This window comes from Melospiza georgiana, chromosome 2 (assembly GCF_028018845.1).
Source record: "Melospiza georgiana isolate bMelGeo1 chromosome 2, bMelGeo1.pri, whole genome shotgun sequence".
NCBI lineage: Eukaryota > Metazoa > Chordata > Aves > Passeriformes > Passerellidae > Melospiza > Melospiza georgiana.
The window spans coordinates 64,492,840-64,564,601 of NC_080431.1; the positions used below are offsets into that span (position 1 = coordinate 64,492,840).

The 71,762-nt window shown below is 43.7% G+C and overlaps 1 protein-coding gene across 1 annotated transcript; it reads left to right on the forward strand.

Moving 5' to 3' along the window:
- Positions 1–2,097: 2,097 nt before the first annotated feature.
- On the forward strand, positions 2,098–60,476 carry ARHGAP20 (Rho GTPase activating protein 20). Its single transcript, XM_058018326.1, has 15 exons — positions 2,098–2,243; positions 12,141–12,226; positions 29,865–30,035; positions 35,122–35,271; positions 37,113–37,154; positions 37,986–38,070; positions 40,662–40,739; positions 44,223–44,289; positions 46,216–46,398; positions 50,562–50,740; positions 53,664–53,825; positions 54,812–54,921; positions 55,154–55,343; positions 55,792–55,903; positions 57,503–60,476. The coding sequence occupies exons 1-15, from the start codon at positions 2,145–2,147 to the stop codon at positions 58,600–58,602; spliced, it is 2,814 nt and encodes a 937-aa protein (XP_057874309.1). The 5' UTR covers positions 2,098–2,144; the 3' UTR covers positions 58,603–60,476.
- Positions 60,477–71,762: the final 11,286 nt, after the last annotated feature.

Genomic DNA, 71,762 nt, shown 5'->3' on the forward strand with positions numbered 1-71,762 from the left:
TGGTGCCAACCCCTCGCAGCACCGGCACGGTGGAGGAGCATGAAGGAGGAGAAGCAGGGACATGACCAAAGGGGTGGGAGTGGAAGGGCAGGAGAAGCTGCGAGAGCACCAGCACAAGCTCTGCACTGCATGGGGATGGTGCTCCCAGCTGGCCTGTGCCAAGGCCCAGAGGGACAGAAACCAGCTGACATCATGGCTTTCAGAGACTCATGCTTTAAAAATTCAGAAGGCTTTTTAATATACTACTCTGCTTCAGTGATGAATGGCCATCTGTCTGTAAATTAGTACAGATAGCAAGAATGCATCATTTCAGGGTTTTTACACTTCAGCTGAAAGACCTTACACATGCAAAGAGGAAATGGTGCAACTCATGACACGTTAGCACACACACTGCATACAAACCTCTGCCCTACCCATCCACTGCTTTCCCAGGGACATCAGGGACAGCCTGCTGGGCTTTCTGGAATCAGACAGTGTCCTCCAAGAGCTATTTCCTGGTGGTCACAGGCATCTATGATTTTCTTTTTATTGGTCAGTTGTACAGTAGGGAGAAAAAGTCAGGTCAGATCCACAAAACCCCAGTGCTTCTGAGGAGGCAGAAGAACTCATACTGCATTCCAGACTTAAATATTTAATCTTTCCTTACTTACATGATTCCACTGACTCACAAAAATAAGGGTACAAGGAGAGGGCAGATGCCCACATCAATCTCAACAAAGAGATCACTGAAGCACTATTACATTGACATGCTGAGCCTAAATAATGCATCCAGGGTAGCCACATAACATGGAACCAAATTCATCATTTACTACTATTTTAGTCATATATGGCAAGAGCCACCGCCACCAAGCTGCAGAAGCAGCACATCCATTTGTGCTTCCAGGAGGAGAACCAGCTTGGGTTCTCCAGATGTAAAGTAATCTTGTTAAAACTGAATCTCTTCCCAATCCAATTCACCACGGGGATGTAAAAATTCATCTTGCAGAAGGAAAGCAGTGAAATGCTGCACATGAGATGGTAGGATCTCTCTGCTTTTCCTTTTGTGATCAACGTGGGAGAAGATGCATTTAGAGTCTGTAACAGCTAGAAAGGCTGGAGATAAAAATATCCCTCACAACACGTAGGAAGGGTTGAAAAGAACCTCCTGGGTGATCAGGAGTAGCCCCCCTTCTCTGTTGAAGACACCACATTTAATGAAGGTATACAATAATGTACCAACACGACAGCTGTATCGAACCACCACCATTTGGAGCGCTACACCTTCTGCTCCCGGCTGGCAGGGACCCTCCTCTCCTTCGGATCAGTACGATCAGTACGCTTTCTTCCCTTCACCAGCTGAGATTTATTTATAGCCTACTTACAACCATTTGTTCTTGAGCCAACACCATCCATTAGTGGAACTAGCGGTTCCTCCTCCTTATTGCTCACGGCTTCCCAGAGCACGATGGCATCCCCTTGGCACAGGAGCGCACCGGGAGCCTCTGGTGCCCTGGTCGCAGGGACCCCCAGAGCTGCCCCCAGCCCACTGCTCGCTGCTCAGACGGGAGGGCTCAGGGGAGAGCCATGCCTGGCGCTGGACCGGCTGTGCAGGGACATACGGGGCACCACAGCTCTGGCAGCACCCGCGCCACTCCTCCCGGGACCCCACAGCAGCTCCCGGTGCTCTGACCCCGCACCGCCCACCACAGCGCCCTGTGCCCACAACACCCGCGCCACTTCGGGCACCGTGCAGCGCGCCCCCAGCGCTGTGCCCCCCGGCACGCCCCGCAGCGCTGTGTCCCTGTCACACCCGTCCCGTTCCCGGGATCCCTCAGCTCCCGGCTCGCCGCCGTCCCCGCGCGCCCCCGACCCCGCAGCGCGCGCAGGCGCGGGACGCGAGCGCGCGCACCGCCGCCCACCGCCGTCCCCGTCCCCCCGCGCCCCCCGGAGGCCGCGCATGCGCGCCGCCGCCCTGCCGCTGCGGGACCCCCCTGCCCGGAGCGGGCCCGGCGCGGCGGAGGGGGCGTGGCCTGCGAGGGCGTGTCCCGCGGGGGCGTGTCCCGCGCGCGGGGGGCGTGGCGCGGCGCGGCGCGCCCTGTCCATGGTGCGGGCGGCGGCGGCGGCGCGGGTGTCCCCGCGGCGGGAGCGCGGCGGCGCGGGGCTGTATGGACGTGATGTCCCCGCAACAGGAGCACCTCGGCCCGGGCCGCTCGTCCTCGGTGAGCGGCGAGACCAGGGGCTTCGCCGCCGCCGACAGCAAGAAGGTGAGGCCGCCCCCGGAGACCGCACGGGAAAGCGCCCCCCGGTCCTTCGCCCGTGTCCCGGAGCTTCCCGCGGCGGGCACCGCCGGTCAGCGCGGCCCCACCGCGCGCTCCGCCGCGCCATCTCCCCGCGTCCTGCACGCCGCCGTCGGAACCGGGCTCGGGGGAGCCGCTGGCGGAGCCGGGGCTGTCGGCGGGAAGGGTTCGTGCTCCCCTGGGAGCCTGGAGTGCGGCGGTGCCCGGTGACGGGTGGATAACCGGGCACCTCGGGGGTGGCTGCACGCAGGTCCCGGCAGCACGGGGAGGCTGCTCCGGGTGTCCGGGGTGGGTCCGGAGCGCCGCTGCTCAGCTGTCCCGGGCAGCTCGGAAGGGTTTGCCGGGTGCTGTGCGGTGCGGGCACGGGGCCTGGCTGCAGGGATCTCCCGGGCAGCTGGCGCGGAGGGTGCTGCTGCACGGATGTGCGGGACCGATAAAAGGGTTTGCTACATGGATCTCGTGGGGAAACCTAAAGGACGTTTTGCTGGATGTATTTCTGGAGGTTTTGCTCGGTGGATATCGGAGCTGGGGAATGGCTTGCAGAGCGGTTATCCAGGGGATCGAGGAGGGATCTGCTGCATGTGTGCCTGGAGAGGGCGAGGGAAGGGTTTGGTGGAGATGAGGGTGTTCGGTGGCTGCTCTCGCACGTGCTTTGTGCAAGAGGAATATAAGAAGCTCCCTGAAGAAGGACCTTGTGCACGGTGTATACAATTGGTAGCAGAGGAATCTCATCCCGTCTTCAACACTGGTTGTAAAATCTGTTTGATGTCTCAGATTGTTTTTCAGCATTTGACACAATCAAGTGCAAAATGCTGTCTTCTGCATACAGCCAAGCACTTGTTTCTGCCTTTTACTTAGCTGTAACGAGCTGTGATTACCAGATTCTTCCTGCTGTATACAACAGGAATTCTCTTTTTCTCTAGGGTTTAGCAAGTGCTGAAATGTTTTTCTATCCAAAGTAGAGCTGGTACCTTGCTGCCTTGCAGATTTTGCTTCACAATGACATTTAAATCTATTCACTGCCTTGTCTTTAGAGGTGCACTTCAGACCACTGCCAAATAGGCTGGCAGGATTAGAATGACTGGCCAGGTTTCAGTGTCTCTTAGTAAATCTGTCCACCTGGTGACAATTTAGGATGGTAGTAAAGTCTGAGCTTGTGTCCAACGCTGTGGCTGAGCAGTCCCTGGGATTTTGCTGGCCGTGGCGCAGCAGTGCTGATGGGTCTCTTTGGACTGGGAGGTGATGCTGTGTGTTTCCATGGATTGTGTCCCACCAAGCCACATAGCCACAAGTCCAGCCTGACTACAGCCCTGGGGACCTCTTCTTATGGCAGCTGCTGTCAGTGGTGGAATGGTTGCCTGGAGAGAGTTTTGGCACGATTTCTACTACACTTAAAGTACTGCAGTTAATACCTGATTGGTTTCTGAACTGGGCATGTGATACACCTACACAAGGTGGTGGAGTACCTTCTGCTGCCCAGCTGGGCAAAATTATGGAGAAGATACTCACCCTTTCCAAGTGCTGTGATCTAATTTCAGATGGTTACATGTGCAGCTTTGATTTTTATCAAACATTTATTTCATTTTTGCTGAAGACAGAACACCTTGTACCTTCCAACCTGGCAGAGCCCTGATGCTAGGCACCCACCTGAAATGAGAAGTTATGTTCGAGTACTGCGAAGATGAGCGCTTTTATCGTGCAAGTTCCACTTCATTATTCAGCATTCTGAGGACAAATATTAATGGTAGCACTTGTGTTTCCCATTCCTGCTCCAGAGAGCCCACAGTCAAAGGAATGCAGACCTTGTTTTTGCCAACGCTGACAAGAGAGCAGGGATATTACTTTTTACGGATCTTGGCAGCCCTTTTGGAATTCCTCAGCGTGGAGGCACATGCAGCGGGGGTACAGATGGAGATCCTCCTGTGGAGAAGCAGCTTGAGACCCTGGCTGGGCCCTGCAGCATATGGCAGCTTTGTACACCGTGCACAACCAGCATAGGCAGCCACCAACATCCAGCCAGCAGCTCAGCTGCTTGTCCACAGTTGTGGTGCTTCCTTGAGATGCTAGCATGTCACCTCTTTGTGTCTCTCTGGGGAAGAAGATTCCTGCCTTTATCCGTGTACAGGAAGGGAGTACTCCTAATTTTGCCTGAAGCTGAATCTCAGTGACAGTTCAAATATTTCTTTTACTGTTTGGGTCCTTTGGACTCTATATATGCCTCTTTGTTGTCTTCTACTAAGTGCCAATGCATCATTTTTTCACAACATGGAAAATCTTTTTTGGTAACAGGGATCTTACCTTGTTTGTATTGGTTGCATTCAGTGAAATGGAAGAATGTGTTGACAAGAAATCAGTTTTGATGCTGGTGACACAACATGTCAATTAAACAATTTTGTTGCAAATATGTATTTAACAACACTGTTTTGCTTTCTGGCAAAAGCTGCCGCCAAATATGTGATGCTAGTCGACCACTGAGCCTTTCTCCCTTTTTATTATTGTGACTATGTTTGCTCAAATTAGCTGAGATTTGCTGCATTGTTCTTGGTTTCTGAACTCCTACTTCATCTTCCACTTGGCTGTCAAAACCAAGCTGAAGGATCACATGCTTGATCACACCACAGAACCAGAACAGGGACAGAAAATGTCTAGGGCTTTTTTCATGTATTTTATGTGACCATTTAAACTAATATCCTGGAAACGTTTCTGTGCCTGTTCTTGGCATGCAAAATAATTTGCACTGCTAACCTACCTCACAGTCTGTGGGAGGTTCTCTCTGTTAAATGCTTACAACACTCTGCTAAAAGGTGACATTGAAGTGCAGTGTTTTAGTTAATGCTTTTGGAAAATTCTGGGCTAGTTTCCCTCCTTTACTGGACTTACTGGAGTCACCATGCGTGATTGACCTACAGAGAAGTTTTGTATTGACGGTTTAGCTTAGAAACCAATACCAATAAATTGATGCAATGAAGTGGATTGCAGTAGCATGAGTAAAAGTGATTATACTGATAGAGCTTATTTCTACAAATTTGTCAAAACAAACCATGCAGCAGAGATGTCTTTTATGCCAATGTAACTGTGTCAGCAGTAGCAGCTGGGTCATTTAACCATATTTATAATTTCCTGGTTATAAATAGAGGGGCTAGATTCCAACCAACCCTGAATATTTTATGCAGAACAATATCTGGTAGCTCAAGGAGTCAGTCCTAGGATTTTTGCTGCATCCTTGAAGATTTCAAGTAAATTCTTATAATGTTTTGGAGGCTCAGCAATTAATATTTACATCTACAAAGTGTGCAAAAAATTAACCATTTTGAATACTAATCAAAGTAGCGTTTATGGTTTGAGACTTGAAATCTGGCAATTCCATCACTGTAAATACGTGTTTCTTTGTGATTCTGGTCACAAATGCAGCAACAGTTTACTGGCAGGGAAAAGAGAGTTCTAGTGTTCCTCAACAGTGTATTAAATGGACAAATTCAAGCAAATTAATGGCATTGGAAGAGTAATAATTTATAATCTTCATCCCTTGTTTTACTCTGAAAAGATGAATCAAGTATGTATTTGCCATTATATTGTATGATACCTTGATCTCATGCCAAGAGATTTATCTTTTTTAAGATAAATCTCCTTAAGCAAGGATTTCTTCTTCCTGCAAGATTCTGTCCTGGCTGAGGATCTGGTGGGTTGTTTCTAAAATCACACCTGGTAGTGCTGGAAATTTCAGACACATAGAAACACTTCTGGCACTATTTAGTGAAGTGATGAACAATTCCTATCATCCTGCAGATATATCCTGGAGCTATTTTGTCTCTGATGAGGACTGAAAAAGCTCCTACTTTAATGAAATCACCTGCAAAGTGGGTCATTAGGTTAAAATCACCTTGGTAGAGTGTGCTGGCTTGTGGTAACTTCCTGTGGTGATGTGCCTCCTGGTGCTGATTTAATTACTAACTAGTGTTAGCAATCCTTCATTTCTCTGTCCATGAGAGAACCTGAAAATTATGCAGAAAACAATGTGTGCTAGTTCTTGAGTTTCCTATTCCTGGGTTTTTTGTTTGCCCCTCCTGGTGGCACTAGGAAAGAGAGGGGCACAATAGGTCATGTGGGATGTAACACCCAAGAACCACAAATAAAAAATTATTGCCTCTTTACTCAATGTTGCTTGAAGTAGGGATGTGGAGTGGGGGGAATCTCCTCTCTCTGTCATCTCTAAACTGCTCCTGAGAAAGTCTGTACATACAGAAACTGGGGCAGAATTTTATCCATGTATTAACCTTCATGCTTTGTGGCAAGCTTGAAAGGAAACTTTGGGCTTCAGCAAGACCATCACAAACAGAGTCACTGGTCTGAGCAGTGCCCTGACTCACTGCAGGACCCACAAGCAGCATACTCAATGTTCCCCTCCTCTGTGATGTGTTTCCTGATCTTTCACATCTTCATCTTGTGATGTAGATGAGTGGAATCTTTTGAAGACATCCATATAAGTGCTTCCAAAGATTTGTATCCTTCGGGAAGTATGGTGAAACATGTTTTGTTCCTGGTTTCTTTTATCCATTTTTCTTTCTACTCCGAGATAGCCTTCAGCCTTTGCTGTGCTCTCTGGCAGCTGCTGTTCCATGAGGATGTGCTTTTGGGTCCACTGTGTTGGTAGCTCTTTTGTCTTGTGTCCCTGCAATTGTTTTCTCCACAATTATCCATCCAAAAATGCCTTTCTTTCTAGGAAGGTCCTTGTAAGTAAAAGTATTCTGCCAGCATAAACAAAAGCACATAGTTTTGTCACCTGCTCTGCCCTTATGGTAAATGGATCTCTCTACATCTCTGCTGCTTGAGCCAGCAGTTCAAATGCAGTCATCTTCTCACCCTGTTTTTGAGGGCTCAAGAATGCTATAGGTCAGCATAGGTCCATTTCTTCCTTTAACAAAGTATAAGAATTCTTGCTATTTTTGGTACTTTTTGACAACTCTAGTCTGTAAGTCTAACAAATACTGGATTTTAGTATGTAGGAAAATATAATCTATTGCCTCTCATAAGTGCTCCAGTGATACAGGGGTAAGAGTGATGCCCAGCTATTCTGCAAAATTAACTGCTATATGCTGAGGGTTGTTGTGATTTTTCTGATTTTCAGGCATTTAGGTGAAACTTACCCCACAGTTTCAGGTAAGGATTTGTTGTCAGTGCTTTGGTTGATATCTAGCTAAACCAGGAGTGTGTGCCACAGATATGTTTTGTTGCTTAGACAACAAGAGCAGAGTTTGCATGGGTGAAATCCCTTGCAGTTATTAACTTAAATACATTTAGAGAGTAGGATTTGTTAAAATCAGACTTCCTTTCATTAGAAAAATAAAGCAGTGAAAGGGAGAGCTTAGCCACTTGAAAGCAATCCTCAGCTCGAGGCATTGGCACATCTGAGGGCTGTCCCTGTCACCCAGTTAAATGACCCAGGCAGATGTCCCAGCCTTGACCCATTTCTGGAGTGAGCCTTTAAATCAGGAGCCTGAAATCCTTCAGTGTCTGGGGAGGCTTTAACAAGGTTATCTGCACATTGCTGAGGAGGCATTTCTGCTGTGTTTACCTGTCACTCAGGAACTAAGTAAATTTTTCGACTGTTTTGTGTGTCTGTTCTTAAACTGACATCAAGCAACGTTTTCTCATCCTAAGCTCAAACCACTGCAAGAAGACAGTTCTTCCCTGAGTTACTGAGCATACATGGTTTTCTATTCCCTGTCCTTTGCTCAGATAGCAAGGAGAGGATTGATGATGATTATTTTCTTGGTCACCTTGCTTTTCTTTTACAGTCAGTGGAGAAAAACTTCTTCAGACAAGATGAGCCGTGCCCTAAATTGTCTTTTCTCTCTGTCAGCTCTAAAAGGAGCACAGGGCAGACAGCTCAGGTGTGTGAGTCAGAGGCTGGGGAGAGGAATCTTCCTGCCTGTGTCTCACCATGGCATGGGTCAGGCAGCACAACCTGGCAATGTGGGCAGTGTGTTCCTGGGGAATCACTGCACACTGCCCCTGGCTTAGCCTGCCTGCTCTCACCAGTAGCTGCAGCAGGGTATCCACTTAGTGCATAATCTTTAACTTCTCTAGACACTTGAAAATATTATAAACACTCTATATGCATTACTTAACACCACAAAATAAATAGTAAGTACCATTATTTTTTTTCATACATTCTTTATTTAATTCACACTCTGCCATTCTCTTTAGAAGCGTGATATAGTAAAGTGATACATGTAAAGTGCAGGAACAGTTCCAGATTTTTTGGTCTTACCATGCGTTGCCTTTTCCACAGTGGAAATCAATGTTGTAACTTGGCAATATATTGATTTATATAAATTTCAAATAGTGCCATCATCCACTTCAACTGTGAGGCAAAATTAGTTGAATACTGGCATCCAGGAATAGATTTTTCCCCAAGCTGATGACTTGGGAGATACTTGTGCAACATTTACTGTAACCCACGGGGGTTCCTGAGGAGAGACAACATATTTTCAGTGGTGTTTTGCAAGCTTTCTGTCTTCAGCATGGTGGGCTGGTCTGCTCATAAACCACCTACCATCACGGTTTACAAAACAGTGTGTCAGATTGTAGGTCTAATCAATATCTGGTGTAAATTCATTCTTCTCCAGTCTACAGGCCTATGACTTTTTTTATACCACATGAGAAACTGGCCAAATACTACCACCAGTCCAACAACTGAAATTGCAAAACCTTTTTGTTTCTGTTAAGAAGTGAAGACAACCACAACCAGAAATGCAGAAAGTATGAAGTTAAACCTGAATCGGAGGGGAAGGGGCAGCAACTCCAGCTTTTGGATGTGAGGAAGACAGAAGTAACTCTAGTTTGTCCTGACTGACACAAGATTATCATCTTTGCATCTGGCACACTGTAAACATTCATCATAGATACTGATTTTATGATACATTTCACATGGCGTGACTCAGCCAGCAAGTATGAGAATTTCTGTCTGTGTTGACCTTTCTAATATTTAGATGAAAAAATGGGAGGTAATGATGTGGGACACATGTTGAGAAATGCTTCTCTGTGTCCCATGCTTAGATAATTGGTCAGTGCATCTCCTTTTCCTCCCAAACATCTGCTCTCACAACAGCTGTTCAGGATATATCTCCTCTTCTCCACATTGCCATCCTTGCACATAATAAAAGCAATATAAATGAGGATAGCAGGCAACTGGATCCAACTTAAGGAAAAGTGAATTTATCCTCTCCCTTCTCAAAGTGAATCAATTCAAATTGTCATAATGGTCACTTATTTTCTCTTCCCAAACTCTGTACGTAGCAAAACAGAAATAAAACACCCCTTTCTGTCTGTAATCAATGTCTCTGTGTAATGTGTTTATTTGCATACAGCTGACCTGACTCACTTGAGTGCTGTGAAAATTTTCCTTTTCTCATCAGTGATCTTTTTATGTTTTGAGGCTATTTTTTTTTTCTGTTAAGATATGCTTAGTAGTTGTGCTAAGAGTTTGCCCCGAGAGGCTGTGGAATCTCATCCTTGGAGGTGTCCCAGGGTGGCCTGCTTGAATGGGTCTTGCTGTCAGCAGGTTCAGAGAGGCTGGGTCACAGACCTCTGGGATCCCCCTATCCAAGATAATCTCTGCCAGTTATTGGAGCTCTTCCTAAATTTGCTGTAGTCTAGACTTTTCTTTGGTCTTCAGACATTTGAGTCAAGACTAGAATCTCGCTGGCACAGGTGCTATTCAGCACTGCTAACCCAAGCATGAAAAATAATGCTGTAATTGCCATAGATTTTAAAATACTGCAGGTTTTTTCCCAGTGGCTTTCTTTTCAGACCTAAAGATCTCTTTGATAATGTAATCAAACTTCCACTGCATTTGCAGGAGCTGAGATGCTCCAGTTTTTACGCCCCCAAAAAGCCACCTGCCCAGTAATGTGTAAATTGCAGTAAATTTCCCACTGGGAGGTGATGCTTTATATTAACTTCTGAAATCTGCCTGTTGTGTGACATGTGGCTGGTCTTCTGTAGCATGTTACACTGCATTGTTACACAGATCTCCTTTTGTCTTTGTATTTGCAGGTGTGCTACTTTTAAAACCTCTAACAGCTTTTCAGATTAGCTAGCAGTAAGACAAACAGATTTAATTCACTAGAACAATTTATCTTATTTAGCTATTTAAAAAACTGTTAAAAATGGACATTTCTTTTGTTAGCAATCTCTTATTATCCAGTTATAGTCCAATTGGAGGCAGCTAAATGTTCCAAGACTTAATTTATCAGTCTTCTATATAAGAGAAGGTTATTTTTTGATAAAATACGGAGGAGGAGATAATTTTTAAAGGCAAATTGAAATCACACAGTTGAATTTATAACAATTGCTGCACAATGGCTGTAACTGAGTGGCAAAACAAACAAGCGTGCTCTGCATCAATAAAGAGAGAACCAAAAAACTGACACAATAACAGATGGACTGCAGTGAGTAAAATAAATGCACTTGTCACAAGTGAGTAAAATATGCAGAGTTTCTCTGAGGGGAGCACACTGTGCACCTGCCCAAACAGAACGAGTGCCACGTCCAGCACATACATTGGCAGAAGAATCAGTTGTTCCCACTGTCCTGACATATTTGTCCTGGTAGTCAGAGGTTATTTCTGGTATGAAGGAAGAGAGTCATGCTCTGTGATTAGCTGAGAGCAGGGATTTCATGGCTGTCAGAGGTTCACCTGTTTGTGGGTTCTCAGTGGTGCTGTAAGGTACCACTGCATCGTTGGATATTCTCCTGTCAGGGTCTCAGGAGGGGTTTGACCCTGGTTCTTTTGTTCCCCAGTTTATTCTGAAAAGTATTTGAGCTAAATAAGGTAACAGTCACCCTTCTGGTGGAGGGTCAGTGAGAGGAGAGGTCGTGCACCTTGGCAGCAGGCTGCACAACCGGTTCAAGACAGCCCTCCAGGGTTAGGGCCAGGACTGCTCTGCTGGTCCTGCTTCTGGCTGCAGGAGGGAGACTGAATGCATTGTGGTGAACACATGTGCGTTCAGGAAAATGTGTGCTTTTGTCTCCTGTGGGTGCTTTTGAAAATTTCTACCTCTGGGGAAAACTGTGGTATTTATTTGCTCAGGATTTTTATTGTAGTGTTCAACTTCACTGACTGGAAATCCATGCTCTCTTGTTAGCTACTGACATTTTCATCTCTTCCTTGTGCTTTCTTTTTTTTCCCCTGCGGTGTTCTCTGTCTTTGAGTGTCTCCTTTTTCCCATTCTCTTTCTACTTCTGTGCTAACAACTGTCCTGTCTCTCCCCATTTTATTTTTCTCATGCATAATCAGCAACGAAAAACGTGTCATTGTTGGCTACTGAGGGGCAAGATATGCTCCAGATTGAGTAGTAGGGAAGGAAAATGCTCTCATCTCTAAAGATTTGTTAAAAAGGGGTAGCCTAATATAATGTTTAAGGTCAGGTGAGTAGAATACAAACCTTAAATAATGGTAGATGTCAGATGTGACACAGAAATGTATGAAGTATTTGAAATTTAAACCACCACCTGGATATTTGATAAATATATCTTACTAAGGGACAAAAAAGGGGTTGAGGACCAGCTCTAGGTGTTTATTTCATGTGTGCAGGGTACCTCAAGTATCTGTGTGTAGACGCTACTTTTCAGCTTTTCTTTACACTGGCTTTCTTGTAATGCTCCTGCTTTTCTTACCATATTTCCCCCTCCAGGGGGAATTTCTCTGTGATATTTTCCCCCTCAAGGATTGCTGAGGGGGAAAATATCTTTTTTTTTCCCATGGCCTGAAACTGGAGTCTGGTTGTGCCCAGTCTGTATGTGTGCAGTTACTGTTCCAAATCTCACCTGTGATTTCATTTTGTTTCTCTTTCCAATCAGAAGATGAAGAGTTTGGCCCAAAGACGTCAGTCTGCACCATCTTTGATCTTTGTCAAAGCACTCAGCAGATCTAGATCGGCCTCCAGGTGAGTCAGTGACTTTTGCTGGCTGTGTTGTTTTGCAGTTTCTCTGCCCAAAGCTTGAAATGTTTTTGAACTATTGTCCGCATCGGGTTGTTGCACACAGTTTGGGCTCCTCGGTAGCTGCACAGCTGTAAAGGCTGCTGAAAGATGTGACAGAACCAGCCCAGGCACCTGGTGGTCTCCTAGAAGGGGTTTCCCCAGTGCTGCCCCACTGAGCTGTTTATACCTGTCTGGGTGGGCAGGGCTGCTCTGCGGTTTGTAACCAGGCATGTGACATTTGGGCTGCTCAGCTCTGAACAGTTTGTGACTGGCTTTGATTGCATCCTGTGGAGATGGCATGGGCAGAAGAAGATGAGTGCTTGCTGCCTTGGACACTTCCACACTGTCAGGCGTAACTCAGGATTGTTCACTGTAGAATTGCACAATTTAACTTGAGCTAAGTTTCTTCTGTCATTGCCTGCTGCATGGTACAGGCTCTCCAGGGCTCTGGAAGCACCTGCCAATTCAGGACAATGATGTGGGCCAGGATCTGGTGATCACAACCTTCCCCTGTCCAGTGTTAGCACTTATGGGGCTGAATTTGTGGGTGTTAAGCATTCAGCCTTTTTTGTCCTTTGTCTTCTGCCAGAACTGGCCATCCTTCCTCCCTCCCTCTCTCCTTCCTCCCATGGAAAGCTGCTATAGAAGTGGAAGTTTCTGTGGAGCCAGTCCCCTGTCCAGCCCCAGCCCTGACCTGCCATTTGAACCACTCTGCATACATAACTTTTTTCTCCCTGCGCTGCAGTTCATTAGACTTTAAACTTACAAAACGTGTTTATCGAGAAGTGAACCATCTGGTCGGCTGTTAATGCTTCCAGCTGTGTACTGCTCTTTATGAAGAAATGTTATGGAGGGAAATAAAAGTATGACTTTGTAAGGAATATTTTTTCCCACTCTATGGTGTGTTAAGTAATCAGTACATGAGCTTTGGAAAGTTTTCTGTCTTTGATCTAATTAATATCTGGTTGGCATAATTTAGAATTCCACAGTATTTCAGAAACCTGTGAAAGTATTCTGTGAAAAAATCAGAGTTGCAAAATAGGAAAGTCAAAATTCATTTACCTGCTGGTATTCAGGCAACATTTTTCTTCAATTCTGCTTTTGAAATTTACTTTATTGCCTGCTCCATAAGTATCAGAAATCAGAAATAGCTGGAGAAACACCGAGTGTAATACACACTACATTTTCACCTAAGAATTTTGTGCTTTCTGAAGTGTCTTGCTTGTATAGCCCAGATCAGAATTATTTCCAAATCTAGTGTGTGAAAAGATTCTCTCCTAAGGCCAGTTGGCAGAAGCTGTGTGGTGGAGAGGACCAAAGAGGGGAATGCATTTCCTTGTTCTGCAGTAAGCCATGCTTATCCTGCACAACAACTGATGGATGCTGCCTCAGTCATGTCTGTCCTCTGCGTGTGGCATGGAACAATTTAGCTGCTTCTGTTGTTTCCAACAGAAGTCTGTGGCCTTTGTGAGAGGTGTTGGGTGAGGACTCTGAAGTCAGAGCAGGCGATTTTGTAGCTTCAGAGTCTTTCAGTTTAGAGGGTGGCACTTTGGATGGTGTTTATTATTGCTCTCAGGAGCAGCAATTCTCACCTGTGCCTGACTTCCTTGTTTGGCTGTGCAAAGTACATTCCTCTTCATCACCAAACTGATGGATGAGTTTGATCTTTCCACTTCGTTTGTTGTGTAAATGCTTAACTCTGGTGAAGTGCTTTCTCTGAAGGAGAGCTGAAGAGCAACAAAATGACTTCTCATGTTTTCTAATCTCCTCCAAATGTTTTACCTCAGACCTGTCTCTGCTCTTAGTTCTTACAGACACAGCCAGCCTGTGAAATCTATCATTCTTCTCTGGCAGTGAACCTTAATACTGGGACTCTATAACACTTACTTGTTAATGGTTGATTAATGATTTGTAGATAATAAAGCTCCTATCTGAGGTTAACAAACATCTGTGAGGGATTTATTTGAATACTCTCACCTCAGCAGCTGGCTCACCTCAATATTTGTTGAAATTAATGAACAAGTGCAAAGTTTAAAAGGGCAGGAAATACTTAGAAGCCGAGTCAGTTTGTATTTTTATACCACTTTATATGTCAGGTGTCCCTGGTTTATATACAGGGCACTTTCATAAAATGTAGTGGCACTTTGGACAGACTTACTCTGGGGCATTTTAAAGTTTACTTTGAATAATATAAATGCTATTTATTCAAAGAAACCATTGTGACATCTGGAGATGGCTATTTAGCATTCAGAGGACTAAGGTTTTCGATGGTGGTGTTATGGTAGCTGTGATGACACAAGCATGTGAGCAAGACAAGAGGATCTATCTGGAAAAAACAGTGCTTGTTTGTGCCATTGTCCTCTTATCAGTCCTGAAAGAGAAGCAAGTCTGAAAATCTGGTGTGCTTAAAAGCTTGTCATCTTTTTCTCCAGCTGTATCATTGGGTTAATGAGCATTCAGCTTTCATTACAAATCTCTCCTTGCCTTGTCAATCATATAGAAGGAGTCACATGATATTTGACCTACAGAAGAATTCTGGGATGGCTGTATGGCATGGTGGTGCACAGAAGGGAAACCTTGCTATAATCCAAGCCTCACTTGACTTGTACCTGCACGCAGAAGAGAAACATAGTAAATAGTACAGATATTACGGTGGAATTTGGGCCCTTACATCCAAGAGATGAAGATATGCAGGCCACCATTGCCACATTGTTCTTGTTTTTCTTCCTTTTTTCCCTCTACAGCTCCTTTTTCATCACAAACTTGTGATGAATAGCCATGTAGAGACTCTTCACATCATCAGATGTACTCTTCAGAAGCACTTTGAGCAAGGTTATTGTAGAAATACATTGGAAAAGTAAGCTTTTGGTGTTTTTCTTGGCTCATATTTAGGTGCAGAAAAAATAAATTTGATTTTTAACTCCGTTAATGTGTATGAAATCAACAAAGGATTTGGGTTAGTTATATTTGTCCACAGACTTGTTCCACAGTTGTAATCTTCCTCTTACTTTTTCTTGGTGTCTTTTAGTGAAACCTGCACAACTTAATGATACAGTTCAGTGCAATGCAAATTACATGCTTGAAACAGAAATGTCTGAGGCCCAGATTTAAAGCAATGGGTATTGTCATCTCAAATAATTGACACAGAATAATAAAGACTTGTTTCAAGTAAAATTTTCAGCTTTTGTTCTGCTGTTGCTCAAAACAATATTCACATGTGACAAAACCCAAGTTTTTCCTCTGCATTGGTGGTCTTCTGCTTGCATCTCTAATATTTCACAGGGACAGCCAAAGTCTGTGCTGCAGCTGCCAGCAGCTTCCCCTTTTCTATTGCACACCTCAACAGATCTTTGGAGGTGATATTTTTACATACTGAAACCAAGTAATATAATCTCACAATTTCTAAGTCTGGAAGACCATTTATAGATCTGTGTGTCCACACATTAAAGGTGTTAAAATACTGAAAATGTAACAACTCTTTTTTGCAGTATGAAGAGTGTTTATAATATTATTTTGGTGTAAGCTGGAAGCACAGGCTGTTTTAAAAAAAAAATCCCAAAGGATATTTTTTAGAAAGTTTTATGAATAAATCCCTAAAGAACCTGAAAAGGAAGTTCCTAAAATGTTACCTCTACTCAATTTTGTTATGTGGCTTTTATGGTTGGAGAAGGGGAAGGTAAAAACTGGAGATTCGACAAGTTTCCAAGGTGTTTCCTCCCCTTGTTTACATAGAAGTAATGTTATGCCATTCACAGAGAGTCTGTTCTTCCTTCTTCCAGTGCACAGTAAGTGATTCTGGCATGTCACTTCTAGGGGTCCTGTGCCAAAGGCTAAATATCCCAGATAACGAAGATCACATGTGTAATCTAGTAATACATTCCACTTGGCGCGAGGCAAATACAGAGTGTTCCCGGAGCCTTGGACATTGTGTTTTCAGAGTTTTAGTCAGAAGAAATGTGGATGATCCAAGCTATGGGACTAGAAGAAGACAAAAAAATAGAGACTTTTAATAAATGTAAATTGCCAGAAGGCCTTAACTGTCTCTTTTTCACGGGGAAGATGAGTAGTTGGTGTTTCAGGCAAAACTGACGGCAGGGATGAAAGTTCATTGTGGGTAACCAGCTTGTTATATAGAAATTCCAGCTGTGATAATTTTGCTCGTTCTTCAGTCATTTCCATGCTGGTGAATAATTTGCCTGGCAGTGTAATCTCTGTGAGGCAGGTTTGGCTGGTGAGGCAATGGAGGGGGAGCGCAGGCCCCTGGTGTGCACCACGGCCATTTTAACCTGCTGGCACAGGCTGAGGCCCTGATGCAGAAGCTCTCCTGCCTGTGCCCAGGTGGGTGTTGCTCTTGCACAGCCCCCAGGCACCATGGCAGCATTTGCTGGAGCCTGGGCTGTGGATGGCACCTCCCTGGCAGAGGCCGCCCGTGCCGGGCGGAGGAGCGGCCGCCATGGCCTGGCCGGCCGATGGTGCCGCTGCTGGTGAGGGCATGGCTTGGGCCAGGGAGTTTGCAGAGCTGAGAGGGGCAAAGGCCGTGCTATGTGTGCCTGCCAGTCTCCAGGTGTGCCTTCCATGTGTGGTCGGTGGGGATTTACCTCTGGAGCAGCTGCACGCCGCCAGCAGGGCTCAGAGGCAGAGCGGGAGTTGGCATGGCCAGGTACGATCCCGGCTGGCTCCAGGCTCCAGCCAGTCATCTAAACTGAGTCTCCTATTCCTAGAGAGTCAGTCATCAAAGCAAAGGAAGGTGTGTCTTTGCTTCTGGGTTTAATTCTTAGATTTAATTCAGCCTCAAAAAACTTGATCAGGATTTTTTTTCTGAGGTGTTTTATTTCATTAAAAGTTTTGATGTTTTAACATTTTGTGCAGAAATCTCTGTATGAGAACTGCCCTGGATTTCTCCCCTCAATATGTCATGTTTCCCTATGTTAGGTAAACATATATGAATGTAGCTATGATATTTTCTGAAAAATCCTTTTTTTAGGATTTTTCCTCTTGAGAAGCTGAGAGGCCTCAGGAACAAAATGTAAACAATGATTATCTGCTGCTGTGGAATGCAACAGGTGCATCTGTGATTGGTCTCATGTGGTTGTTTCTAATTAATGGCAAATCACAGCCAGCTGGCTCAGACTCTCTCTCCAAGCCACAACCCTTTGTTATCATTCCTTCTTTTTCTATTCTTAGGTAGCCTTCGAAAATCCTTTCTTCTATTCTTTTAGTACAGTTTTAATATAATATATATCATAAAATACTAAATCAAGTCTTCTGAAACTTGGAGTCAGATCCTCGTCTCTTCCCTCATCCTCGGACCCCTGTGAACACGGTCACATATGAATTTCTAGAAAAATTGTAATTTAAAAACATTGCTATTTTGTATTTAATGCTTTTCCTTTTTTAATGGAATTATCATTAAAACAGTTTGTGATGATATTCTACAAGTTGTCAGTTTCTAGTATATCTAATTCATGCTTGATTAAAGCTAATTGTAACACTGGAGTATTGCTTCCTTAAGCCATGTGTTTGAACACAAAAGTTACTTTTACATAATAATAGCTGAGGATAAAATTTTATTAGCTGTTAACAAGGTGAACTTTCTGAGGCCTCAGATGGCCTTTTAACTCAGAGATTGGCAATCCCGCCCTTCTGCTGTGTTTTTTCTGTTTTGTTTTGTGTGAGTATATGTGTGCATATGTTTGTTTTTGATAAAACTCCTCAGTTCTTCATTTACGACCTACAAACTGGCTTTTAGCGATGTTTGTACATCTGGAGATCGAAATGAGCTGCGGCTTTCGGAGATATGCTGCTTTTTTATTAAAAGGAAAGGACTGGAGGTAAGAAGGAAGGCTTGGAAACAGGGTTTTGGAGGGATTGGAGTTTAAATAGGGGATTAATTTTACAATAAATGGCTAATAGTTTAATGCCAGTGCCTTAAGCCAATTCCCTTTTGGAGAGAATTGTGGCAGTATGAAGACAGTGAGGGGCAGTGCTTGTCCAGATGTCTCAGTGTCCACATGTGCTTTTGTCTGCAGCCCATTTAAAGGGCTTTTTGGATTAGGCCTTGAGGTCTGGCAGGGCGCAGCTGTTGTCCAGCCATTGTGTATTGATGATTTTAGACCATAAAATCTCTGCCAAGTGACAGTCTGGCCAAGCAGTTTGGGCAACAGCATACCTGAGGAAATCACAGACCAACTTGCTCAATCTGCTTTGTGATCATTTATCTTGTGTAAACAAGCAGAAGGGCTCTAATGATGTGCAGGCTGATGTGCTGCCTCTGGTGCTCCCACCTCTGACAAGGGCCAGCGTTAAATACCCTTTGGTCTCTGCATGGCATTGCTTCTCCTTGTCCAGCTGTGTCCTTGTGGTGCACAAAGCTGCTGGTGAGGGGTTTGTAATCACATTCTGGGAGTAACAGTCTGTATTTAGGTATCTTCTGTGCCCACTCTTTAGTGTTTGGGTACGGGGGGCTAGATCCAATAAAGGATAATAAGCCTTGGGGGCAAGGCTCTAAACCCATGACAGAAAGACATTATCTCAGAGGCTTCCTGACCTCTCAAGTGCCTCTGTTGTTTAGACACTGTCCTGCTGACCAGACAGCTTACCAAACACCTGGAGTTTTGCTTTTGCACATGCCAGTGAAGCATAGCTATTGGCAGCACTGAACAGGTAATTATCATCAAAAGGCACAGAGATGTGGGCGATCCTCTAACAGCTTTTCTCCCCAGCTCAGATCACTTGTGGAGTAGGAACCTCTGACTAATCTGCCTGAGTTGCTCTGTGAAAAACTTGTTGAATAAATAGGTGGGCAGTGAGTTATGGGAGAGCAAACAGGTGCATGTGGCTCCATGCATGTTCACAAGGAATCTAGGTCACTACACTTGCCATAGCTGGCAGCAGCAGGCATATTAAGTAATCTCTTCACCGTAATAAGATAATTCTTGTGCCGTAGTGAAAGTATCAAAATATAATTCAAAGCCCTGGAGGCACAACAAAGCCAGATTTGTTCCTGTTACAACTGGACAGGTGAGGTGACAGCCCTGTCTTCCATGTTGGCACCCAAATTGGTCATCTCTCTTAGAGGAGTGGTTCTTATACACTGCAGCCACTACAGGGGCTGAGCAGATCCTCTCTGCATGTCTGTGGTGGGGCTTTGTGGAGTTCACCCCACTGTGTCCCACAGTTCACAGACTCATAGGATGGCTTGTGTTGGAAGAGACCTTGAAATCATCTGCTTTTAAGCTCTTTGCCATGGAAAGGGACACTTTCCAGGTGGCTCAGGGCCCCATCCAACCTGGCATTAGACACTGCCAGGGATGAGGTAACTGTAGCTTTTCTGGAAAGCCTGTGCCAGTGCCTAACCCACAATCACAGTAACAATTCTTCCTAAAATCTAATCCAAACCTACCTATCTGAATTGCTTCTTCAATAATGGGAAAATCAGACTCTGAAGGGGAAGGGCTATTGGGCAGTGAAACTCTGAGAGACCATGAGCAGCCTCACTGATATTGCCCAATGATTGAGTGGGGTGACTGACAGGCAGTGAACCCAGGCAGTCAACTAGAAAATACCATTTCCCTGTTGAAAGGACATGGTCACACCAGTGCCCTACTCTTGCCCATCTGCAGCCTATATGATACAGAGCTGGAGATGTTAGGGTCAGCAGAAACATGTAGGCTCACTGACAGCCATTCATGATGGTCCAGAAGGGATTTCTAAAGATGTCTACACCAGTCTTTTTACCTCATGTGCACATCAGCTTTAAATTACCTGTTTCTGTAGAGATCTGCAGGATGTCCTAGCTATTTTTGGTCACCCAGGATTCCTGGCTGTTGCATGACCTGTGCTGAACTCTTGTAATACACTTTACAAGAAGATGTATGAAAACACCTTTTGAATAAAAGATCAGTTTCATCTGTGAGGTAAGTCAAAGTCAATGGAGTTGAGCCAGGCTTTTAAATGTTCCAGTTGTGATTAAGTAGGATTAATTCTCCTAATTGAAATTACTACTTCTCAAAAAAGTTAAGGTAGGACAAAACCTGTATCTCTTCAGCCAACTAAAACAATACTGGATCTCCTAGTGGGACTGAGATCCCAGAGTGCTCCTCTGTATATCTCCTCAGAATGGGTAGGAAGGAGTTTTGTTGGTAGTAGCAAAGATAGCCTGTGCATCCAGGCTTCTTGTAGGCTATGAGAAGCTCCAAAAGCCCAGACATCCATGGTAGAGCTGAGGTGTTAGGTTTTGGGCTTTTCTTTTGCCTCAGTTCATCCTACTTGGTTTCTTTTTTTTTTTTTTTTTTTCTTTATTATCTTTGTTTTCTTTATTATTTTCCCACAAAGGTCACTTTTTTGTGATCTTTTTTTTTTTTTTTTGGTCTGAACAATAAGATCTCTGTTTGGGTAGACAGTGCCTGGAATGGCATTTCTCTGGTGCAACTGCAAAGAGAGAGTAACTCAAGGTGGTGCTGCTATGTCGGTCAGTAAAAGTGAGTGGGAACTGCAGTGGGGAACAGAGGATTGATTCTTCCAAGGGCCAAAAAGCTTTTATTGACTTCTGCATGTGAATGTGTCCTCTCCCAAACGTCTCCCTTGCTCAGGGGGCCATAGACCAAAACCCCTTGAACTTGCTGACTGACTGGAGAACACCCACACTGCAAGAGCTTTTCAACAGGATTTACATCACTTGCCCTAAATTGTTTTCTGGTGGAGATAGGCAAAATATGACCAAAACGTGTGGTGCTAATTTATACTAATAGAAAATTTTGCCCTTGTGTTAAATTTTCAGAGTAAACACCTTGCAGCTGTTTATTAAAATAAAACAAAAAGCCTTGGAAGCAAACCAAACCACAAGCGTGTTTCCTGTCTCCAGCCTCCACGCTGTGGTGCATGCTTGCTCTGCAGAGGATTGTGTCCTTTTGGCTATGTAAAAATTACTTAAGTGCAGCTTTGTTTACAGTTAAGCTGCCAAGCTTCCAGCCTGAAAAGTGTGAGGATTTTGTTTTAATGATGCATTTTACCCTACAGCTATGTGATATTTTACTGCCAGACTACAGAAAAGTAGTCTGTTATGTGCCTCTGCACCTGAAACATGTAGTGCAAACCACCACCTTATTATCTGTAGTAATTTTTATTATGTTTCATAAGGTTTTGACATCATGCAGAGATGATACAATACAATTTTTAGAATCCTATTATAATTTAAGTTGGAATATTTTTCTCAATAAATATTGCATTACAATGTGCATGCTGAGTTTTAGAAGCAGAGGAGTCATATCCAATTTAATAAATATGAGCTTTAACCTTGATTTCTGCCCTAAAATGTAAATAAGTCAATTTATCTGAGTAAAGCTTGCTCCCAGTCCCAATTAACATATATCTTCCTCCCATTGTCCAGGCTTGTGCTTGCCCTGCCAGTGCGGAGAGTGGTTTGCAGCACATTTTGGTGGGAAGTCTTTGTGACCCTGCTGGGACTCACTGCTTGGTCTTGGGTATAATTTTCTGGAGTCCAGCTGCTTGCCTGCATAGAATGAGGACAGCCCTGTGCTGGAGGCTGTGAACTGAGGGTGATACTTGCTCCAGGTCAGAGGAGTCCCTATGAGATCCAGGGGCACAGTCCATAAGGGAAAATGCAAGGGTGAGGGGTGACTGCCCCCTATTTGTTCGAACACATTACGTGTAAAAAAGAAGCTGCAACCAGTATAGAACACTTCTAAAGTAGAATCAGGCATTGTAAAACTTAGCAACTAATGCTCTTTGAAAATCCAAGCAGATCTCACTTCTTTCATGGTACAAAAGCTACTGTACCCACAATGGTGATGGCCTAGGGGACTTTAAAGGAGTGCTGCAGAAAATAGAACTTGCTATTTCTGGAATGCTGCACTGTTTTCACAAAGTGCTGCTTCAACTACATAAAATTTAGCAGAAATAACAGCATGCAAACATGCCCAGCATCCTCAGAACGAAGCTGCCTTGGCATAGCAGGGATCAGTTGACAGCAGATTCAGAAAAGGATTGGCAGCCCATGTGATTAAGAGAGTTTCATGCTTGTTTATTAAAGTCCCTTCTATAAATAGTCCGTGTAAGTTTACAACTGCATACTAGCTTTGTGCTGGCCCACATCTTACCTACCACCTTCCCGGAAAACACTCCTACCCTCCAAGCCCATATTTTTTGTGCTTTCTTTTGCTCTCCAAGTCTAATTATTATTTATTACAATAAAGTGCCATACAAATGTAGATGAAGTGCATATTCAGGATCACAGAGATTTGAAGTGGGCAGATCCTGAGCACGTGGGTGACTCACTGAGGGCACTGGTTGTGGTTCAGAGGCAGTGGCAGAAAGGAGCAGTTAGCACCTTTAAAAATGCAGAGGATTTTATATCTCTATCTCTATATATATCTATAGCTATATATATCTGCCTAAGTAGGGCTCTGAGTTGCAGATTGCTCCGTGTGGGTGAGCCTTGTCTGTGTTACCTCGTTCGTGGCAATGGGGGCTGTGAATGCTCATCCCTGAGACCAGCAGGGCTTTGTGTGGTTGTGCTGAACAGGCAGTGGAGATGGAGCAGGCTGGACTGAGCAGGTCATGGGAAATGGGCATGGCTGTTGGCATCCCTGTTTTCAGCACCCTTTTCCATCTATAGATAGTTTGTGCCATGCCAGAACTGTCACAAGGACATCTCCAGATAGATAGCGTTACTGAGGAGTACTGTGTTATGTCTCCCCGTTTCTTCCCTTTTCCATCTACAGCTGGGAATGATCAAGAACTTGATCAAGAACTTTCCATCTACAGCTCAATAATCAAGAACATTTGAGGGAATGATCAAGAACTTACACAGGGCTTTGCTTGTTCCTCAGCTCTTTTTCAAAGACAAAGCCCCTTGCTGACAGATTTTGGAGGTAGGTCTGCAAATGGGTGTAGTGCAGTTGTAGCCTCCTTTCTCTTCACGGCTGTTCTAGCCTGAAGAGTGATTCTTCAAGCCATGTGCTTTAATAACCTGCCAGCATGATAGAAATTAAATTCATCTGGAGCATGAGCAGGACTATCTCCATTGTCCTGTGTTCAGGCCCAAGCATGGGCAGTTGTTTTCAGAATACAAGAAAAGCCCTTCTTTCATTTAGTTTCTCACTCTTCTCCTTTAGCATACAGAACACAATGATCTGTTTTGTGTGATTATTTTGGCAAAGTCTGGGATGATTTTTTCAAGTTGGCTATAATGCAGTTCAAGTCACATCCAGATTGCCATTTATGATGAAATTCAATGAATGTTGAAGTTCTGAAACCTTAACATTGCCCTTTGGTGCACTGTAAGGAGGGCTGCAGTGTGAGTCAGTACTCACTCCTGAGTTACAGATTTGGTTGCGTTTTTTGTTCCACCCTATCTCACCTTATTTGATGAGCCCTTGCACACCAAATTGGACCTGTTTGCTTTTGGTTAGTTAAATAATTGTTCTCACTGCCTTAGTAAGTTAATTATCTTGAATGCAAAACACCCTCTAGCCACAGGATGGATAACATGTCTGAGTGTTAACTGATTTCCAGCAGTAAACTATCTTGCCTTCCAAGCTCCAGTTAGCAGGTCTTGAATCATTAGCAAAAAAAAAAAAAACAAACAAGGAAACCATCTATTAAGCTCCTATTGAAGTTCCTTCTCACAGGACTGTTTAGGAGCTTAAGGGTCAGAGTAGGAGGCACAGAAAAAAAGTGCAAATACTGTTACCTGATTTCCAATATAAACTCTGATAAGAAAGTGGAGGAACTTTCTAGATCTTGCTTGCTTTTGGGGGTATCTCTGCTGGTCACAAATGACATGTTTTCCCTTACTGGTAATCCATTTTGGCAAAAATACATAATGTGGGCTGAACTGTAGGCATTAGGGTGCAGATAGTTGCTAAATAGTAAGCTGTTTTCACTAGCCTTGAAAGGATGCGGATACCTCCTGCTTCTCTCAGTGCACTGCTCTAGCCCAAAGCTGTGATTCAGTGATGGTAAATTATTTTACTGAGAGACACTGAAGTTGATTCATTGGCTTTATTATTCCTAAAGGATAAATTGCTTATTCTTTAGACCCATGCAAAACTGGCCTTTGAGGTATACAAAGTAAGTCTGATGTCTTTGAACACGGTGAGGAAGGTTGGCAGGTGCTCTGCTTGGTGGCTTCTCTGGCCTGCAGCCAAAGCAAGGTTAGATTTATGCTGCAAGCTGCAAGCTCTACACCCCTAGGTAGATCCTCTTCACTGTCTTCATAAATGACTTGGACACAGGACCTGAAGGTACACTTACATCATTTTGCTGATGATACCAAACTGGGAGGAACTGTTGCCTCCCTGGAAGGCAGAGGAGCCCTGCAGAGAGACATAGGCAAATTAGAGACACGGGCAATCACCAACTGCATGAAGTGTAACGTGGGCAAGCGCTGGATTCTGCACCTGGGACGGGACAATTGTGGATGTATGGATTGACTAGGAAGTGGGACACTGGAAAGTTCCAGGAGAAAGGGATCTGAGAGTCCTGGTCAATGACAAGTTGAATATGAGTCAGCAGTGCCCTGGCAGCCAGGAGGGCCAAGCATGTCCTGGGGTGCATCTAAAGCAGCGTGGGCAGCAGGTCAAGGAAGGGGATTCTCCTCCTCTACCCCACTCTGGTGAGATCCCACCTGGAGTTCTGTGTCCAGTTCTGGGGTCCTCAGCACAGAAAGAACATGAACCTATTGGAGCCAGGAGAGGAAAGCCATGAAGATTACTAGAAGGATGGAACACCTCTACTAAGAGGAAAGGCTGACAGAATTGGAACTCTTCAGCCTGGAGATTTCTGTGGAGACCTTAGAGCAGCCTTCCAGTACCTAAAAGTGGCCTGTAAAAGAGGTTTCCTTAAGGGGTGTTAAGATACCCCGTGCCTGGAAAGATTCAATGTCAGGTTGGTCAGGGCTCTGAGCAACCTGATGTAGAGGAAGCTGTCCCTGCTGTTTGCAGGGGTGTAGGACTAGATAACCTTTAAATGTCCCTTCCAACCCAGGCTACTCTGTGATTGAATGATTCTTGTGGGTCCCTTCCACGTCAGGACATTCTATGTTTCTGTGATTGATTGTATGAAAACTGGAAAGAACTTCTGGTCCTTACTTGAGCTTCAGCACCAGTGGAGGCATGCAGGATTTATACCTACAGTACATATTTGTGAAATGAGTGTAAGCTGAGTTGTTCACTGTAAGAGGAATTTGGAAAGGTATTGCATATGTGTTAGACACACCAAATGCAGCCTCACACGTGGCTGGGCTAGTTCAGGTTTCAGCCTTTTGAACAGCTATCATTTGACTGGTCTGCTGGTGAAAAGGTGAATTTCTCACCTACATCTTGAGAAGGCCTTCAGAGGTTAAAAAGGGAAATGGCATTTTATTTTATTTCAATAGGTATCAGTCATGCAGAGAGCACTGGTGCTGCACCGTAAGAGGAAATCGACTTCTGTGGCTGCAGAGGGATCATCGGTGGAGGAAAGTTCTGGCAGAGAGCAACAACCAAACAGTGGAGTGGGGTTTTGGGTGGAGCACAAGCAGCCTGGGAGAAGGATGTCATGTACCTGAGATACCTGCAGCAGCTCATTCCAGCTTAGCTACCTTGGAACAGGTTGTTCCCCTGAGGCATCTTAGAGCTTAATCTAAACCAATGATAGGCTGAACTCATCATCAGCTGAAGTCGGGGGAAAGCTTCCTATTGGAATAAATGACATTGGGATCATGGATTTAGTAACCACTTAGCATGGACTGTTTAGCTCTCCTTCAAAACATATTTTCTTTCATTGTTTTTGCTACAGAGAATAAAGCTGACATCTCCATTAACACGAAGAATAAACATTTTGTGGGTGATGCCATTCAGCTTTATCGGAAACCCCAAGGAAGCTCTTCAGGGGAAAGAAGTATGTTTTGTGTTTCTGTGGTTTCTGGTAAATACAAGATCAATGAAGTGAGCTCTGATGTTTGCTTTCACACTGAATGCAGCCAGGATGTGTTTTTCAGTATTTGGCTGACTACTGTAGATTTCACCCTCATATGTTTCACCTCCAAATTTGCAGTGGTATTTTAAATCATAGTGTCTTTTGAATAGGCACGAAATGACTATTTTGATTAATTTGCAAAATAAGAAGTATAAAAATTTATGTTCTGTAAGCATCCAGAGAGAAATTTTCAATTATCTTTTTACTAATTTCATCCAGCACAGTGATTTTAGTCTTTTCCTGAAGAGCTCAAGAATATCTCTGTATATATCCTCCAATTACAAAATTTTCTCCTTAGCTAAAATCACACATGGAAATTTCAGTCTTCCCAAAATAGCACTCTTAGAAAAAAATGTCCTCTCAAGACTGGAGTTTTATAATGGCAATGCCTTCAAAACATCAGTGTCAGCCTTAGTTCTTCACAAAATGGAACATGGTTGATTGCTGGCTCTACAGGATCCCCATCTAACCCCATCTTTCAGGAATCAGTTCACAGTTCCTTCTTAACAAACCTGGATGACAGCTTTTTTTTTTCTTCCAAAATGGAAAGATGTTACTGTGTGGGTTTTTACTTGTGCTAATCATAATCATAATCATGATTTTAAGGGAAACACAGGAAAGGAAGACAGAGACCTACATCACTGATTTTCATTTTTATTTATATCAGAAATCATGTTGACCTGGCTTTTGTCTAATTTTATTGAAAGGAATTTTCAAAGAATCAGTATTTATGTACTTAGCACTTTGTCAGAATTAGACCCATTTAATGGCCCGAAAAATCATTGAGCCATTAAAAACTGAACTGCAAAAATACTTCTCTCATATAAATCCCTATGCCTGAGGATATTGCTGATCTGCATTTTCAATGTAACAACACTTGGGTTTCATTCATGTCTTGTAACAAAGGAACATTAATTGAGAGGATCAAAAGCCTGGTTTCCAAAAGACATTTTTGTCACTGCTGACATGAATTTCCTCCATGTTCCTTGTTCCTGGGATGTTAGAATATTCTGGCTAAATTAATGGCTTTGATTTTTTTTTTCCACTTTGAAGAAAATATTGGCACTTCTTTTTTTTTTTTTTTTTTTTTTTTGATAAGGCTTATCAGGTAAGGTCTAATATTAGTGTATGTAAGACTGCTTATTGGAGTTCAGCTGACCGGAGTGCTTGAAAGGCACTGGCTCAAAAGACAGCTCAATTTGCTTGACCCTTCTGGCAGTAGTGAACCTACCACACCTTAATTTGTGTACCAATATGGCAAAGATTTTGCTTAGTTTAATTTGAGAGGCTCCTGGGCTTGAATCATGATGTAGAAAACGTACAAATAGGAATAATCAAACAGAATTGCCTATATGGAGACATAAAAGCCAGACGTTATGATTGTAAGAATGCTTACAGCAGTGTAACATGAAAAGGGTTTTCCTCACATTTGTTGTTACTGGGTTCAAGTACAGGTGAGTGTATTCCTGATTTAATCTTTGAGGTAAAAGGCATGCATGGCTTTCATGCAGGTGGACTCATCAGCATTCCTGAATTCTGCTTGAATTTCCGTGCTGAGTGCTGCTAGGGAGTTAATGAATTGGAGTCCAGTTACCTAACACTCACTGATGAACTGGTGAGGTGGCAATTTCTAGTCCCATGGGGGTGGCAGGGTAGGAGAGGTGCTTGTTGTTCCCCTGTCTCCTGTTGCTGGCCACACAGTGTGTACCCCTGTTATGCTGGACCAACATTCCTCCCTCTGCTTTAACCTCCACACTCCTGGACACCCCTTCTGCATAGGAGTGACCAAATAACTTACATTTGCATTTTTCATTCTGTAAGTCATTCCTCTTCTTTCTCTCTTACCTGAAGGGGTAGGTAATGAAAGACAAGATTAAAACACAGTTTAAGACAAAATAAGTTGAGGAATTCTTTTAAAAATTGAAGACTTCCATCCATAAAGGGGAATCCAAGGCCCATCCCAGCAGGTAGGGATCCTTGCCAGCTCTTTATACATCAGTGAAAGTGTGTCCTGCTAATGTAGGCCAATCTTGGAGCTTATCCTTTCTCTCCCAGCTGTCAGGATTTCCTAAATAACTTTCTGCATAATCCAGCCACAAGTATCAAGGAGAGGAGGGTCATGAGTCATCCAGGCTCTAACATAGGTACAAGGTTTATGACCTCCTTTGAGAGTTTCCTGTCCTTGTTCCTGTTTTCTTTCATTTCCTCCCCATTTGTTTTGTGACTTTCACCATACAAGCTCCATTTCTTCTCCCAGAAAAGTCTTTAGGTGTTTGTCATCCATTCCAATGGGACCAAGAATAAACTGGAATTGCAAAGTTGTTCATTTCAGCCTGCCCTTGCCGAGCTGATCCTGCCAAGTGTTTGCTTAAGTTTTTTAACAAGAAAAAAATAAGTAAATTATATTTGAATAAAAATTGAACTGATTTGTTTTGCCAATGGGAAATGGTTCATTTGGAGTCATCTCTTGGGAAAGCAAATAATTGCAATGTTGGATTTCAAAATCACGAGTAAAGATACTGATGGTACCTGGATTTAATCCAGAAATTCATTATTTAAGGTACACCAGGGGTATAGGAGACCCAGGTTCAGTTCTCTCAGCTTAGTATGAGAACTTGAGGCCATGCCTCTGGCTTTCCAGACCTGCTACAAGCTTCTAGTGAACCCTAGAGAAAGAGTGTCCTCCTCTCAGACCCTCACATTCATTTGGTTTGGCTCCGTATAAATGGTCATTTGTTACAGCAAGGCTCAGAAGGTAAGGATATCCTGGCTGGGTGAGTAAGCTGACCATCATGCTAGAGAAAATCTGTTTCTGCTTCAATAACTATTCAGCTGCTTTGTGTAGAACAGTTAGATCAGGAGAGTTTGAGAGAATCATGTCTCCACCCTGTGCTGCAACTTACTCAATACCTCCTTTGAAAAGATCAATGTCTTCTAGGAGAGAGCCTGGTATTTCCCCCACAGGCTTGGGTTTGGATAACCCAGCAGCCTCAGATGAGCATAGCTGTGCTCCAGCCACACAACCAAACCCTGGAGCAGGAGCTTATTCAGTGCTTCTGGGTTGTGTACTGGGAGAGAGAAAGGCTGAGCAGCCTTCTCATGTTGATCTAGTATGTGGTGTGTCTCTAGCAAGATTCAGTAACACCTTATATTTGTCATTGTTTCTCAGTAATTTCTGTAAATGGCTTTTAACCCTGAGTATGAGTCCTATTCTGATCAAGGTGGGTGTACAGTTCTCTATTCACTGTGCATTATGTGTCCTCTCTCTATTTGGAGAGCCTACAGGAGATGAAAGACTTCAGTACAAAGGGAAACAAATACAAATAGCAAAAATGGGGAGGGCTGTGTCTATATTATTGTCCTTTGCTAAATGCTACTCATGCTAAATGCTACGGGTTTTACAGCTTGGGCTGTAAAGGTTCAGTGAGGACAGTCCCTAACAGATTTTGTGTTAGAATCTGACTGTTGAATTATCCTGTAAGTGCCTTTCACCTTTCACTGAAATGTGGTCAAATAAATTACTTTATGGCAGCAGGTATGGGAAGTCACTGCCTGATTCTCACTCTCAGGCAAGTAGCTGATTTGCTTTCCTTTATTCCATTTGTTTTATGTCCTTTTGCAGGGAAGGCTGCTTGTCCCCCATCAGCCCAGAGTCATGGCCCCTTGTGCAGTCTTTCATATGCCACAACCGAGTGCTCATCCTGGACGGCCACGTGCAGCTGAAGACGAGTCTGCAAACCCAGGAGCGACACCTTTTCCTCTTCACAGACCTTCTGGTTGTTGCCAAGTCCAAGTGAGTAAGGCCCCTCAGGTGCTGCTCCTGCAGAGCAGACCTTTTCTTCAGTGGAACATAGCATGGATTTCCGGAATGCTTTTATAGTAGCAAATCTTCCCTAAATCATAAGGAAACATTTTATTTTGACCTCTCCAGGGACCTTTGAAAGCCTCATAGCCATGGAGGAATTTCAAAATGCAACATTTTATGGAAGTATCAGATGTTCTTTCATATATTTCTTGTTTTCTGTCATCTTCTCCACTTTGGGAGTGCAGTGTCACAAAAGACTCATTGGCACTCAGCTATGTCCAATGAGCTAACTTCAACTTCTTGTTTTAGACAGGTCATCTTCATCCTGTGGGGTTTGGATAACACCAGTGGTTGTGCTGTAGAGGGATTAGAGGTTTTAACCCTTACCTGGAAGCTGCTTTGATACACGCCAGGCATGAGCAGCTGTATAAAAATAGAGATTGCAGGCGGCGCTGCGGTGTCTGGCTCTGTAGGTTGTCCTGTGCCAGAAGGAAGGAGCATGGGGAAGGGGAAGCCATGCTGAGCAGTCTGGGTAGTGTTCATGTGTAATCAGGCTTGCTGTTGAGCTCTGATTATTCACTCTACCATTCACAATTAAATCACATTTACAAGCTGTGTCGAGCATGCCAGCTTCATGCGGCATTTGTGGTTTAAGGCGGTTTTAGAGGGTGCTTTCACTTGTTGTTATGGGTTATGGAGAAATAATAATAAAAAATCCTGATGTAGCTTCATTCTCTGTTAGGCACTGTGTTGTGGTTTCACAGGGTGGGCAGTCTCAATGTGAATCCTGGGCTTTTGCAACGTGTCATTTTGCTTAAGCAATTGTTTCAGGGGCTTCTGGGAAAAGCCAGAAGAAGTCTGTGTTTTCTGTAGAAATCCGAGCTGTGTCTGTTTGAATCACACATAGTAAACATAAGCCCCCCAGCTGAACTCCCTCACTTGATGTGGTGTGACAACACAGAGGATATTTTACACAAAACACGTTCCGCTGTGGGTGGGTGGAGAACATAAGCATGTTATGGGGAAATCTTGGTGTTCTACCAGCACCAGCAGTAACAGCATTGTTCTGTATTGATTTTTGTCTGTTGCTGGTTTAGGGTGGAATCCACCTCACCTAATTTCAGCTGTAAAGTGAAATACTTGCAACTTACATACACTTCTGGGTTCCTCTTACAGTCACTGAGGCAAAACCAGCTCCTGACTGTGGCAAACTCACCTGTGCTGAGAGAGCATTGATAGTTGGGAGTCTCTCTCTCTGTCCACTGGCCATTCAGTGGGCATGGTCCCCTAGCTTAGCTCCTTAATTGTAGAGTAGTCCAGCCAGGAGGGATAAAGCCCCCTTCCCTGGTCAGCCTGCTGAGCACAAGCTGTGTTAGAGCCCCTGAGCTGCACATTACTGCAGGTTTGGCTGGGTCCCAGTGGGACTATTTGCATAGGAAAGCACTAGTTGGTGTAACCGCACAAAAATCTGCTCCCCAGGGAGTAATAACAGCTCCTACAGCATGTGATTTAACGTGGTGAAGAGAAACAATGTTAAAAAAGGTGGAAGAGAACAATTTGTGCTTTTGCATGTGAAAAAGAGGGGGGAGCAAGTCTTTGCTAGGAATGGCAAAAATAGTATTTTGAGTGATTTTACTTCATGTATTTTGAAGAACTAATTGGGATGTTCTCTCTACAGCTGCCCTGTCAGCAATTAAAGCATCAGAGCTGTCACTAATGAATGCTACTTAAAAATCAGCATTTTTAAAGCTGTCTCACACTAAAATGCCAATGCTGATTCCTAGAAGGAAAACCCAAGTGTGTATTTTGCTATGTGGCTGTGACTCTTGACTGCCATTGACTTTTTAATAGCTGGTACAGAGTCAAAGCAGTAAGACTAGCACAGAATTAGTGATACTGTCGAATCTGACTTAACTTCAGAATTATTCCTTGTGAATAATTCTGTCTTAAGTAGTTTTTCATCTTGGGGCATATGAACCCCTAAGGTATCTTTGGTCCATCTGGGCCCATTTGGGTGGGAGCTCAGCTGCAGATGACCAGTCACTGCACAAATGGAGCTCTTGTACAGTCAGGCTTTGGATGGCCAGCAAATGGGGACAAGTTTTTGCCAAAGAGAACAAGTATCTTGTGTCCTCTGAGCTTGCTGAGTAAACTGCTTGTACAGGACTGAGCTCCTGCTTAAAGGCAACAAATTGGCATTGCTCCCATTGGAATTTGTCCATAACTGGTCCATGTATGACTTTAGACAAGGGGCCTGTGGGTTCATGGTTTTTTTGCTGCATTCTAATAATATCTGAAATACAAACTGCTACGGTTTCCTATGATGCATTAGACTAGTTTGTAAAAAATAATAATGATACTTACATGCTGTGCTCCTCTGCTGTCCTGTCCATCACTATCTTCATGTGAGAGTTAAGTCACAAATGAAAGAGTTTTTCTAACTAAACCAAAGTCAAGTATGTAAAATGTTATACTCTTTTCTATGTATTGATCAGATTTCTTACAGAGAGTGTATGTCTTTATTTGTCAGAGTAAATATTACAAGGATCTGTTAGTTCAGTGATGAAGGTGTCTCGCATGTGTTTTTGTGTGAGAGACACAGAGAAATTGTTTCCTTTTTCTCCTTTGTGATGTGCACCTGCATACATATACGTGCCTTTTAAGGGTATTTTCCTGAAGTGGCTGGACATAGAAATGAATGGCTGAGTTCATACATGGAATTATGGCAGCAATCTCACAGTAGATCCATAAATGCTTTTGTCAGAGAATTCAGTTAAGGTGATTAGCAAATCTGGAGAGAAATTAATCTCCCATCTGTTATCGGCTGCAAGGAATCCAATTGTAAGCGAAAGGAACTGTGTGTACTCTGCAGAGGTAGCATAACTTGGGATGTGCCAGTATCTACAGCACTGGTCTTCATGATTGTTCTGTTGATTTCAGTTGATTTGGAATCTGCCTGATATTCACAGTAACATTTGCTAGGGGACTTCCTTAAAAAATATACAATACTCATTAGATTGTTACTGCACCCATTTTTTAAATGTTCTGTCATGTTTCTTCCTTAGTCAGCAATATATTAATTTCTAAAGGTAATACTTTGGCATTTAAATAGAAGACACATGTTTCACAAATGCTAAGAAGCCATGGATTGCATAAAGGACATGGCAGATAGGGATAAAATTATACTTCAGGCTCTTTAGATGTTAATGGAGGCTACTGTTTCAGCACCTCTGGAAATCAGGCCACTTGAATACTGATAATAGCTGAAAGCTGTGACTAGGCATGGCAAACAGGGAAGAATATACATCAAGCATGACTGGAGAACATCCTTGTGTTTCTGCCAACACCCTGCTGACACCTGCTACTGGCACTGTAGGGATCTGGCTTTATGGACTGTAAATATTAAAAAATGAAACAGCATGTAGAGTGTTCAATGTACTGGGTAATGGCAAAAAGAAGTTGAGGAGAAAGGGAGGGTCAGCAGATTGATTTGGTGGTGGAGTCAGACCAGACATCCATTTATTAACATCTACATTAGAATTCACAGCTGTATTTTTTGGTAAATCTACATTTTCACAATTAATTCAGTGGTCAGCCAGAATACAGTTATTTTTGTATTATTGACAGACCTTACTTGTTGCATCATAAACTCATTTGTTAACAAGCATGTTGAAAGGTGCTCCCGTTCTTTAAGTTTCTCTTTAATTGGGTAGCAAAATGTAATAAAGAGAGGTGAAATGTGCAGCTGATCAGGAGACACCATAGCCTTAGGTTTGATAAATATTGATGGTTCTTTCTTGACCTTCCTCTGAATGTGCTGCTCTGTCCCACCACACCTGTTAGCACAGTGTCAGCTGGAAAACTCAGACCAGCCAGGTTCATCTCTGTCCTCTTTAAAGCCACAAGGGTCAGGTGCTTTCATGTTTCAGGCTGTGTTAGTTCTGTCTGTCCCAAATCAAATACCTTGTAAACGAGGCTAATCTCAGAGAAGGTAGTCCATGTGTGCCAAAGCCCTAAGAAACTGCTCACCTGACATATTTATTTATAGAGCACTAATCACTGTGATGCCCAGCACTGTCCCTGTCCACATTTGCAATGCAGTGGTGAGCTGATGTGCTCTTGGTTTCAGGGAGGTTTCTCCTCCAGCCTTTCCCTGCTGGCCCAGGAGAACCATAGCTCAGGTAATTCTGCAGGGCTTGAAGTGAGTGGCTCTAGCAGTGCTACAGAGCTGGATTGACTTCTGGAATTTTTACTTGTTTCTCACATAGCGCTGCCACTCACTAATCCTACAAAGGAAGGACACTTAAAAAGAGAAATCTATTGGAAGAGTTGAAGTTAAAATGTGAAATTCTGTAAATTTGACCTTTACTCAATTTTTAGCTACATAAAACATAGGAAGGGCCACGTTTTCAAAAATTGGGCAGATTATGTCTCTTCCTTGTAGATGAGTAATTATTTTGAGAATGCACAAGGTCATGGCTCATTCTCCAGGTGATATGTTCCTAAAGCTACCATGTGGGAAGTTTATGAGGGCTGTGTGGTGACCTGTGCTATAGTTAACACAAATAGCAATTTTCTGCTTGTTTTTTCTTCAGGTTTGCTTCATTTGCCCTGGCCTAGTTGTCACTACTTAAACTCATCATCGCTTTTGACCCTGAGACTAAGCAATAGAATTGTATTGTGAACTCCTCAATGGCATTAAAGTCACTGAAAGCAGAGTCAAATACAAGTGGCAACCTTTGCCTCATAGCAAGATTTGGAGGGCAACTGTAGACATGGCAAGATTTGGACGGCAACTGTAGACAGCTTTCCCCCAAGAAGGGGGATGTCCAGGGATGCCAGAAGCAATCTGTTTATCCCATAAATAAGAGATTTGTTGATCCCATTGAAATGAAAAATTGGTATGTTTTTATATGCAACCCAATAAAACATTTTCTTCAACTGAAGCAGAAGAGCTGCTTCTATCAGCTCCAGTGCAAGCCTCACATGTGCCTGAAGGAAGGAAAACTCTAGTTGTTTAATCTGCTGTCTGTGTTTTCATGTGTGTGACACACCTGTGAATTTCCACCTGCAGGTCACACTCTCATTTCAAGCTGAAGTGCCAAGCGCGTCTCTGTGAGATGTGGACAGCATTTTGTACAGAAGAAGTGTGTGAAGGCAGCACAGACCCAGACAGGTCCTTTGTTTTGGGCTGGCCCACCACAAACTGTGTGGCAAACTTCAGGTAAGAACTGAGGTAGATTTTATTTAACAAGTTCTGTAGATGTTTCTAGGCTGACATGCCAGCCTATCACAGATTGATTGAGACTATCACAGATTGATTTCAGCACCAGTGAATGTGGGGAGCAGGAACTTACTGATTCTCAAACCAATTCCTTCTACTGCTCTGAGCGAGCTGCCCTCCATACCTCATCTTCCATCTCACGTATCATTTTAAAATTTGAGAAAATACATAATTTGAGAAAGCACTTTCTGTGCTACAAACTTGGTCAGTGAAAATTACCTTTTTTTGCTATAACTCGGCAAATACCTTGGCTAATTAATAAGATGAACTACAAATATTAAACAGCCAAGCTAATGAAAGGATCAAAGACTCTCTTGTATGACAATTTTAAACAGAAGGCCATGTATTGGAAGTAGCAGAAAACTTACAGTGAAATAATGACCTTTGTCCTATTTATCTTTTTTGATTTAATTGTGCCAGAGAAAATGTCAAAATTCCTCTTAAAGCAGAATCTCTGAATTTTAATATCAAGAAAAAATTTGGCTGTCTTTGCAGCATTGACTGTAAGACACATCAGGGCTGTAGAGGTAATTTCAGTGATTAGGATAATTTTAGTCTCAGCAGGAGGGCTCTTTCATTGCTTTGGATGAGGGGAGGGCACCATCCCCCTGAAATCCCAGCTGCTTTGCCTGAGTCTCAGGAATCACATTTTCTTCTTTATCAACACAGAGCAAAAGCTGGAGTATCTGGCTTAATTTCTATGTCCCATTGTCCATATCTAAGGACAATGTTGTCTACAAATTGCACTCTCCTGAGCTGGTTGTGCTGTTTGTTTTTTACACATAATAGTCCCGAAGCAGAGATGAAATTTTCTGTTGATTTTCAATTGAAGTCTTGCCAGAATTTCAGGAGCTCTGCTCTAAAGACAGTATGTGATCCTTTATAGATAACTGAAAGTAGTTGAGTAAGAAAGCAATAGCTTCAGTCAAAAACAGCTAGAGATTTACAGAAGTGAAATTATTTGTTGTCTGGTACAAAGAAAAATCTAAAGGGCCATGGGTGAGTGCATAGATATCTGTCCAGCAGAACTGAAACAACCAAATCAGAATAATTTTTTTAACATTATAAAGTGCATTTTCCTCACAGCATCAGTGAGTAGGTTTGTAGTTCCCTAAATGCCTGCTGTGTAAATTTGAAAAACTAGATTTGCAAAAGCAGCAATGGAAATAGCAGTTACATTTGGGCTGGGATTTAAATCAAGAAAGTTGAAGCAAAATTAGGTTAGATTCCTTGAACTGTCATATTATTAGCTATATTTTACTGGACTGCTTTTTATCCTTCCTAGTATACACATGAGATAAAGAGAAATGAGATAAGCCTCAAAATGTCCAAAGTTAAACCCTATTAAGTACAGTGGACTTTTATGTACTTTGTGATGTGCTGATAAAACAAGTAATAAATACGAATTAGAGTGGAAAGAAATCTGTGTACCTGAGGAAATACCTTTAAACTTTTGAATTAAGCTTTTTTTTTAAAGTGCCTTCCTCTTCTATTTGGACATTACTTTCAGAGTTCAACACATTTCCTACGAAATTCACTGGTGAAGCTTTACCTTCTGTGGCAAAAATGGTAACTGGGGCTTTGGATCTTCCTGGCAGGCTTCTCAGCTGACTTTGCAGGGAAGCAGACTTTTCATTCAAATCTGGGTAAACCTTTTAGTTTTTGTAGGTATTTATGAAATTGCAATCAAGAGAAGGTGCATTCCATTGTTGTTTGTAGAAGGACTGTTTTGGTTTTAGAATGAAGGCTTATTTGTCCTGTTTTTCCTTTAATTCTTTCAGGTCTGCAGAACAAAAGGAAACATGGCTGTCTGTTTTGCAAAGGTACTTTATTACATGGTCTCTAAAGACACTGGAAAGAGTCCTGGTCTAGACCAGTGATTCCCAAGCTGTGGTGCTTATGCCATCATGATAGATAATATTAAGAAAAATAAAATTTCAAATATTAAGAAAAAAGAATCTCATGTCTTCTCCCTCAGTAGATGTTGTGTGCTTTATGCAACAATTCCTGTGCAAGGAGGAAGTTGCTTCTCTGTGCTCAGCAGAAAACTGGAGCAATTCCTATCACACGTTGTTCCTTGTGGTGGCATTCAGGCAAGCCCAGCTCAGAAACCTCTGCTCTAACCTCTCTGCTGCTCAAGGCTGGCTGTATTTTGTCCTGAAAAAACATGCCCAGTGCTGGAGGGTTCTGTTTTCTGGTTGCCCAGTTCTTCTGGTTGAGGCTTTTGTCTTTACCTGCTTCTTCAGAGTAGCTGGGTTGTTTAAGTCATCCTTGCTGGGATGATTTCCAGTTCACTGTTCTCCTGTTCAGTCCTTGGAACTAGTCTGTACTGATGGAACTGATTCCAGTAGGAGTCTGTAGTGCAGACTCAGGCATCACAATGATGTGTAGTTTTAGCTTGATTTTTTTCCCATTTCTTTCTCTGCTGCTTACTCTGATTTCTGCAATGAACTTCAGTGCAAGAGGGCATTCGGAGGTGCCACAGTCAGCCTCCCTTCCACACACTGCTGGATACTTTCTTGTCCTCAGAGATCTTTCTACTGGTCTGCAAACCATCTCCTTACCAAGTTACTGCTTGATTGCTGTATAAACTATGTCTTGCTATTTATGTGTGCAATATTAAAAATTTACTTGTTTTGTTCTTGCTTTGTCAGTCGGATAAGAGAAGAGAAGGAAAAGGACAACCCTAAAAGCATCCGCCTGACAATAATTGCAAAGGACGTGGGGACTTGTGCATATGTAAGTGTTCTTGAGCTAAACTGGGCTCCAAATCCACATCACCTAGCAGTGCTAGTCACCTGCAAATCCTTTGGATATTGAGAGGTTTCCTTTGGTTTGCTATCTCCTTTAAGGATTCAACCCCTCGAAAAGTCTTGGCATAGACAGCCCTGTTTGTTCCCTATCTTTAATATACAATTTCTTTTTAAGGCAGTGTGCTTGGTAAGAAATACTGGTTCTGGCAAATGAGTTAAAGACGAGAGTGTGAAGTCCCAAGAAACACCTCTAGTAGAATTTATGCATAAGCATCTCCAGAAATGTCAGTTACAGTTGTTATATTGTTTATAATAATCTTAAGTCAGTAAATCAGTGTATAAGAGCACCCTGAAATTGCCTTAAGCACGTTAATCATCAAATAATAGATTTTGGTGGATTTATAGGCGAAGTAGATAGTAAAGGAAGGCCACCCATAATGTGATTTGTACCTTTTTGACTATATAACTTTTAACCAATTTAAGCTAAATTCTTGTATGTAGCCAGTTCCGTAGAGATACTCTAGCATTCAGTGATAGTCAAACCATTCTTCCTCTGCTTTTTGTAATTTCTTTCTAACTGTGCTTGTGGCATCTGCATTTCAAGCTCAGAATCCTAAGGAGCATGGACAAGGGCATAAGAAATTTTCACAGAAGTTAGATGTCACTGTAAGTCTTTGCCCAAAAATGACTCACAACTTAGAACTCTATATTTGCATAGATGTAAGCATAAAGGAGTCTGCCTTTTTCTATTTTTTTCCCCCCAGAAAATCATTATTAAGGTAAACAATGACAGAATTGCCAGGTTGCTAAGACAAAAGTTAATAAGCAATACTAATAATTGTGACAGTTCAAATGCAGGACTGCAGATCAAGGTCTGCTCAGGTGTAAAAGTCTATAAATCATACATGCACTCAGGTGTTGCAGTCTTGTGCCAGGGTTTGTTGGGGCTTTCTGCAGTGTCTTTTCTCCTTAGCTATAATTAGCTCTTGTGCCATATATGGTCCCTTGATGCTGACAGTCCTAGGAACAACACTCTGTAGTCTAGATATTATCAGTAATAGAACAGTAGAGGAACAGATGGAAATTTTGTGATGCACATAGTTCTTATGGTGCTGTGGTTCCTGTGCTACAGCAGCTGGAGACACCCAAGAATTATTGCATTTTTGGACAGTAGGGAAGGCTGAACACAAGGCACAAACTGTATTCTAGCCAAGAGCAAAACTTATGCAAATGTGCTGACCCACTCCTGAGAGCCAGATGTCATTGCTTCAGGCAAATGTTAAATTTTTTATGGTATGAGCGTTCAGATCTGTCCTGAAGCAAGACACACAGTATTCTCACTACTTTCCTTTCATTGCCGTGGCAGCTTGTTACTGCCAGGGTCTTACACAAAGGTACAGCTTAGATATTTTTAAAATGCAAACTGTCGGGGGTTTGTTTCACCTGAACTTCTTATGGCCAGCATAAAAGTGATGTGCTATAGGGTGTTGCAGACTCTCTTGGGACTGGCAGTAAACATCTCCATCCCAGCTCTGCTGCCTTCTGTTCTTTAAGGTGGGCCTGGGTGGTTTCCTGCAGTGGGCTTGCCTTGGTTCTGCCAAGCCTTTGGTCTGACCATGAAGCAGCTGCAATCCACAAGCTGTGTGGTCCTGGTGGCAGAGCCAAGCCAGCCTCTAACAGGGCTCAGTGACCTGTGCCTGGTGAGTGGGAGGCCAGGCCAGCATGGGTGTGGTGCTGTAAGCATTGGAGCAGCCCATGGGGTGAGGCACGGAGCACTGCCCTGCAGGACAGGAGCCATGCTGCTGCCAGGCAGCAGGTGCTGAAATCTCCCTCTGGAAGGACAGCTGTGGGAAGTGGCCCTTGGGCTGACACAGAGCTTGGCATTTTGTGCTGGTCACTGTAGCTGGTTAGAAGGTGGGGTCTCTGCTGCTCTGTGCTTTTCCAAACTGCCTATCTGCAGATTCTGGAGGATGCTGGAAAGGTCTTGTTTTAAGTGGATGGAACATTTCCAGGAGGAAGTGCTTCTGGTACTAAGCCAAATCTAGCTTTGAGAAGTCTATATAGAATGTGGGAAAGGTTATGGGGACGAACAGCCTGTGTACAATTCTTTCTTACCACAGAGATCTTCAGTTGAAAAGGACAGAAATTAACAATTGATATTTCACTGAAAAAAAACTCCCTGAAATGTTTCATTGAAACTTCCATGCTTTTAAATTAATCAAACCATTATTCTTCCCTTATGCAGTGTCTAAAAGTGCTGTTAGTGGTTCTGACTTCTTGCATATTTTAATGTGGAACTCATGTCCCAGTAATTGTAATACTCTCTTCTGATTGAGCTGTTGGGGAAGCAGGAAGCAAATATGGAAAGTGTGTGACAAAGCAGAGGAGTCAAACCCTGGTTTCAGACAGCTGGACCTTTATCTATGTAGTATAATTTATTTATCAAGTAAAATTTTAACAGGATATTCTCATTTTTTCTAACAATGAATTATGCAGAGCTACTGCACTACTCAGATACTCTTTGCAAATCCAAAATTTTAATGCCACTTTCCCCTTCTCTTTTTTTTCTGTTCACAGTCAAAAACCCTAAATGTAACCAATGTTGATACAGCAAATGATGTCATTCTGATGGCTTTGCAGCAGCTGGGAATTAATGTAAGTCCTTGCACCAATTTTAATGAATCTTTCTTTGTAGGTACTTTTAACAATCTGATCTTCCCTTGCACTTTTTCCAAGTTTTAGGATATGAACATTAATGAAATCCTTTAACATAGTAGTCCAGAGTTGTTGAAATGCAGCAGAAGTGCCTTGTTAAATACAGACATCCAGAGATTATCAAGTGCCTTAAAATTTTTGAGTGAGACTCTCATCCCTGTAAGGGATCAGTCATGTTTCAAGTTACTTTTATATCAGGTTGCTTTTGCTGATGCCTAAGAGGAGATACCTTGACGCAAGGAGTGAGAGTTTGATAGAGCTCCTTTTGCATGCTTCAGTGTGAGCAAGAAGCCTGCTGGTCTGCCTGTTAGCTGGTTTCAGAGTGTGCAGACATGCATGATCAGCTGTGTCCCCAGATTGCACTGCTCCCAAGTGTCCCAGTCAGGTACTCTGAGTATCCGTGGACCTTTGGAGTTATGTAATACACAAATGTAACTCAGTGATTGCGTGGAATCTGAATGCACCCAATTTAAACAGTGTCCTGAGACTGTTTTGGAAAAAGGCTTTTACAGAACTTACAATAATGCAGGGTAGTGTACCAGATAGATGCAGTGATCCCTGCTAGATCAAGTCCTGCCTCAGCTGGCTTCCTTTGCCCTAACCCAGACTAGGTAGGGCCTCAGGTGTGGTAGAGGATCAGTGCCAGGGACAAGAATTTTGGCTTCTCACTGTGTTTCACAGCATGGCTCCAACCAGTACCAGTGATCATCATACAGAAGCTCCTGGTGACAGCTTTTTAGCTGGTCTATCAGCTTGCTGTTTGGGTAACAGGATTTTTTAAAATGTTTTACTCATGATGCATACATTCATCTCATTGCATGGAATCTGACAAGTCTTTCCTTACCACAGCCCTGAGTGTGAAGAGTTAAATATGATGAGCAAAATGCCACTGTTATGCTTCCCTGGGGCTTCTGGAGACTCACAGCAAAAGTTGGAGTAACCTCAGGATTTGCCTTCCCCAGCATCCATTATCCATAATTTACACAGGCTTTTAATGCAGGAGTCTATTCTGCTGGCTTGGCATTTCCCAGGCACAGCAATTTGTGTCTGCCCATCTTGTTATGGCTCAGACATCTCATTTACACCAGGGCTGGGGCCCTGGCTCAGAATCCAGTAGTCCATTTAATTAAGGAATCTCTGGAGTCGATAGAGGGATTGCAAGGTGAAAAGGATAAAAGGTGAATTAAAATTAGGATTTTAATTGCAGATTGTCTCCCCTGCTCTGCACCAAAAATCAGGAGACTGAGTGCTATTACAGCTGCAAGTCTTTATTATGATGTGCTTCATTTTTACCCATTTTACGGGTATCATTTGCACTTCCTCACTTTGTGTACAGAAAAACCAGGAAATGGTAATATTTAAAGAGAATACTTGGAGATTAGCAGGACAAGGAGCTGGTTGGGTTTCAGCACTGTGTTCTTTTGTATGTACCACAATCAACCTTTTCCTCCTCTTTACACTTTTATTTCAAGTAGAAAAAGAATGAAAGCCATATGAAAGATGTAAAACCTTGCCTGCAGAATTATTTGCCCAGCTAATATACTACATTTTTTACTGCGTCTTTATAGCAGAAAGCTTTTTTTTTTTCATTAGAGGCGTATCATAAGATTAGCAATAAAATCAAACAAGCTAAATAAATTAAGCTGCAGCCTGCATATCAATCAAACACCCAGCCCCCTGGTAGGATTGTTCTGGCTGTAAGGAAGCTCTGCCTTACGTGCTGTATCAAGGTTTTTTATTTCTGTCCACAGAGAACCACTTGAAAGGAGCTCCATGACTTTTCAATGGCACTTATAAAAACTACATTTCACATATTGTGTGATTAATGGGGCTATTACTTTGGCTGAGTTCACTCTGGTTTAACACATCAGGGTTTTTTCCTCTGTGGTTTCTCTGGTGAAATGACAGCTAGCTCGTGCAAAATGGCATTGATCATCTGCTCCAAATTATCAAGTGGGGCAGAAAGAAGGGCCTTGGGTTTCTCAGCTTTGTAAGTACACTTGCTGACTTTTCTGGGACAGTCACATTTATCCTGACAAATGGCCTCATAAAGCCATAAAGGACAGGATTTGCAGTCAGAGATGAGCAGTCTGCCTCCTGCAACCACGCTTAACTGGTCCTTCCCTTCCCTGCTTCCCCTTCACAGCAACGAACCCTTTCATATATGTCTGTGAAAGGAAAAGCAAATACCCTTTCTTGTGCTCTTCAGCTGTATTTATTTGCTCCTGGCTGCTTGCCCCAAGGCATCAGGGATGTCTCCAAAGCCTATTTATTTTCCTTCTGCCCCCTGCTAACTGACTTAACAGCAGTGCTAATATGGGCCAGAAAGCTCTGTCAGTCAGAGAGCAGACTGCAAAGGCTTTGTTGGGTGTATCAGCATTACATCAGGTGCGTGCAGCAAGTAGGAAGAGTCTCAAAAGCCTTAGGAACGCTGGGTGAAGGTCCAGAAAATGCAGGGTAGTAGACAAGTCTGTTTGAAAGGAGGTAGGAATTAACTTTGGATCTAAGTAAATGCTGTCATGAGGTATTTATTTCTTTTTATAGCCAGAAAACTTTTTTATTTTGAACTATTCTGATTTAGTAGTCTCACCAAAAAGGGATTTAAGGTAAAATAGATCACTTTTAATGCAGTGTATTTATCCACTTTTTTTTGGTACATTTATACTAAAGGCAATATTTAGAGCTCACTTTAATTTGGTTTGATTTAAATGAGAGGTTTTCACAGCTTTTCCCAAAAACATCACATTCCCCAGTCTTTTGAAAATGGTGTCTTTTGATGTAAATTTATCCTCTCTGCTGTACACTTTAAAAGAGGGCTCAGTAGTCTTAAAACACCGTCCAGCAGTCCCAAGTCCTTCCACACATAAGGGCTGCACAAAAAGGCTGCCAGTGCCCTACAACAAGATTTTGGGGCAGCACTGAGTGCCAGGATCCTGGGGCTGCCACCCTTGCCTTGGCATCATTAGGGTGGGCTCAGGTGGAGGTGCTCCTGCCCTGTGCTCCAGTGTCAGTCACAGGATGCTCTCAGCTCACCAGCATGAGCTCTTCCTGCTTAGAGATGTGGAAAAGCTGTGGAGAGGGTGGAGCAGAGTAGTGAGGGGGTCTGACATCCATCCCTCTGCTGCCAGGAGGCGCTGCAGTCTGAGGGAAAGAACTGGGGGCAGATCTCCCCCTTTTTCTTCAGAGATGATGGGCTCCAGCACCTCTCACTGCTCAGAGCTGAGCCCTGGTCACATAAACCACACTACATACAACAGACACACTGCAGGAATTTTGCTGGTGGCAGACTTGAGCACTGCAAAAGTAAAGGGGATTCCTTTGGCCCTGCTGGCAAGGTGCAGATTATCCTTATATTGTGAGAAACTTTATCTGAGAACCTGTCCTTAATGGCTGACAAGCTGATTCTTAGTTTTGGTTTTAAAGGGCTCTGAAAAAGACTACAAGCTATGGGTGATTTCAGGAAGAGAACATGCTCCTTACCCTCTTATTGGTAAGTTGTTGACATTGTTTTGTTTTTCAATATTCACTCAGTTACTACTGCTGTAGGAAGCAAGAAATAGAGAGAAGACTAAAGTTCAGCTTCCTCTTTTGCTTTGTTTTTCCTGTTTTTTCTCTTACTTCCCTATCACATGAGTTTGCCTCTCTGGAGTTAGGGAAATGGTGATCCTTTGTTTTGAAGAGCAGATGTCTGCTTGTGTCACTAAGAGGTTGAAGAAGTTCATTTATTTCTGCCCCAGTTTTGCTGCATGAGCCCCAGAGTTTCTGCAGAGTTGGCCTCTCCAGTCACCTCCTCTTCTGGAGGTTGTCCAGCTTTCCCATATTTCTTCATACACCTCCATAGCATTGTCCCCTCCTCAGCAAAACGCAGCAGAACTTTGAGAAATGATTTTTCCTTCCACAACTCAAGTTAACTGATTCAATCCTTTCCAATCCTGTATTTCTCATTTTAGCTGACAGCTCCTCTCTGATTAGGAGCAAATTAGTGTTTATTAATTTCTAAAATGCATTTCAAAACATTTCAGGACCAGGAATCAACACAAATCTCAGAAGTGATTGGATGGAATGATTTGATTTTGGCCCATGATTCACTGAGAACAAATCCCTTTCCATTACTAAGAACATTTTCCTTTAGAAGCCCAGCATTACTTGTGCTGCATGAGTTTGCAGATGATTAGAACAAGAAAAACTTGTGGATTTTCTATTTTTTTCTCCTGCACATCTAATCCCAGTAAATCTTAGCATTCCTTCTCAAAGTAACCTTAGCTACAAATGCTTCACTGGAGTCAGACAACATTAATATTTATAAAGTGTCTAACTTGTGCACCTTATAGAGAGTGCAAACTGTTTTGCCTTTGAAACATACCAGACTTTGGGTTTCTGACCATTATTGTGTATCTTCTTCAGATCAAATCACATCCATGGCGTTAAACATAAAACTAGAGAATTCAGAAATGGAAAAGGCCTTTCTAATTGACTGACTCTCACTGCAAATTCAAGTTGCAATCCTTGGAAAAGAAGAATCTGACATGAAAGTGATGCTTTTCTTGATACTTTTATGCAAAGGTTTATTAGATAAGGCAAACTTTTATTACAGGTGCACGTCAGAAGCAGAGTTTGCCTGTGCCATAGCTTCTTACTATGATCTCAAATAACACCTCTTCCATTCTCTTAGTGTTCAAGTCTAACTGCAAGCTAACAAAAACATCTTAGCATTGCATCCACATTTCATATATTTAACCCACCAGGTCTTTAGACAAGCTGGAAAAGCATCTTTCCGGTGGCATTTGTGAAAGCTCCTCCAGAAATGAATTGCCTCTGTGTAGTCCCCAAAGATGCTGGTTAAGCCAACAGAGCTCATTAGCATCAGCCCTGTGATTAACGTTTCCTTCCTGTTTCAGCCTCAGACAGGAACCATAATTGTGTCTCATTTGACTGAGCTGGTGGCTGTTGGACTTAACATGCTAAGGGAGGGAAGATCACTTCCATACTGGAATTTTTTGGTTTTGCATGCTCAGCAGAAATTTGACATGTCTGATCCCAAAATCTCATTTCCCTCCAGAATGATGTGAGCAAGCAGTACCTAACTTTCAGTGCCACAATAAAAGCAGTAGAAAGAGTAAACGCTGAACTCAGAAATAGTCACTTTTATTTTTTTTTGACAGGCTTTTTTATGTGATACAGCTGTAATAGATCAGATTTTACTTTTACATCTGTTTAACTACACCAAACACGGTAACTCCCTATCTGCCAGTTTATGATTTATGCCCATGCAAATATGGAGAAAAGCAACAATTCTTAGATTACTGAGAAAGTGCTGCGGGCCAGCAAGCCAAATCTGCTTTTCCTCCAGGGCAGATGGAGTTTTGCAAGTCTCCAGTCAATCCAACAGAGATGATTTCTATTTCTCTTTGAACAGGCCACGAGTATCCCTTTGGAATCACAATGAGCCACATTCGTGACGCCATGCCCCACGGATCAAAGCCCTGTGCCTGCCCCAGGCAGCTCCAGGGCCCTTTCCTGCCGGAGCAGCTGCCCCAGGAGCTGCAGTGCCAGTTTGTGCTGAAGCCCAGCCAGGTGGCCGTGTGCCAGCAGCTGAACGGTACGTTGTCCCCTCAGCCCAGCTCTGTCCCCACACACAGCCTGGCCACCTGGCTCTGCTGCAGAAGGCACATGTGCCGGGCTGGGGGCGCAGAGGAGCGTGCAGGTGTATCTTCCAGCTGCTCTGGGGGGGTTTGCACTCTAGCACTCACTGATCTGAGTGTGCTGTTGTACATGTGTCATCTTTGGAAGTTACATTTTGACAAGCTGCCTGTCAAGTGATTGTTCTCAAGTCAGCAAAAGAAAGAATCTCTCCCCTGCAATTTTTGTGAGTCTTGTTAGCTGAGCTTCTCTCTGCAGCCCTTGCTGTGCTCTGCAACAAGGCAGGGTGGTTTCACAGTTCAAGAATCAAGGCTTTGGCACAGAATTCCCATGGAACATTTGGGAAATCCTTCATCTTATAAAGTACTTAGGACAACACTCTGCCTTACTGGGACCCTCAAGTGGCAAAGTCTAGGCAGGTACCTGGGTACCTAGATGAAGTAAAGTGAATAGAACTGAACGAATAGAACTTTATTTCAGTGCTCTTTGAGTAAAATAAAGAAGGTAATATTTTCTTCTGCCTTTGGCCTTGATGCTGCAAAAATAGGAGCATCTGCTGTCTGTTTTGTACTCTGTTGTCAATGACACAATGACTGTGCTCTGCTCATGATAAAACAAATAAGGAGATAGTGACAGGATTGGGAAATTAGACTTAGGGCAAGGATACATCCCATGGTGTGTTTTTGTTGTTCTGAATACCCTAGCATTCTCAGCTCAATTAGGTGCCTCACTTCACCATTAATAACCATATCATAGAAAAAATAACATCCACACTGTTTTCTTGGGCACTCCCCAATACTTAAAATCTTCCACAATATATGAATATTAATAGAATCCATTTGTAATGGTTTTAGAAATTAAGTATAGTGAAGCTATACCAGAGTCCATTACAAATTATTTTGGAAATTGATTATATTTTATATAAATTAATTTCCTTTCCACATGCATTCATCCACCCCCCTCCCAGTAATTTGTATCATATATTACTTCATGGCATATTTTAAGAATGAGGCAATCTAGCAAAGGGGTGTAATTAGGTTTACAGGCCTTGCTTTGGCAGCTGATGTTGACTGGCAAAAGAAAATAGAAATGCAAATCAGGCCTGTAGAGTTCTAATGCAGATGTGTTATCATCAGTGCTGTGCAAGCTGTAGGAGTGGAATGAGCCTGGCTTGGGGCAGCAGCAGCCTGGGGCAGCCTGCAGGTCATGCACAGAGACTGTGCTAAATGGGAGAAAGAGGCTTTTAGTGCATTCACCTTTCCTTCTTTCATTAGACAAAACCTGTTGAAGCGATGTATAGGTGTAAATGCTTACAAAGTAGGTTATCTCACATACAGTGCTGTTCCTTGTGCTTTTCCTGACTGTTTTAGGTTTGGAAAATGGCAAAAATTACCTGCATGCAAGCCAAGGCAATGGTCTAGCCTTTGAGCTTCAAATCAGCAAGCCAAAATCTGTGTTGGGTACCCACTGGGCACACTGCCACATACAGAGTGAATATACAGAGTAAATTCAGTATCTGTAACCCCACACTTCACTGCCACATGCTGTGCTGCCCTCCCTGCCATCACTTCCCTGCAGTGGGACACCACTGTGCAGGATGTGCTGTCCCTGCTGGAGGCATCAGGGAGCAGCTGCCAGCTCCAGCAGTGTGCACAAGGGTGGGACAGCAGTGCAGGTGTGGCTGCTCCAGCAGGGTGGGACAGCAGTGCAGGTGTGGCTGCTCCAGCAGGGTGCACCAGGGTGGCACAGCAGTGCAGGTGCTGACAGGCTGGTGTGACTGAGAGCTGGCCCTCAGGTCATGTAAGTGGTTCTGTGGACACCAAATTGCATCAAGTGTCCTGGCAGGATGGTTAAAGCAGTACAGGAGAGTTTTCTGTGTGGAAGAAATGGGGTCTTTCTGTTGCCTCTGTTGTAGCCTTTCAGTGTGTAACAGGAATGGTCACCTACCAGTTAAACATAGCCACTAAATTATGCTCATGAGCACATTGTTAAGTAGAGCTGAAGATTTATTTAGAAGTTTCTGATTAGTTTCAAGGAGAGGAAATGCCATTTCCATGGCTAGGACATTACCTATGACTAGACATTCCCTTCATGTAAAATATGAGCAAGAAGAGGTGGCTGCTGTGAGCTCTGACCAAATTTTTCCAACAAACTGGTATTACTTTTTTCTGATTCTGGCTTAGAATAATCCACCAGAGCGAGGCCATGAGGTCTTTGTGTGGAAGTACTTCTGCAGAGCAGTAATTGGCGTCTGTCTTGGCTGAGAGGAGTCTGGCCTTGTCCTAGTATTATAACTTTGCAGAGGTTCAAGGAAAGAAAGTGAACACTCACCCCTTCTCATCTCCTCTTCAGCTTAAGACTTGTGAGCACCCTTTAAAAGGGGGTTTGAAAAGGATGAGTTTTCCTGTTTTTCAGTGAATGTTAGTTTTTAAGGGACAGGGCATTTCATTGGCACACATCAGTTGTTGGTTTCTGCCCTGCTGTGCTGAAAACTGGCTGAGATTTCCTTCCTGTCCCAGGAGAGAGCTGCAGTTCCTTGCAATGACCCCTTCTTCACATTCTCAGTTTGAGACATGGCTGATAAGGGGGGAACAATTAGTAAAATACTGAGAAGAGTTCCTAATTTTAAAACTCTTTTTTTTCTATTCCTTGTTCTCCAAAATAACTTCTTCATTTTTGCTTCCACTGAGATCTACTGGGTGTACAGAAAAAAACAACAGTATGTATTTGCTGCTGTGTCACTAGAACGCTGGCAAACCTTTGTTTGTGAAGCAAACCTTATTCAGGTGTCAATATCTAGTTCACCTGAAGGAAAAATTATCATTTTTCAAAGTTACAGGTCAGGTATGGTCTCCCAAAACATAATGTTAGACACTGCCAGACTTGCATTTCTTGAAGCTTTGGACTGCTTAAAATGTATATCCTCATTATTTTTTATGAAAAGCATTTTTCTTCAGGCTTTCACATTCATATGTTCACGTTTGGAGTTAAACTGTAACTTTTCATCCTGTAAGCATCTAATGAAAAGACTTCCACCCATTCCCAAAGGGAGGATGATCTGGAATGGAATGACCTATAATGAAAATCACTCTTTGAGCTAAAAACCAAATTCTAATAAAATCTGGTATTGTACCACAATCCTTAGTTCTGCAAGACTTGGTTCTGGCCTCCACGACAGCAGAAAGTAAAATGTTTGGGAGAACCATCTAATTAAAATGTCTGTGGGGTAGGCAAGAGACTAAATCAATGCTGATTGGCTTTGAAAACATCTCAGAAAGGAAAAATATATCAGATTCAGTTTTTCCCAGTCAGCACTTCTGTCATAAACAGTCCACAGTCCTTTTCCCTTTAGCAGTAACCCATGCTGTTAAGAAGACTTCACAGTGGCTGATGTTGAGAAAGGTCATATAAAGCCCCCATTTCTCTGTCCCAATACCAGTATTTCCTTCTCTCCACCCTCCAAACAGGAGTTTCAGTTAGTTGATGTCTGATGAGTTATGTTACAGTGGGGACAAGCAGAGCCCATCAGTGTGCTGGCAGCGTGCTGCAGTGCTGGAAGGCAGTGATTGAAGGGCAGGCACCATCCTTGGGCCACAGTCAGCAAATGCTTGGAGTGAGGACACTGATGACACTCCTGCTTTGTGGAGAAGAGAGCAAAGGCTTTTCCTGGTCTGAAAATGCCCCATCCCGTTAGCTGATTCTCTGTTGGTATTTGTGGGGAGAGTCTCCCACATTGTCAGGAGAGTTAGGATGGCCCTGGACAGCATGCTGAGGTGAGGGCAGTGGATTTGCCCCTGTGCGTGGAAAATGAGTTACTTAGCAGAGTGCAGCTGTGTGAAGTCAGCAGGCTGAGGTTTGCCATCCTGCACTTGGTGGAGAGTGCTGGCATTGCTCCAACAGTGCAGGGCAGACCCTGGTTATCCCCTTCAGGGCGTGAGTGAGGCAACACATTCTACACACACACAGAGGTATGTGCATGGTGGATTAGGCTTAGCTGGATGCAAGCAGTTGGTTGAGTTCATGACATTTTTTCCTTTGAAACCATAGCAACCACCAAAACCCAAATACTGGAATTAGAATTGAAATGCATTTCTTGTAATAAACACCTTTCTCTTTCCCCAGACTTAAGCCAAAAGTCATTTAAAAGGAAAAGATCTATCATAAATTGGGCTTTTTGGCGTGGCCCAGGCGCTCACTTGGACAATGCACCCCTCTCCTCAACATCTGCTGTTCCTGGGAAGCTCTTTGGCCTCTTACTAACAACCATCTGTGAGGATGACAACCTGCCCAAACCCCTCTTGGTGAGTCCCAGGCTCAGGGTTGGGTCTTACAGTGGTGGAATTTCTCTGTGCGGTAAATGAGGGTATGTTTGTAAAAGGGACGTTGAAATTACCCAAGCAAAGAAACCAGAAAGCTTTCCATAGGGAAACCTCATTTGTGAGTCCCAGCAAGAACTTTGGTTTTGAACATATTCTGTGGTCAGGCCAAGTTAACAACAGCTTGAGAAATGCATGTGATCAGTCTGCTGCTCTGGGCTATTTCTCCTTTATAGCCCATGCTATAAGGCTGGTTCCCTAATCCTCACTCACACAGTGTAAATAAATGCCACATTCACACATATTTTTTAAACCACTCCCAAGATCTCTGTAAAATCCCCACATCCATAAATGTCTCATCCACTGTCCCATATAGGAAGCCCACGCATGCATAAAATGCCACCTGCCCATAACCAGGCAATTTCAGAGCCTTTCTTGAAGTCATTCCAGGGCAGACAAGCATCCTGAGTCCTCATTTTTGGTCTGACAGCACCCCTGCAAAAAATAGGTGGCAGTGTGGAGGCTACAGTATCATCTTTTCATCCTGCCTTGAGGGAGCTCTGGTGCTGTGGGTGCTCTCAAAACCAGCCTAGGAGCATGAAAAAGGTTGTCCTAGAGCCCATTCCTAGGCCTAATTAAGGCATGTATGTGGCATTTTTGGTCATTAGAAGGCCCTGTTGTCAGTACAGCAGATGAAGTAGTTACAAAGTGGAAATGAGGGCCCTTCATCCTAGCAGCCTGACTTCTGGCTGGAAGAAATTGCCAGAACCCCACTGAAATCAGTGGGGTCACACCAGTTTACAAGAGGAGGTGTTCTGTCTCCTAAGCTGGTGCTTGATGTGCTGCTTTATCACTGCCTGAATAGTGAATCATGCCATGTTTCAGGTCTTTTAATAGTGTTTTCTTTTGAAGAAGTGTGCATTTTTATTATTTAGGTTATTTAAATAAGCCCTCCAGAGATGGACTCTGTGTGGCTATGATCACCTGATCTCTCCTTCTCTCTGTTTAAGAAATGAGCCAGTGCTGCATTTCAGAAATTTCTCCAACACATAAATAATAGTAAATTTTATTTGAAAAAAAATCCCCAAAGTTACTAAGCAGAGAATCACAGCTTGGTAGACTTCGTGCTTTGAATTTTAAACATTGTGTTTATACCACAAAATAGAACTTCTGAATTCATGCAGCATCTCTGGAGAATAGAATACTGGGGAACTGAATGGGATTTACTTGCAAGAGAAAAAATAGCAGGGATGAATGCTGCAGGCATGCTGGATAACTGCTTCAGAGCTTGCAGCTTGCTTTCACAGCTGAAGGACTCTCTTTTAGTCATTGTCACACTGAATTGTCTTGCACCATAGCTTCATTCATGCAATTTCATCTGGGTTTGTTAGTTTAATAGGGGCTTCCCATTTTTATCTTGTGAATATTTTGTTCAAAATGTATTTTGAAAGGGTTTGCTTATGTGCTAACACCCTGTGCTGTGGGAGTCAGCTTGTTTTGATGGGAGAGCTATAAATTCCTGCAAAGAGAATGAAAATGCTGACTTGAGTCCTGCTGCCATGAAGGTGCTCCTCCAAAGCGTCTGCACTTCCATTAATTCTTGATCTTGGACTTCTGCAAGAGTGAAAAAGAAACATAAAAGAATAAAAGCACAAGTAATAGCTTCCATTAGACTTACTTGCTCTGCTGTGTGGTAGGAAAACCTACTAGATTAGAAGAGTCCCCAAACTCCATTCCTTATCCATTGCTGTTCACTAGCTCAGTTTAATGATGAGGGACCAGTGTCCCAGGACCCTCCCTTGGTGTCCCTTCTCTTGCCATCATTTTTGATAACTTGGTCCTCAGGCCACTGTGTGCATGCAGATAATCCCAGGGTCTGTCTGCATGTGTTTCCCCTTTCAAAGAGATAACCCTGACAGATTCTCCATGGCATGGAGCAGGCCTGCAGGAGTTCACCTGCAGGTCTGAGAGATGGCCCTCAGGAGACTGCAGAGAACTAAGCATCAGGATATTTGCATCTGGCAAATATCCTGAACTTGTTATCTCAGGAGAAATTTCTGCATTTCTTTTTCTCCTTGTTTTCCTCTTATTATTTAACAGAAAATATCAGTCCCTTCTGTTATTTCAAAGGCTAGGCAGGAATCTGCTTGTTTTCCCTTCTCTGTAATAAGCTGTCTACTTGTTTGATCCTGTGCAGCCTCACTGGCTTCAGGGGAGCCACAAGTTGAGCTTTGTCCCCCTTGGAGTGACCTCCCAGGCAGGAGCACCTGGCCTCGGAGCTGGTTCTGCTGACAGCCCTGAGCTGCTTGCAGAGTCTGATACTGCTCACAAGCAGCAAAGGGGTAAAAACCTGACTCTGATCTGCTGTAGAAGTGCAGATATGTATTAACAAACAAAGCACTTTCTAGTTTAGATAAAAATCACTTTTTTTTCAGATATCAACAGTGAAACAGAATTCTGTCTGTGGTTGGTGATAATATTAGCTACAGTGATGAGCAGTGAGGGTCTCATACCTTTCTGCAAAGCAGTGTCTGACTGAGGCCACTGTCAAATGCAAAGCTTTGAATTAGATAGACCACTCTCCTTTTCCCATACCACAGCATTTGTATGTTTAAATCACTTAGCTGAAACTTGCACAGGTCCTGGAAGGTCATAAAGAAAGTTAGTGCTCAGCAGTGGCAACACAGTATTTCTGAGGGGATGTTTCCCAAAATGAGATCCCTAAATCACAGCTTTGTGTGCAATTTGGCAAGATCTGGAGAGTGAGCCTAGATTGTGTTTGATTTCTGATATGTTTTAGGATGAAAAGGTTTTCTTCTGTGGCAAAAATGGTAAAACTACATTTTAGTGGCACTGGACAATAAAATATATTTATGGGAAATCCTCTTGGCCTTTTTAAATTTTTTAGGACATGCTTTCTCTCCTTTACCAAGAGGGGCCTTCCACCAAGGGTATTTTCAGACGCTCTGGAAGTGCAAAAACATTCAAAGAGCTAAAGGAGAAACTTGATTCAGGCACTGAAGTGGACCTGGCCCATGAATCCATATTTGTGACAGCATCTTTGTTTAAGGTATGTGAAGATTGTTCCTGTCTCTCTTTTTGGGTGAGCGCAGCACAGATCCTGTGCTCAACCAAGGAGGGCTTTTCTCCAGGGACAGGCCCAAAGAGGAATGAATTGACAAGAATGGGTGGCACATTAACCTTGTGAGGATCTCCACAGGAGGCTACCATTGAATTAGCATGAGGGAGAAGTAGCCAGCTTGTTTTGCTGACAGCTTTCCTGAGGTCTGTGCTACAGCCTGGTCCTGTTACCCTCTGCATATGAAATACTAAAAGGCATGTTTGCAGACCTGTCTCCTTACACATCAGTACTACCCTACACTGCAGATCCTAGTGAGTTTATAGTGCTGCCATAAGATTTTGATTATTTTCTCCATGCATTGTACAGTCTGGTATGTCAAAACCAATGTTCCTTGTGCAAAAAAAGCATCATAGCTTCCCTCAGCCTAACTATTTTGGGAAGCTAGGATTTGGCCTTCTTCCTAAGCTGCAACAATTTCCATGCTCACGGTTGAAGTGTTAGGAAAGAAGAATAGCAGGACAATCAATGATTAGTTTAAGTACTCCATTGATTATAGGAAGGAAGGTATTGATGCCTTGGAGTGCTTATGGTTGGGAGGTATTTGAGCTTGTCAGCTGAGGAGAAGAAACAGGGACTACAGATGAAGTGAAGTGATAAGACAGACATTATGCAACATCAAAATAACTGGTCTCACTGCAGATTTTTTAGTTCAGCAATATCAGATGAAGCATTCAAATACCTCTATTTTGACAGGAAAAGGTAGAGAAAGGCTGGAAAATAATCACTTTAAGCATAATCTAAAGTGCCTCTATCTCAGATGATTTTCTTCTGTTTTTGGTGGTTGTATGTAACAATATACTTGCCAGCAAGTGCTGTCCTATTGATACATCCTCTTGTATCTGTGTATGTTATTCCTACCCTCTCACATGCCCCAGAACAGCTGCTCATGTGTTTTGGTTTTTTCTCTTGATAAGGATTTTCTTCGCAACATCCCAGGCAGTATTTTATCATCCCAGCTGTGTGATAAGTGGGTCTCTGTGCTGGATCAAGGAAATAATGAAGAGAAGATAAAAAGCATCCAAAGGTAATTATTTATATTCTCTACATTCTTTTCCTACAAATGTATATCCCAGAATTCAGAATCACAAATATTCAATTTGCAGGTTTTTTTTTAAACAAGAACATCTCTTTGACGTTCTCTCTGGTTTAATTAGTGGACCATATTACCCTGTTTCTGCATTTCCATTATCTTGACTGGTGTATATCTATGGAAAGTGGTCACTGATGTGAAGAACTCTGTTTTTATATGTTTTCAGGTTACTAGAGCATCTCCCCAGAGCTAATGTTGTTCTCCTGCGTTACATCTTTGGAGTGCTGCATGGGATAGAAATGCGATCTGAAGAGAACCAGATGAATGCCTTTAATCTGGCTGTCTGCATTGCACCTAGCCTGCTCTGGCCTCCTGTACCCTCCACTCCTGATATAGAAAGTGAATTTATTAAAAAGGTGAGAAACACTTTGGTGTAGCAGAAAACCCAACCAACCTTCATCCCATTCAACCAGGCTGTTGGTTGCAAACATGAGAAGCTTGGTACCTCTTCAAATCAGGTCTTGTCCTCTTATCAGGGCTCCAGAAACATTCATCAGTCCATTCTCATAACCTTCCTGGGAGAGGGAGAGAGAGGTTATAAAGCAATGTCCACTGTGTCAGCAAAATGCTTCTCTCTTCAAGAGGATCTGTGGTTGTGGTGACCCCTGAACAGGACAGAGTAGAATGGAAAAGATGTTTACAAGGATGTTTACCAGGACAGTTTATTGGGTCCAGGAGACCAAGAGAGTAGCTCCTGGCTGCCTTCATGGATGACATTTTGCTCCTGTTCCTCATCTGTATGGTGAGCTTGTCCTGAATTGAGAATAGAAGATCTGACATCTCTCTCACATTGCTTTGTTGCAGATTTCTAGTCTGGTACAGTTCCTCATTGAGAATTGCTGCAGGATTTTTGGAGATGAAATTGCCTCCCTCTTTGGAGAAATACTGATGACATGCAAGAGGGAGAACAGCTCAGGTAATGCAGATTGATGTTTTGATCCTATTAAGACAGATAAACTCAGCCAGGCAAAAGACTGGTATATTCCATGGAAGAATGCTGTTCCTTCTTCATGGGGTGTTCCCAGATACTGCTGTTCTCTTTCCATTCAGTTCCCCAAAGAATTGGTCATAATCACTGATTCAACTTACCATAGACCTGGATCATGTCACAAAATGCTTTCACAAAGACTCTTGCTCCTATACCGGTCATCTGAACCACTACAGTTAAAAAAGGAGGGAGGGGAAACAAAGAAAATTTAAAAAGAAAAAATTTAGTGAAGGTTTCATCTCAAATCTAGAATTTTTGCCTCAGCCTTTGTCTTCCCAAAATATCAGGAGTGATCAACAGTGGTCGTAATACAGCTCTCACACCATTACGTTACGGTTGAAAGTCTGTTCATTATCAAAAGAGTGAGATCTCCAGAGTTTCAATGGGACATCCAGATTTTGCTGCTAGCACAGAAAAATCATGAAACTGGTGACTGAAGGTGTTTGGCAGACTTGTTGACAGAGCTTTCCAGATTATCATTAATGCTTTTTTTTCTCTCCAACCCTCTGATTTTGACTGGGGTTTTGTATCTCTCCTTAAAGTATTTCTAAAGCAGCATTTTTGTAAAATGAATTTTGTCACAGGAGGCCTGTACTGAAAGTGGTAATAGCACTTATGTCAGCATGTCTAACTGACTGTGTGTAGCTGTTTCAAATTCCTGATGCTCTGCCTCCAGAGACATTGGGTGAAATTTGGCCTGCCTCCTTCCCAGGAGTGAAGTACATGGGGTCTGCAGTGCTGGGATGTGCTGGCACTGAGAGCTCAGACCCACAACAGCAAGGTCAGAGCAGCTGAATGAGCTTTCAGGCAGGCACTGAGGCATGGTGACTGCCCGTGCATGAACTGTGTCTGCTGCAAATGTGAGATAAGACAGCTTAGCCTAACCCAGAGCAAAAGAAATTTAATGTAATTCCAATTATTGCAGGTGCAGGATAGGGTCCAGGTGTGCACTGCTCAGTGCAAATGAGGTAGCTGTTTAAGCTGAGCCTAAAACTTCACAGTGTTGCTCTTAAAAATATTGTATTTTCTGGAAGAAGTAGAGGTAAGAAATATATACCCTGTTATCTGCATTTGTCTAAAAGAAGGATAGAAAGATTAAATGCTGCTTTCATTGTCCAATAATGAAAAGAAAAAATAAATAAATTACCAATATATGTATACCATATATGTATCTATGTATATAAATTATTGTTTACAGCTGGATTAGCTACTATCCATTTAAAAAAACCAAACCAAAGCAAAACCACAACAAAAACCCCCAAGCCTTATTTGTGCCATTATCCTGTATTTCTTGACTGAACAGTAGCTTAGTACTCACTTTAGCTTCTCCAGTTCAAAATTAAGGGAGCAATTTTTTATGAAATTCTTAGTACTTTTGCTTGAAGAATCTTTAAAGGGCAAATGCTCCTGAAAGTAAAGGATACTTGCAGAAAAAAAAAAAAAAAAAAAAAGGAAAAAAAAAAAGAAGCTGCTTGTCAAGAGGGCGGTTCGGTCACTGATGTGTTAACACTTGGTTTGTCCTTGCAGATGTTGCTTCTCTCCATCAGAACGACTCTTCCTATGACAGCCTGGAAAATGAGGCAAATGATGAAGCTGACTCTTCCTCCAGTGACTGGATTAAAACCTGCGATCAGGATTACAGAAGCAGGGAGTCTGTCTTCACTCTGAGCGACGGCGATTCGGAGCAGACGGAGGTGGACGAAATCCAAAGCCAAACCAAGCTGAAGCAGTTGGAAATTTCTGACGACGCCCACCCGAAGTTCTCCTTGCAAGACAACTCAAACAAGTCTCCCTACTCCAGTGGTTTCCCCCCGGGAGCTGCCTCGGGTGCTCCCAAGGCTGTGCGGAGGCAGCGGCGCTCCTCCGAGCCCGCGGTTGGCCTGCAGGCCCGCGGTTCCGGCCGCGCCGAGGACGCCGGGCCACGCGAGAGGGCCACGCGCAAAGCCAGCTGTGACGTGGTCCTGCCTCACGGAAATGAGGAGTGTCTCTGCCAGCGCCGGTCGCTGCAGGTGGAGAGGCAAAAGCTCGGCAATCAGAGCTTGCTTGTAGGGATTGATGTTGGTAGAAGTGACAACACAAACAAAAACGTTGAAAGGAAAGACCTGTCTCATTGTCTCCTGCCTCCAACGCCAGAGGGATTAAATACTTGCTCAGGATTTAGCTCTTTCAGCCAGTCTTCTTCTGGGACATCTCCATCTGTGTCGTCAATTTGCTCCCTGGACAGTGCTTTCTCCCAGTTTTCAGACCAGGCTCTGTTTACCTTCAGTGAAACCTCCTCCCCTTTCGACAGCACTTTCCAGTTGCTAAAGAAACACGAGGACACTGCTGCTGCTGCTGCTGTGGCTGATGACTGTTTCCTTCCATCCACCACAGTGCCACCATCTCCACAACCTACTGACACTGGGGCTGAGAGGGGCTTGGTGGGGCCCAGCAGCAGGTCAGCACCCCTGAAACCTACTGATGGAGGCCGTGGCTGTTGCATTAAGCCTGACCTTCAGCCATTGCCTCTGAAAGTCACTGGGAGAGACGGACTTCATGAGCAAAGAGGTGGTCTAGAAAAGCATTACAGCAATCCAAAGTTTGAAGAGACTGACCAAAGCTTTTTGCAGAGGAATTTTAATGCTTAAAATAAACACCATAAAGAAAATGCCTTTGGTGTTGATGTGTGTTCATTTTAAGTTTAACATCCAGATTGTTCAAATTTAATTGAGCAGTCCCCGGACTCACAGGTTTTCTTTTTTTAGGAAACTGAGTAATGTTCCAATATGAAGCTTTGCGGGAACATTGCAGGAATAACAAAAATTGCTGAAAAGCAAGCAAACAGAAATCTCCTGAAAATCTGGAAGGGACCCAGGAGGTAACTAAGGCCAGTGTCCTGTTCCCTGACCCTGCGAGGGCAGCGGGCTGCCTGCTGGGCCTCTGTCCTTGAGCACTCGAGTGTTGAGCCTTGCAGATGTGAGTCCCAGTCCTTTGTGCTTTTGATGTAGTGTGCAAAGTCAGCATAGCTTCCATAACTGTGGTACTATACTACTGTTCTGAAACTGATAAATATGACCTTCATTGTCCTCCAAGGAGTAAGTGTGTTGTTTTCTGTATGTTTATACAGTACGTTCAATAGGTGTAGTTATTTCTTTCACGCTGCAAAAGAAAGAAAAAAGTAAGCCCAAAAATATGTAAAGGGAAATGCTGAATCTTGTAACTAACACCTTGCAACTCTATGTTTCATTTATTGTGCTTTGTTGGCTGTTTTGTTCATGTTTAAGTTGTGAATAGTTTCTTAACATTGCTGTAAATGGCATTATGTATTATTGCAAGCAGAACACACGTAATTTTATTATGCAAGATCTAAAACATAAAACCACAGAATGGATTGGGTTGGAAAGGACCATAAAGATCATCCAGTTCCAACCTCCTGCCATAGAGACAGGGATACCTCCCACTAGACCAGGTTGCTCAGAGCCCCATCCAACCCAGTCTTGAATACTTCCAGGGATGGGGCATCCACAACTTCTTGAGGCAACCTATTCTAGTCTTCACCACTCTCTGAGAAGAATTTCTTCCTAATCTAATCCTGCTCTCTTTTAGTTTAAAACCTTGCCCCTTGTCCTGCTGCTATCTGCCCGTATAAAAAGTCACCTCCCTTCTTTTTGTAAGCCCCCTTAAGGTAATGGAAGGCCTAAGTGAGGTCTACCTAAAACCTCCTCTTCTCCAGGCTTAACAATCCCAACTCTCAACATTTCCTTACAGAGGAGATTTTCCATTCCTCTAATGTTCTTTGTGGTCCTCCTCTGTACCAACTCCAGCAGGTCCCTGTCCTCCCTGTGCTGGTGCCCCAGAGCTGATGCAGCCCTGCAGTGGGCTCTGAGCAGAGCAGAGGGGCAGAATCCCCTCCCTGGCCCTGCTGCCCACCACTGGATGCAGCCCAGGACACGTTTGGCTCTCTGGGCTGTGGGAGCACACTGACAGCTCATGGCCAGCCTCTCATCCTCCAGCACCCCCAAGTCCTTCTTGGCCATGCTGCTCTCAGTGAGTTCCTCTCCCACTCTGTACCTGTATCTGGGCTTGCCCTGACCCAGGGAAAGGTGCAGCACCTTGCACTTAGACTTGTTGAACCTCCTGAGGTTCTCATGGGCCCACTTCTCAAGTTTGTCCAGGTCCCTCTGGGTGACATCCCGTCCTTCTGTTGTGTCAGCTGCGCCTCTCGGCATCCTGTCACCTACCAACTGCCGAGGGTGTGCTCAGTCTCACTGTCTGTGTCGTACATCATATAATATATTGGAGTAATGCATTATCTAAATGCTTTGAGTTTGTATAATATATCCTGTTAAATTTTGCTATTATATATGTTCTGAAAAAAATGTGTATTTTTGTACTTGCAAAAAACTGCTGCTAATTTTACAAGTTCTGTTTTGTTGTTACGGCACTGGTATTGATGTGTATGCATTCAATGCTATATATTAAATATTTGTTATGTCATAAATTCAGTTTATATTCTGTGGAATTTTTTTATGTGTCAGTTCTACAAGCTATTGCTGAATTCCCAATGATAGCACTGCAAATCTTGTGTGATAAAGGACTGAAGCATTTTTCTTCCACTTTGAGTGGCATCATTTCTACTGCATGCCATCATCCTGTTGATTTTTGTAAATTCTAGTAATTCTCAAGCAAGAATTCCTACTCTTTTTCTCTTCATCTAGTGGTAGGGGAATGTTTTCAGCTAATGGGATTCAGTCAACAATATGGAGGTGAAGAGAGATCTCATGGGATAATACCTATTAGGATTGGGAACAAGGAAGGGAGGGGAGTAAACCAATGAATGAGAGCAAGATTTATTCTTTAATATTAGCTGATTCTTCTTTTTCATATTCAGCTGTTTTAATGAAAACAGTAGTATGCAGAATCTGATCTGTAACAGTCACCTTCCAAAGGTAAAATACTTGGTATGCATTTTGAGACCTGTCATCTAACAGTCCTACATATACACCTCCTTCAAAACAAACAAAGGAAAGGCTGATTGATGTGATGCTATTTTGAAATAAAACAGCTACTCTGCATTTCCATTTCTTTTCAAAACAGTAAAAAGCGTATTGCCATGCTGCCAAGATTACATTGAGTAGCAAATACTGATTCATTGCATCAATAATAAAGCTTTAGAAAATCTCTAGTCTCTGCAACATAAATTTTCTGTCCTGCAAATAGTGTCTTCCTACAAGTCATTTATCCCTGCTGTCTGAAGAAAGAGTATATCAAAGTACACTTCCATGTAAAGTGAGTTATGTGTCTCCTTTTGAGCTGTAGCTAATGCTGGAGTGATTTCAGCTTTAAATGTATGGCAGACAAGCTGGATGTAGACCCAGCACAATTTGAAATGCACTCTTACAAGACATACACCTGCTGCTGCACGAGGCGTGTTCCATGACAATCACAAAAAGAGCACTAATGGGGAAAATCACTGTCTGCAACACCCCTGGGCTGGGAGCACACAGTGAAGGAATAGAATGCTGCTCAGACCCAAATGAATTGTACTGAACCTTTTTAGAGTGTCAAGATGCAGCTCTGAGCACTGCAGTAAGCATCCTTTGGCTCTGCTGTGGGTCTCCTCCATGGGCTGCAGGGGGATCTGTGCATCCCCATGGTCTGCTCCAAGGGCTGCAGGGAGATCTGTGCATCCCCATAGATCTCCGTGGGCTGCAGGGGCACAGCTGCCTCCCCATGGTCTGCTCCAGGCGCTGCAGAGGAATCACAGCTCTGGTGCCTGGAGCACCTCCTGCCCCTCCTCTGCACCGAGCTGGGTGTCTGCAGAGCCATCCCTTTCACATATTCTCTCTCCAGCTGCCATTGTGCATTTTTTGGCCTTTCTTTAACCCTGTTATCCCAGCTGCTGCGCTCAGCCATGACCAGCACTGGGACCATCTTGGAGCAGGCTGGCTTTGGCTCTGTTGGATACAGGGAAGATTCTGACAGCATTTCCCCCCCACAAACACATCCCTCCACACACCCCCCCCCCCCACACACACATTCTTCTGTAGCCCCCCAGTACCAAAACCCTGCCATGTACATCCAACACAGTCTGTGAGAAGGGGGTGAGCTAGAGGTGGCCCCAAGCACTGAGCCCCCTCTCCTGCCCTGGCTCCAGCTGAGTGTCCCCCACACATCCTGCTCACTGTGGGTCACCTGTCTCCATAAAGTCCATGTAAGCTTGTCTCCATAAACTAGGGTGCTGCTTTGGAGGAGCTGCTCAAGTTTTTGTGACAAATGGTAGGTGAGATGTTTCCCAACTGCTTACTTCTTTGGTGAAGTACCAAAACCTCAAAGAGAAAACATAAAATAAAAAGATGACTGAGTTAAGGAAGAAACAGTGGCTGTGACTTCTCATTTCTGTCAAAGACAGAAAAGGAAGCAAACTGACAAATTACCTCACTATTTGGACTTTCTGTCCCACAGGGGTTAATGTTCTCATTGTTAGTGAGCATCCTGCCTCTGTTTCACAAGTGCTAGCCCTCATTCTTTCGAGGTAATTTCAGAGATTACTATGATGTAAATTTAGAGCAATTTGTTCTCAGCCTTCTTTAAAGGTTTTTGATTTTGATTTTTTTTTTTGTTTTTTTTTTTGTTTTTTGTTTTTTTTTTTGTTTTTGTTTTGTGGTTTTTTGGGGTTTTTTTGGTGAGCTCTTCCATTCTTCTTCACCAATCTCATAAATGCTATTGCTTCATCCCTGCAAGTCTTATCTCTCTAGCATAGCCCAATTCAGGAAGCAGGAAGACATGTACCATCTAATCCTTGTCTAAACAAGTTTGTAGAGTTGCAGCAAAATGGATTTAGATCCAGGAAATTAAGCATGACCTTTAAAGTGAATGTGTCTCTCTATCCAAAACTCTAAATCACTGGATTTCTGTTAATAGCTGCAGTTTCACATCCTTTTTTGTTCTGGGGACATATGTTGTCCCAGGACCTGGTAGCTGACATCTCATTTCCAGATATGATCTACTCTATGATATTGGGCAAATTTGTTTGCCTCCTCTGCTGCCTGTTTTGCACCACTGGTCTTTTCTCTGAGTATCCTGGTGTGCTGGGTCACGGTGGTGGTTGGTGTTTCCTCCCATCCTAAATATAGTGGTTGACCCAGACACGGGGGGCTGGGAGGTAGCTGCTGCTTTTGGGGACCACATGCAGAAGTGCAACCACACACATATGCACATGGTGAGGCTGCCATAACCTGTGCAAACAGGTTCGTTTCATGTCTTGCAGATGAGCCTGTGCATCTACAAAACACCCCAAACAATCTCACTGAGTTGGGCCTGTCAACCTCCTCTCATTTTTATCCATGAAAACACTGGGGAATGGAGGAGTTCAGGCTGCAAGGGGCCTTGGGAGATGCCTGGTTCAATCTCTTGCTTGCACATCCATGCATAATCGTAGAATCATAGAGTTGTTTAGGTTGAAAAAACCTTTAAGATCATCATGTCCATTGCTAAACCATGTCCCTAAGCACCACATCTACACACCTTTTATGTACTTCCAGGGATGGACTCCAACACTTCCCTGGACAGCCTACTTCAGTTCTTGACAGCCCTTTATGTTTTCCTAAAAAACATAAAGGGTCTAAAACTCTCCTGGTGCAACCTGATGCCATTTTCTCTTGTCCTATTTTTATTTGAGGGAAGAAGCTGAGCCCCATCTGGCTGCACCCTCCTGTCAGGCAGCTGCAGAGAGTGCTGAGGTCCCCCTGAGCCTCCTTTTCTCCAGGCTGAACACCCCCAGCTCCCTCAGCTGCCCCTCACAGCACTTGTGCTCCAGAGCCTTCCCCAGCTCCGCTGCCCTTCCCTGGACACGCTCCAGCCCCTCAATGTCTCTCTGGCACTGAGGGGCCCAGAACCGAGCACAGGATTGGAGCTGTGGCCTCAGCAGTGCTGGGTACAGGGGGACGGTCCCTGCCCTGCTCCTGCTGGCCACACCTGGCTGATCCAGGCCAGGATGCCATCGGCCTTCTGGGCCACCTGGGCACACTCTGGATCATGTTCAGCTGCTGTTTGCCAGCACCCCCAGGTCCTTTTCCACCAGGCAGCTTCCCAGGCACTGCCCCCAGCCTGCAGCACTGCCCGGGGTTGTTGTGACCCCAGTGCAGGACCCAACCTTGGCCTTGCTGAACATCATGCAATTGGCCCTGGCCCTGTGATCCAGCCTGCCCAGATCCCTCTGCAGAGCCTTCCTGCCCTCCAGCAAATCAACACTCCCACTCAACTTGGTGTCATCTGTGAATTTACTGAGGCAGGTCTCAATTCCTTCACCTAGATAATTGATAAAGCTATCAAACAGTGCTAACTGCAAAACTGATCCCTGGGGAACATCACTTGTGACCGGCCACCTGTTGGATTTATATCTATTCCCCTCCACTCTCTGGCCCCACACATCCAACCAGCAGAATTCTCACTCAGCAGAGTTCACCTGCCCAAGCCATGAGCAGAATGTTTGCTCCAGGTGAATGCTTCAGGTGACAGCGTTGAAGGCTTGTGCCAAAGACTTGTAGCTCGTGTCCAGATGAGAGACAGCAATGTTCATCACAGCTGGAGAAATTTAGTTAAAAGCAGCTGCCTCAGGTAATTAAATAAACATAATGTTTTGGAACAATGATTACAGAATCAAGTATCACAGAATATGCTGAGTTGGAGGGGACCCACAAAAATCAACAAGTCCAACTCTTGGCCCTGCACAGCACCATCCCCAAGAGTCACACCATGTGCCCAAGAGTACTGATGAAGATGTCTTAAATAACTCAGAAAAGGTCTAAGAAACCAGCAAAAGCTGTAGTCTTACATCCAATCTTCAAGTTATCCCAACAAACATATATTAGGACCAGAGACTACGATACATTTTCCCTCAGTATTTAGCATCTCTCCATATCCTGTGTTTGGAATACCTGAACATGCCTAAGGACGTTGCCTCAGTCCAGAACACCAGTGGCCATCCTCAAGCACTCACATCTGCAGGGAGACCCAAGGCACCAGACACGCTGGAGGCTTTTCCCTCTCCAGGGTCTGGTGAGGGAAGAGGCAGAGCAAGGGGCCGTGGCTGCACTGAGCCTCATCTTTGGCATTTGTGCAAGGCCACTTCTGCCTGGAAGAGTCCTTGGCTCCTGCCAAGTGTGAGGGGCACTGGAGCATGATGTCTGCCGGCTGAGCAGAGCCTCACAGCAACATCAGGGGAGGGAGCCAGCTCTCCCTTTCACAGACCTGCTTGCATGATTGCACTTGCTCCCAGGATTAGTTACCAACATCCCTGCGTTGAGGCCAGTGTCAAGCTAAACTGATTGACCTCCTGGTGTCCAAAGGGGAAGATTCTTTGGTTAAAGGTGTTGAATATTTCTGTTAAAGCGTGGTTGCCACACAAGGCCTAAAGGTTTTGGACATCATTTGTGTTTTATAAATATGTACAATGCAGTCTGTGCTGTCATTTTTCCTTGATAGTAGGTTTGCTCCAGGCCCTGTTTTGTCTGTTTCATTGTGGCTTCACTGCAAATGTCAGCAGTTCCTCCAGGACAAGTACTTGGTAGCTGCTGCCAGTTTCATTAAGTTAAATATTTCAGAATTTAGCCATTCCATGACCCTGTATGGGAGAGGTGTTTCCAGTACAGAAATTATTTCTCTGCACGTGATTCTCATGTCACAAACTATTTCTGTCAATGCGCTACAAATCTGCTCTCAGGCTCGGCAATAATTCTGATATAACCATTGAAGGCAAGGCTCTCCTGCTCCTCCTCCTGCCCCTCCTCTTGGCTTTTTAGAGTTTCCACAGAGTTCCCTGCTGCCCCAGAGGCTGGAATGGGTAAGGGCGGGCTGGGTGGTCTGCCAGCCAGGGAGGGAAGGGACAGGAATGTGCTGCCAGTGTGCACAGCTGAGGCTCCACCATCCCAGCTGGGAGTTCAGACAATGACCTGACAGTAAGGGCTGATAAAGACAGAGTGACCAATGACCTGATGGTAAGGGCTGATAAAGACAGACTGACCTGTCTTTAAAGAAAGTGGAGAGGGACCCACTGGTGGCTGAAGCCTGGACTCAAGAGGATCCCCACAGGAGTCAAAGGGCAATGCTGGCTGTAGGATCCCAGTCACTCCTCCTACACCAAGGGGGCCCCATCCCATTCTCTTGGACTGTCGGAGGAGAGTGGGCAGCTCAGGGCTCCTGCATGAACCCCATCAAGGCATTAGTGGGAGCCTGCAGGAACACGAGGCTCATGGGGGGCTGTGTGGGAGAAGTGTTTGAGGATGCTGGATGGACAGCCTCTTAGCAAGTGTTCCAAGTGGGCTGTAGCACTGTGCCAGGCTCATTATGGGATGTTTAGGGTAAGGATCAAAGGCAGGGACAGGGAGGGATTAGGATGGACAGGGGAGGAACCAGCACAAAAAAATTGAGGGAAAGCAGGATTAAAGGGGCTGGGGTGGGTGACAGCTGGCTGGTCAGAACACGACCCTCTGACTGAGCCTGTACCTCATGGCCACAGCCTGCCCTACTCTTACTAAATATTCAGAGGTAATGATGTAACTAACTATATACTACTAGTAATAATCATTGCTTCATTCTCTCAGTTGCCTTTCTATGTGAGCACACCCTCTACTCTGAGTCCATGTGAGACACCAGCACCAGCCTTCAAGCCGGACAAATGGGCAGCTGCAACTGAGCCAAGTGCGAGCAGCTGGAATGAGACCACAAACCTCAGACTGAAGGGTGCCAGTGCTGTCTCTGGGGCACACTGAGTAGCCAATGCCAGACACTGGAGAGACCCATTTTCCATGTGTATGTGCGTATTTGCCTGGTGGATGTCAATCCTGATGAGCTGGAAGGAGCAGCACCTGCCACGTGTGCTGCTCACATGTGTGCAAGTGGCTGCCTCACAACAGAGAGAGCAGCTTTGCAAAAGAAGAGGGTTTAAAATCTAAAGTGCTCCATGGACAGCTTGCACAGATGTAGTGTAAATTGCTTTGAAAGGACCTGGAGAGAGATGAAATCCCTCCCCAAATCCAGTCACAGCCACCAAGGGGTCACTCACCATTTGCTACAGGGAGCAGCTCATGCGCAGCCTGACCTTGACAAGGCAACAGCAGCTCTGTTAATGCTACAACTTAAATGTTTTCCCTGCAGAAATGGTTTTTACCTGAAACACCACTGAAAGCACCACTGGAAGCAAGCACCACTGGAAGCTCCCTTAGCAGAGCTGGGGCCTGACTGGCTGGGGGTGGCAGGAAGGAGGCAGGGCTGAGCTTCATTGTTTTATTGGCACAACTGCTCAGGAGAGGGACATCTGACACCACAGGTGTCATGACTTGAGGAACCTGAGGTGACCAGGCAGACAAGGAAGTTCATGTCCTAAGTCATCTTTCCAAGAAGGACTTGGTCTCCACGGATGGCTGTCATTGAAAGATGGTCTTCATTGCTCAGGCCCAACTGAGTACTTCCATGGCATTGCTATCCCTCTGCGGAATGCCCAAATACTTGCAGTAATGTGCAGCATCTAAATGATGTCATGCTTTTCATCCAGAGACAGATGAGGAGTCTGGAAGGTCACCTTCAGCAGAGTTCCTGGGCCTGGGCTTAGCTTCTATGTGTAAATAGTCCCAGAGAAATCCAATAAAATTGCTTATGCACTTAAATTCCTTACTGGGCTGGAGCCATGCCTATTTTCTAAATAAATTAGAAACCATACCAGATGTTCCTGTTTTATTGAAAAAAAAATATTCCTATGAAGCTTCCATTTAAAATTTTAATTTATATTACAGAGATCTATCTATTTGAAAATGTAGAGACTTCCAAAATATTCTTTTATGGTGTAAGAAATAATAAAAAGTACTCAATACTTACACATCCTGTCTAGATATAACAATAAAATTTTAAAAAGAGAAGGATTTGTCCAATAAAATGTTTGGCAAAGCCAAAGTCTGAATTTTTTGCATTTTTTTTTACCTTGGGATATGAATTTACTGTCGACTTGTCTGAAGTATGTAAATTCAACATACACAGTAATTGGTTTACTATGCAGAAACTGAAGGCTTGGACTTTGCCAAGAATTTTTACTGTGTAAATTCTTCACTTTCCTCACATTCAAAAAGGCCATAAAAGCCATAATTCTGAAAACAGGTCTCAGTGAACAAAATCTCAGCCCTGCCTCAGGGTGAGGAGACCCACATGATGTGGGTGCAGAGCAGGTCCCACAGTAAATTGGGTTGTTCCAAGGTATTTATGGCCTTAACAGAGTCCCCATACTTCCCTTTCTGTTAGGAATGCTTAGACTCCCATCTCATAAAAAGATGAGAGCTCTCAAATCTGATTTTCTTCTGTGGCTGATGCAGAAGCAGGCCCTGAAATCTATTTATTTTATAACAAATTTATTTTATTTGGGTTTATTGCAATGAATGGGAGAAGGTGGGATTGGCTGCCAAACTTCCAAAACCAGGATACAACACTCTCTGCTCTTCAGGTCTGTGTCACCAATTGGCTGTGATATACCTTCTGAGGAGGGACAAGGAAAGGACAGTCCTCCGGAGCAGGACAGGGACAGAGGTGGCTGGGAATGCCAGGAATCTGGATTCAGGCCCAGAACAAACATTCATATTCTTCTCTGTCCTTGAAGCATCCCAGGAGATATTTTGCTGCTAGTTTCTAAGAGAAGTGATTCAGAAACATCTGAATTGTTTCCTGGAAAAAAAAAAAAAAAAAAAAACAAAAAAAAAAAAAACCAAGAAAAGGTTTATGGGGCTTGCATGGCCAGACCTGTTTCCTGACTGCACTTTCGGTGTACAATCCATGCAGGACATAAGAGGGAACTATCTACTCTACCCCAGACTGGTAAACTGGTAACAATGGACAAGGACAAGGCTGAGGTACTCAGCAACTTTTTTGCCTCATTCTTCAATGGCAGCCTCTCTTCCCATGCCTCTCACAGGGGTGGACTGCAAGATGGGGGCTGGGGCAGCAAACAGATTCCCACTGTAAGAGAAGATCAGGTTCACGACCACCTGAGGAGCCTGAATGTACATAAATCTGTGGAATCTTATGAGGTGCATCCCCTCATGAGGGAATTGGCTGGTATAGTTGCCAAGACACTCTCCATGATGTTCAAGAAGTCATAGCAGTCAGGTGAAATCCCAGGTAACTGGAAAAAGAAAAAAAAAAAATTACCCATCTTTAAAGACAGTAGAAAGGAGGACTCTGGGAATTGTCAACCTGTGTGAGAGACAAGATCCCATCCTTGAAGAGAAAAGGATGTCTCTTGGCATGTGGATCATTTAGCTCATAGGAGAGAGAGTCCATCACACCTGCAGTCATGAGTTAGCAGCAGTGTAAAGCATCAGATCCTGGTGCTCCGTGTACACCCAGTGACAAAGTGGCTCCAATAACACACTTGTCACCCCTGCTGGAAGAACTCACCATCATTCTGTGGTTGCAAGCCCATGGCTCCTTTGTTTCTGCCAATCTCCTTGACCCCCTCTCCAGGTGGCACTGGAACAACTGAAGTCCCCAGCATGGAATGTATCAAACCCAGCAGATGAGGGCTCAATTCCAGCAGGTGAGCCCATGGGGAGGAGGAGCTATTTTACCATGGATTTCCATATATTTGGAAGTCAAAATGAAAACATCCTACATGGATTAATTGAAAAGGGAATTCAGGAATGGAGCACATTTGGGAAGCCTTTTCCTGACATGGAGAATCCTTGCTCTTGTCATCCCTTGAGCATCACGTCCCCACTGAGCCCAGCCCACGTGTCTGAGCTCTCCTCGCTCAGTGCTTGGAGGGCCTTTGGGTGACCACCCAACAAACCCAAAATAACCCATCAGGGTAGAGGCAGGACTACTTCCATTTATTTTCCTATCAGTAAATATGATTGCAAAATACCAGCTCAACAATTAGATTCAGCCCGTTCCCTTGCTGATTTCAGGTTTTTTTAGGTGCCTGTTTTTGGCTACAAGGAACTGACAAAAACATGCACCTATGATTTCTTTTTCTTTTTTTATTTTTGGCTTAGCTGTTTCCAAAGGGAAAGAATTTGTACAGAATGATCTTTTTAAAGAAAAACTCAAACAGTTCACACAAAGATGAGCTTAGTTTTTAAAGGAAATAGGCAAAACAACAAAAAACAGCAAGCAGATGTTTTTAAGTTAAAGGCTTGGAAATCATAATTTTCAGTCATGTATTTATTTACCACAATACTTAACCTAGAGGTTTAGTGACACTTTGCCCAGAGTTTCAGCTGTTGATTGGGGAATATCCATGTCCAGCCCAGCTCCTAACAGGGAGCCTCCTGGAAAGGCTCCCCAGTGGCCACCGGATCTGGGTGGTTCATTGCTCAAGAACACCCAGACACACATTAAATACTAAAGTAGCCAATGCTCTTGACAAAATTGCCCAGAGCAGCACCTGCTCCTGGAGGTGGGAAGATGAGGACAGGGCTGCCCCATGCATCTGCTCCGTGATGGGATCTCCATGTGGGAAGAGCCTCCCTGCAACACTGGGGTTGGTGCCAGCACTGGCTCTGCCCCGCTTCTCCCTCCTTGGGGGCAGGCAGTGAGGACATGGGAGAGGAGCAACACTGTGGTGGTGGCTTTTGCCTCCTTGCTCAGGTGATGCCTGCACATTTCCATGCAGGGGAATGCTGCAAAAAGCTTTTGGCATGAGATTTTGGCATCTTGGACTTGCTGTAGCAGTGAGTTCAAGGCTGAGCTCTGCCTGCATGAGAAAGGTCTCTGGGGGCTTTGTTCCAAACCTGCCGCCTGCAACAAAATGCTGATGAAGGGTTGGCTAAAACCACAACCAAGGTTTCAAACCTGCCCCCTCCCCAGGCCTAGGGCATCCCAAAGTGGAGAGGAATCCCTGGGATCCCGAAGTGGACAGGCCTGAAGCTGTGTGCTGTAGGACCTTGCAGGACCCAGAGCAGTCATGTCACACACAGCCTGCTGCTTTCCTGGAGCAATGGAGCTCACACTCTTCGAGCAATCAGAGCTTTTCACTGACTGAGGGTGCAGGGGCGAGGTTTTTATTGCCTGGATATCAGGGAGTGGACGAGTTCTGTGTTGGCATTTTTAGCTTGTCAGAGTGACCCCAAGAAGGGTTCAAAAGTCTCTTTTCCCAGCCCAGCGCTTGAAGAATGAGTCAGAGCTCTTCATTTCTTTATCTCAAGGTTGTTTATTGCATCTTATCTATAAAAAAATTTTCTCCTGCCCTGCCAAGGTCCATTCAGCAGGACAGTCTGAGGCACTCTGCCTGCCCCAGCGTGGTCTTGTGTCTTTATACTAAAAACTACGTTTACAATGTTAACAATTACTTTCCAATACCTATCACCTATGTTAGACAGTGAGCTTCTACTCTAAGCCAATCTAAAAGTGCCAGCATCGCAGCAGAAGATGGAGGCCAAGAAGAAGAAGAAGGAGAAAGGCTGGACATGTCCAGATCCCTTCATCTTGCCCCGCTGAATCCCCATTCTAAAAACCCCAAAATCTACTTTTTCACCTTGTGATAAATTCACTATCATTCTACATAAACTGTTGTGGCTTGCTGGCCTTCATCTAAGGTTGGTAATTTGTTCCATGGGTCATAATCAAAACCACAGTCATTCTGGGCTCTGTGCCAGGGTCTCTGAGACCCCTGGCAGGGGTTTGGCTGCTCAGGACAGCCAGAGGGATGTCCTGGGTTTCCACAGTTCTGTATGCAACATTGAGCTTTATACCAAAAATCAGCCCAGAAGGATGGCGACTGAACCCCTTATTTGCCAATTTACTATATGAGATTGGTCTTAAATGG

Bases quoted from the DNA above. Each gene is read 5' to 3' on its own strand.
- ARHGAP20 (XM_058018326.1), top strand. From the start codon at position 2,145: ATGGACGTGATGTCCCCGCAACAGGAGCACCTCGGCCCGGGCCGCTCG. The intron at 46,399-50,561 runs GTACGTTGTCCC...CTCTTTCCCCAG, and splicing joins CGTGTGCCAGCAGCTGAACG to ACTTAAGCCAAAAGTCATTT. The intron at 55,904-57,502 runs GTAATGCAGATT...TTGTCCTTGCAG, and splicing joins CAAGAGGGAGAACAGCTCAG to ATGTTGCTTCTCTCCATCAG.